Source organism: Dipodomys merriami, unplaced genomic scaffold, assembly GCF_024711535.1.
Source record: "Dipodomys merriami isolate MVZ:Mamm:240054 unplaced genomic scaffold, mDipMer1.0.p SCAF_21, whole genome shotgun sequence".
NCBI lineage: Eukaryota > Metazoa > Chordata > Mammalia > Rodentia > Heteromyidae > Dipodomys > Dipodomys merriami.
In genome coordinates this window covers 5,777,457-5,849,545 of record NW_027203493.1, presented here as the reverse complement: position 1 = coordinate 5,849,545, position 72,089 = coordinate 5,777,457, and the positions used below count along the sequence as shown (strand labels likewise).

Here is a 72,089-nt window from a genome sequence, read left to right as displayed (position 1 = left end):
AACAAAGGAGGAGGCAACAACACTTGATATATGTACTCATTACCTTGTCCATGTAATTGTAACTCCTCTGTATGTTATTTTCACAATAAAAAATAAAATAAAAATAAAAAAGAAGCATTCCAAAACTGACATATTCTCATCTGCTGGTCTCAGAACTTACCACACTGTAAGAAAGTATTGTATGGATTCTTCGAGCTAATGTCAATCCCCAAAACACATTGACAGATTTTTATCTCTATATTGGCAATTTGTCAGAGATTCGTTTTATAATAATTGTGAAATCAGTAATAATTGCATTGTTGTATTTTTATTCCTTTTCATGCTTTTTCTGTGTGTGTGTGTGTGTGTGTGTGTGTGTGTGTGTGTGTGTGTGTGTGTGTGGCGGGGGCAGGGCCGGCTCATGCCTGGGCCTAGGGATTGAACTCAGGTACTAGGCGCTATCCCTAGGTTGTTTTGATCAAGTTTGCCACTGCTCCATTTCTGGCTTTTTTTCTTTTAGGAGAGAGGGTGGTTAATCAGAGATAAGCATCCCATGGATGTTCACGAAATTCATTTCTCCTTACTCCATATTTATCAGACTGAATTAGGTTTTCTTTTGAGTCTCTCTCTCCATATATATATATATATATATATATATATACATACATACATATATATGTGTGTATATATACATACATATATGAGTACATTTCTTTTTGAAGAGTTTTACCTTCTCCCTCATTGTCTCCCATTTCCCACCTCAACTTCCCTTTTTATAAAGTTCACATGGTGTCTAGTGAGTATCACTGTTGCGTTGGTTTATGCTTTGTTTCAACATTTCTGTGATTCCCTTCCCTTCCCCAAATCAAATCAACCTATATACAAGACAAAGATTATAAAACCTCTTGTTTTCATATCTTGGAATTCATTTCATTTAGCATCATTTTATATGGTCATATGTACAAAGCTTTTGAGCTATTGTGATCCTCTGTTAGAACTATTCTAGAGATATTCTAGTTATTACAAATGAGCGAAACAATGTAGCCTATGTTTCTTTGGGCCTGGCTTGCTTCACTTAATGTATTTTTTTCCAAGTGTTTCCATTTCCTTACAAATGGTGCAATGTCATTCTCTCTACTAGAAGCATCTGTCTTCAATCTGAGACTGAGTCTTCTACATCATCTATTTTGCTGTCAACTTTCTACTTTTTTTAATTTCTCTGACTTCTAATTGGTCATTGTTGATGGCTTCTGTCTTCTTACTGACATTTTATTTTAGGTCTAGTATGGCCTTCTTTAAGTCCTTTATCATATCAGTGTCTTCTCTCATATCTTTTAGTTGGGTGACTATTTTTTCATTGGACTACCTTATATTCTGCTGGAATTCATTTAGCTATCTGTTTGTAAACACCATGAAATCTTCCACTAATCTTTGGTTAGTCTCCTCACATGCATGAATTACCTTGTGTAGGCTTTCCATCTTTTCATCAATCATATTTATCAGTAGTATTTTCTAAAGCATTTTGAGGACTCTCTTCTAGGCCCTTGATTGTCTGCTCTATTGTCTGGCTATTATCTATGGGAATTAAACTTCCTTGACTTGCCATTTTTCCTGTTTCCCTGTGAGTTGTTTTGCCTATTTGGAAATCCTTTAAATTTAATATTTGGGAAACTGTGGTCTTCCTAATAGGCTGTTATCTATGTTCTTGGTTGATCATAAAGTCAATGGGTTGATATTCTGCTGTGATTTACTCATCTGGGGTCAGATTTGTTGAGACTGTTAAGTGGAGGGTTGAGATATAGTTGTGTTGAGATGCTGTGATGCTAACACTTGTCTATCAATTTAAAAAATGAAATTATTGTGTAACCAGGAATGGAAAGGCACAGTTTTTCAGAGAGATCTATTGGTGAGAGAAGCCTAATGTTATAGAGGAGTTATATAGAGGAAATAAAAGAGGGCAAGTAATGGTTACCAAAGAGGACACAGATGAGGGAGAGAGACCTTGTAGTCTACACCACTGAAGAAAATCAAGTTGAGAGCCAAAATATCAGATCACGTAAAAACTGACGTTGCTTACTCTGAAAAGCCTAAGTCAGTTGAAGGTATCCCCCTATCTAAATACACCTTTATTTTTGTGTGGAGAAGTATTTTGCAGTGAATAAAAGGAGATTATGTATATTTGTAAGTCAACATATATTTCTTTTTAATAAGATTTTATTGTGAAAATACTATACAGAGGGGTTACAGTTACATGAGCAATGTAATGAGTACATTTCTCAAGCATTGTTGCATCCTCCTTTGTTTTTCCCCTACCATCCCTTCCCTCTCACCTCTACAACTACACTCCCCCCCCCACAGCCACCTAATTATAAAGTTTTTCAACTTAGTGTTTTTTTTCCAAACATGGTGGTAGTGTTTTTTTTTATTGTGAGAATACCGTACAGAGGAGTTACAATTACATGGGCAAGATAACGAGCACATTTCTTATCAAGCATGTTTGCCTCCTTGTTTTAACCTAATGTCTTGTATATCATTGTTACAATGGGTCAACCTGTATCCCTATTTAAACATTTTGTTTTTTCCCTTCCCCTCCACAAATCATACCAACATCAAATACAGTAAAAATGGGTTATTACATGGGGGGAGGGACATACAAAGCATCAAAAAAATCACATGGTACCTTATATTTATATGTTAGAAACAATAGCAATAAATAGAAAAAAAACACTTATGTCCCTATCTTGAGGTTCATTTTGCTTAACTTCATCTTATCTGGTCATATGTACTTTTCTACTTTTTCCAGACATATAGTAGGTATTGCAAATAAGGGAAACCATGGGACCTATGTTTCTTTGGGCCTGGCTTACTTCACTTAATATAATTTTTTCCAAGTTTTTCCATTTACTAACAAATGGGGTGATGTCATTTTTTCTGATGGAAGCATAGAATTCCACTGTGCAGACACACACACACACACACACACACACACACACACACACACACACACACATTTCTAAGAGTCAACATGACCAATACAAGATAAAACTGCATCTAAGGTATTTCAAATTCCTTCCCTCCTTGTATATTGCTATTCCTCTGTATACTTACTCCCCTTCAAAACTTTTAAATAACACATCATGCTTTTTCTTATGAACTATGTCTTTACAATTTGAATGAAGTACACAATTATGTACTATATTTCTTATTTTTAATTTTCCTGGCAATGACTCTGATTCAAATGAATGGGAAACCAAACAATCTTGGAATTGCACTCATTATTTCTCTTTTTTATTTGAATGTATGTGATATTTATAAATGTTGAGAATATCACTTTATCATTTACAGTCATTTGCTAATAATAGTAGTATGCAAAAAACAAAATATAAAATGAAAAGTATTCACATGTACTAATCAGGAAGTGAATAAAATAAAGCTTACTAAAAGCCTCTGAAACTATCTCTTTTAATTATAGTTTTTATTAGGGAGGTATTACAATTCCATTTATTATTTTCTCTGATTTATATTTTTTGTGCTGTTGAATTTGGAGCCTGTGAATACTATCCCTTAACTTTCTCAATCAAGCTTGGTGATCTACCATTTCACTCACAGCTTTCCTTTTGGCTTTTTTCATGGTAATTGGAGAGATTTTCAGACTTTTCCTGTCAGGCTGGCTTTGAACCATAGTCTTAAGATCTCAGTACATGGAATAGCTAGGATTACAGGCATGAACTACTAGTTCTTAACTATTTCTAGCATATTTATAGATAGCATGATTCAATCTTAGCTGTGTGCCTGGACATCCTTGGCCTACATGTTTTATTTTTTTCAGAAGAATATTGGAAAAATTTCATGTAGGATTCTTTGATTGAGTTTGATTTTTACAGTCATGTGAATATAAAGGAAAACACAAAAGGCAACTTGCTTGGTCTTAGTGCCAGGAGCTGCTCCTATCATGTTTAAATTCTTAGGACTTTAAGTTACTACTTATATTTCTCCTTGAGCAAATCTGTAGAATATCATAGCAAAAATGTTTTCCCAAAGAAATTGACCCTCAATTCATTATTTTATTTCATATAATGTGTCCCCAAAATAGTATGCAGAAGTGTTCTTGTGTATGTATATGAAAAGAGTGACTGTATTTATTGTGTACAGTCATTCTGGGTTTGTAGAATGTGTCAGAGCAAGTCTATACCATTACACACTACTATAAAAAATAAATAAAATTGTATTATCACTTATTTTCATTTTCAAATATTTACAACATATAAATGGAAAAATTATAATGGAGTTATATAATAAAGACCTACAAACTATATTAATTTGAGATTAATATTTAGCTTGCTTGGTTATTTTTCTACATTTCACTTTGTGAAATATTCATAATACTTACATCTACAGAAAACTGGCAATGGATGTGAAATTAATAAATTATTTTAATATGTCTGTAATTCTCACATATCTGAGCAATTTTATTGTCAGTGACTTATTTTAGAAAGAATGTACAGTTACCTAAGAATTTCTTTGTAATTTAAATATCAGATCTTACTATACTTTATTATAGGAGTAACTTAACTCATTTCCAGACGCACATTACATTAGCTCTTAGACAACCAATTACCTTGGACTGAAAATAGTTTAGAATTCTAAGTGAAACTCAACATTGAGAGAATCAAATTCATTTTGAATTCCTGCCTCTCATGCAACTTCTTTACTATCTTATCCAACCTCATCAAATATGCCTCTAGATATAACTTATGTGACATATTAAACCATTTAAATTCTATTTTCCTGTACTTTTAAAGAAAACAGTGTCCTTTTCTGGTACTTTTACCAGCATTTGCTGTTTGTATTTTTGGTGATGGATATCTTGACTGGAGTGAGATAGAGGCTCGGTGTATTGGTTGGCATATCTTTTACCCAAGAATGTTGGCTGTAACAAGGTCTTTTTCCATCCCTAGTCTTATTTATTTGGATGACTTCTCAAATGGTTAGATTGGCTAAGGGTTTAACAATTATTTTATTTGTTTAAAGAACCAACATTTTATCTTGTTCACTATTTATATAGTTTTTTAAAAAAATTCTACACTTTATTGATTTCTTTTCTAATGTTTGTTCCACTTTCTGATTTGGGTTTTTTTGTTGTTCTTTTTTTGCTTATCATGTTTTGTTGTTCTTGTTTATCATGCTTTTAAACTCGGTTTTCTGTATTTTCTTCTAATACGACAAATCCACCTGGAATTCTGTCTTCCTGGTTGTCCAATTTTTATATCCAGAATTTAACTTTCATTCTTTCCTCTAATTTCTCTTTATATACAACATTTTCCCATTTTACACTTGCTACTTTATGTCACTTAATTGTTTATGTGAGTTTTTAAACTCTCTTACATGGTTAGTTATATAATATTTGAACTCATTTAGATGTTTATTTGTATTTTCTTGGAATTCACTTCCTTTGTCTATATTCACATTGTTTTCCTTGTTTGTTTGTGATGGTTGTTTTCATATATGTTCTCTTTCAGTTCATTGAACATTATCCTATTTTTGAGTGTCTAGAGTTCCTTTGAATTTAATTAATTAATCTGATTCTTTGTTGTCATGTTGATGTTGTTTAGAAGCAATATTTTAAATAGTTTTCTATTTCTCTTCTTTCTGAGTTAGGAATTACTGATTTGAAGAAACTCTGTGTGTTAGGCCTTGGTGATTGAAAGTCTTCCCCTCGGGTTAATCTCTATATTTTCATAGAATTGAGAGTGGGTCAGGTTGATATAGTTGACATGCTACTTCTCCACCCCATCCCCACCCCACTTTAACAGGTAGCAAATCTCTTAGCTTTACCAAACTCTAACCTGCTTTTTACAAATAATATGGAATGATTGTTAATGATACATACACAGCCAATCTTGTTATATATGTAGGGGCTTAAGGTTTTTATATTGTATCATTAGGAGGCTAGGAGAATAAGAGTACTGGGAATAGGGGTTTAACTTAAGCTATGGAGAGAAAGGAGAGTTAAAGAAGAGGTATAAAACGTGGAAGATGGAGAAAAAGGAAGTGAAATGGATGAATTATATTTTGTTTTCAATGCAGAACATTTCATTTGATGTATCCCATCTGACTATTGGTCTATTTGTTGCTTGCTTATTCTTTTATGGTGCAAATCTAAATAATCATCCTCTAGGGCCAGGACTAAGGAATATTGTCCCATGGTCCTTATATGGCCCTCAAAATAGTTAGACCTTACTCTGTCAAGGTACCTACAGGTAAATCAATCATTTTAGGAGCTTTATTCATAGCAAAAGAAATTTATATTAAGTGTTTCAAAATAGTAACATATTTTGTGTTACAAGGAAGACATATCTAGTAACAAGGCTCCTCACCCAAATTCTCTCAATTTGCTCAAATCTGATATTTTTCTTTTACTAAAATAAGTTGATGTTTGTGAGTGGAATTCATGGAGTAAAATAGAAACAAATGATAGCTGGGAGCCTAGATGCACACAAAGTTTATTTTAAATGACAAAATTATGAAAAAAATTAAAGATTATTCAACGTCACTATTGACATTTAGTCATTTTATGAACATAAAATGACCAGAAATAAAAATCTATGCATCTGTAACTTCTTTTTTTTTTTTTTTGTCGGATGTGGGGCCTGAACTCTGGGCCTGAGCACTGTCCCTCAGCTCTTCAGCTCAAGGCTAGTGCTCTACCGCCTGAGTCACATCGCCATGTCTGGCTTTTTCTGCTTAGGTGCTACTGAGGAATTGAACCCAGGGCCTCATGCATGCAAAGAAAGCATTCTACCACTGAGCCACCTTCCCAGCCCACCTAGAAAATTCTTGATGAATACAAATACCTTAAACTGTACCCATTAGGTGGAGGTGAACTGTAGCTTCAGGTGTTTAAGCACTTGCTTAGCCTAGATTACTTTTCAGGACTGCAACACTAAATAAATGAAGCACACCCGAACACATGCTTTTCCCCTTGAGAACATAATAAAAACACTATGTGGAAGTTGGTGGTGATCATTTCTGTGTCCAAGGACTCAAAGTATTACTTTCTCCAAAGAATACTGGAGGTGGGCAAGAGAAACTCAAAATTGCATAAGCATCATACACCAATCAAAAGTATGTCGGCAATGGATGGGATTTAAGAAACAGGCTCCAAAGATATCTCCTTTGCTGGAAAATTATAATCCATTTGTAGAACTGCGCTGGCAATGCGGATCTAAAAGGATGTTAAGAGGTGAGTGTTTACATGGGTGTGCATACATGACTTTTAGGAAACATGCAATGCCTTGGGAAGAAATAAAACATACAGCTGGAGGATATGTACCTAAAATTTTACTTAGCAATGGAGCCTGAACATGGTCAGAAAAAATTTGACTCTGTCCAGACCTTGGTGTAGCTAGTTTTGAAAACAAACTATTCCTGCCTCAGTTCTGTGAGATAGCTTCCTTTCTTTTTTTCTTATGTATTTTTATTTTTACTATCAAGGAAATATTCAGAGGGTTTTCAGTACTATATAAGTCAGATAGAGAATACATTTCTTTTTTAAAGATGTAAACCCTTCCCTCCATGTCTCCTAGTTTTTCCTTCCTGTCCCTACTTACAAGTTTTATGGTTCAATTTCAACAGAGTGTTGAGAGTACCACTGCTGCATTTCTTCACTCTTTCTCCCACCCTTTCTGTACTCCCCATTACTTGCAAATATTTGATAATGTGACAGGTGACAGTTGTTGCTAGAATGTTATGAATTTTATATCTGTTTATTTTTTAAATTGGGGAAAGGTAAAAAGTGAGATATCAGTGTCACTCACAGTGCTGAAGAACATGTAAAGTCAGAAGCTGAGAGGAAAAATCAACTTACATAGTTAAGGTATGGCTGTAATATCAATGAAGAGAAATAGAAAAGATTATGAAAGAAAGCCTTCAAAATGGTGTGGAACTTAACGTGAGCAAATAATTTCTTTGCACACACAATACCTTTGTTCATATGGACTTTTTATTGAAAATATCTTACTTGTATTTATAAAAATATTAACAAAAAGCAAGTTTTCAACAGAAGCTACATGGAAGTGGTGCTGTGGCTCAAGCAGTAGAGCGCTTGCCTTGAGCTGAAGAGCACAGGGGCAGCACCCAAGCCCAGAGTTCAAGCCCCACGACCGACCAAAAAAACAAATAAATTTAATAAACAGAAGCTGCTGTAAATTCTATAGACTAAGATGTCTTTAGACTAAGTTCAAGAAGAGCTGAATATTTGCTGAGGGGCAGATGATATTTTCTAGGAAAATAAGATCAGATTTAAAATATTGCTACCTAATATACTGGAAAAAGAGACATACTATTGCAAACTTTGGAAGTTTGTCAATAAAATTTGACTAAGAAAAACACAATTTGAATTCTCTTTGGAAAAAAATTTATTGGTACCATTCAGTAGCTGTACTAAAGGAATTGCCACTTAACAAAGCAGTTTATGAAAAAATATATCTTGATCAGTGTCACTTCATTCAACATTTTCACCCATCTTTACCCTAGCAATCCCTTCTCTCCCTCTTCTTAATTTTGTAGGATATACATTGGATTTTTGTCCATATTTTCTAAAGGCCATACTTGAGAGCAATTGTCAGAGAGAATTCTCAATTGCAGAAGAAGAAATTTCAGGGCTCATAAATTCAGGTCACAATGCTAAGGGTAAAGGTGTTAGAAATTGCACTCAAATCTCTTTTCTATGACTTAACTTGCTTATATGACCGATAACTGCGAGTGTATTATCCACATTCAAGATTGAAAGATTAAAGCATACATTGATCCCTACACAAATTTGTAGGCAGTGCAGGTCAGCTCTTATTTTCTAGAGCTGCTTTACCTATTAAAAAGTCTTGAACTGATTTGATTTGCAGTTTTTACAGAGGAAAGTATTCTATTGTCTTATTTTTCCACTTAAAGTTTGGAAGGCTAAAATAAGGCAATATTGGAATGGGAAAGCTGTCTTGGGTTTGACTGATGGTTTCAGAGTTGTAAACAAATTTCAAAATTGGAAGGGGTTCATTTTCTGTTTATACCATTACTTTAGTTTTCTTTTTTAAACAAACTTTTATAGGACATATGGCAATAGTCATGAATTTAAGTTTGGGGGTCAGAAAACTCAGGTTTTTACATCTGGTCTGATCCCTACAAGCTTATTACACTATATGTTCTTCTTTTCACTTGTACACATCTCAAGTACTTTCATTTATTTTTCTTAGTGGTGCATTAGTATTAGCATAATGGCATTGTCAATCATCCACTGTTTAATTCTGTGTCAGCTTTTCAGCAGCCTCTGTGATTCTAAGGGGTCAACATCAGATCTGGTTAGCACCTCCTATAATGGTTTTAGTTTATGTGTTCAGAGTTGATTTGATATCGTATTCATTGAATGATTATTAGGCTCATGGCACTTGTGTTTTTTGAGTTGAAACTTAAGCTTCCTACTGGTGAAAGGAAGAAAATTGAGAGATTATTTGACAAACATTAAACTCTGAATATTTGAACATATGCCTATGTGACTGTATTAGCTCAAAATCAAGGTTACTGCTTTGTTTTCTCCATTATTGAAAGAATAATATCTAAAGTAACTTCTCCGGAATTTAGACAGAAATTTCCTATTCCATTGTTCTCTGAATTCTACAAGCTTATGTATTGAAAATAAGGAATATTCTTCTAATTTATTTATTTGTACAAAGAAAGATAGGTTTGCCTCTACCTTAGCTGTTAATAAAATAAACAAATAGTACTATATAATGCAAAAGTGCCAGCCTCCATTTCAGTTTGTTTTCCTGAAAACCATACTTTTTTTTCCTCTGAATTTACCAGTCTCTCGATTTCATGGGTTTGGCCAAAAGAATTATGAGACAAATATGGAAAAAAATGCCCACTCTCTCAGCACAGATTCAAAGGAATTTGACTTGCCAAATAAAATTGTCTGTTCCAAGAACAGAATTTTTGGATAATATCTCTTCTTGCACAGTATTAGGTGGTTTCTTCTAAGGTTTATTGGGTTTTCATTAAAATGTGTTGTGTACATTGATGTGATCACAAGACAAGTTACTTTTTGTTTTATAATGTCAGCAATGTAATTTTCACTAGATCACTAAGACAACAATACAACAAGAAACAAAATTCCACACAGAACCTATTTCAAAATGTTTGAGTCATCTTCTTAAAAGAGATTCTTCCATCTTAAAATGTAGATTTGCTTATTTGATATTTTCTAATTCAAAAATGGAATTTTGGTAGTTCATATTCAGTGAAATCATGTGAAAATTAGTATGTTTTTGCAAAATGAAAATATAACCGCTGTTTCTTAATAACACATGCAAGAAACTATTGTGTTTGAAACTGTATTACATTTGAAATAGGTATTCATCAAAATAAGTTACTATTATTCATCAAAGGTTACTATTATTCATCAAAATAAAATGTTATTGTTTGAACAAAGGCATAAGAAATACCACCTGAAAGATATTTCCTGAATGAATTGAACCCCAGTTTTTAATTCCTGAGATTTTTATTCCTGACATACTTCAATAAATCAAATCCAGTTAGGTCTCAAAAATAATGTAATTGCCTGGTGCTGGTGGCACCTCGCTACATAAGAGACTGAGATCTAAGGATGGCGCTTAGAAACCAGCCTCCAGCAGGAAAGTCCATGAGACTCATATCTCCAATTTACAACTAAAAGGGCAAGGGGTTCTGTGCCTCAAGTAGCAGGGTACTAGTTTTGAGCACAAAAGCTCCGGGACAGTGCCTAGGTCTTGTGTTCAAGTACCAGGACTGACACACCTCCCACAACACACATATGTAACTGTCATAATTTTCACTGAACACGGGTAAATATATGCTCACAAATTATGTCTTTCCAGGTGGTTGTAAAGTACCTTCTCAAGGCTGGACCATGGGAAATAGGAATAATGTCACCTTCTTTATTCTCCTGGGACTTTCTCAAAACAAGAACATCGAGGTCTTCTGCTTTGTGTTATTTCTATTTTGTTACCTGGCGATTTGGGTGGGAAATGTGCTCATCATGATTTCCATCATGTGCACTCAGCTCATTGACCAACCCATGTATTTCTTCCTCAATTACCTCTCCCTCTCTGATCTCTGCTACACCTCCACCGTGACACCCAAACTAATGACTGATTTACTGGCAGAAAGGAGGGTCATATCCTATCATCACTGTATGACACAGCTCTTTTCTACCCACTTATTCGGAGGCGTGGAGATCCTCATCCTCACTGGAATGGCCTATGACCGCTATGTGGCCATCTGTAAACCCCTGCACTACATGGTCATCATGAACAGGCAGAGGTGCCACGCCATCATCCTCGCCTGTTGTGCTGGAGGATTCGTGCACTCAGCCAGTCAGTTTCTTCTCACCATCTTCCTACCCTTCTGCGGCCCCAATGAGATAGATCACTACTTCTGTGATGTGTACCCTTTGCTGAAATTAGCCTGTGCGAACACACACTGGATAGGTCTCTTAGTCATCGCTAATTCAGGCTTGATTGCTTTGGTGACGTTTGTGGTGCTGATGTTGTCTTACTTCTTTATACTGTACACCATCAGGGCCTACTCTGTGGAGAGCCGCCACAAAGCCCTTTCCACCTGCAGCTCCCACATCACTGTGGTGGTCCTGTTTTTCGCACCGGCTTTGTTCATTTACATTAGACCCAACGTCACTTTCTCGGAGGACAAAGTGTTCGCTCTCTTCTACACCATCCTTGCCCCCATGTTCAACCCTCTGATCTACACGCTGAGGAACGCGGAGATGAAGAATGCCATGAGGAAGGTTTGGTGCCCTCAAAGGCTCCTGAGTGGAAAATAAACGCTCGAATTATTTCTGCTAAAACGGACTCTGGTTCCCTGAAGTCTCAACTTTGAGAACCATGCCTTCTCCTCGTTGTTTGGAGAGTTTGTGGAGCAGCAAGCATACCAGTGCCATCTGTTGCTTCATGCTTCCAAACTAGCAACTCATGAGCATTATTTACTCCTTTTCCTTTACTGGGATAGAACTCAGGGCTCTGCATTAAGAAACATCCTACTTTATGAATCACACTCCATCCTTTTGATTTGGTTTTTTGTTTTTATTTTCAGACAGGTGCTCTTGTCTGGCAAACATCAAGCCAAATCGAACTACTGATCTCCTGTGTCATTGAGACTATGCATGCATACTACCATGCTCAGCTTTTTTTTTTTTTTGAAAAGGTCAAACTAACTTTTGGCCCAGGCTAGCCTCAAACTGTGATCCTCTTATTACTACCATCCCAGTAGCTGGAGTGACAGGCTTATGCCAACACACTTGCTCCAAACATGATTCCTATTCATTCTCTCTTCCTCCTTACTTAATCAGAAAGGTTACACTCATTTATACAAAATAATGGCTTTCTTAAAAATGGAGGATTATATAATGTTGAATTAAAAATTAAAATAGATATACATTTTCATAAACTTATCCACAGAAAAGCTGACTAAAATATTGATTTTCAATTCAAACCATTATGCTGACTATATGAAATCACAGAATATTGACCATAGTGACAATATTTAGCTCATAAATTTTTACACACTGAGCACATTAACTGATCAGCAAACAAATTAAGAGGTAGGGTGCTAGTACAAAAGAATTCCATCTTAGTCCTTTCCATCAATCCTGTGTTCCAAAGGTAATCAGTATCATCATCCCTAAAATCAATTGTTTACTGTACCTTTACAGAATAAGAAAGTCTTCTTATTGTTACATTTGTAAGTCATTTTTCATATTTATGACTTACCTGGTTGTTTCACTGATGTACAATATCTCATTTCTGGAGTACACACATGATAAGTTTCTCCATGTTCTATCTAGTGTAGTTTTCTTTTAAGGATATCATATATAGTGATGATTTGATATCTTACAACATATCATGTTCAATTGTGCATTATCTATTGCTTCTTCATTGTAATGTGTTTTATACTCAAGACTAATTTTAAGTAAGTATGCATTTATTTTGATACTTTCCCTTAATATATCATTAATCTAAGATGAAACACATTAAATCAGATTTTAAAAAGTTATCCATAGTAGAATACTAAAGTGAGCAGAATAAAAGAACTGGAATTTGTGAAAATTAAGGCTCTTCTAAAACCAATTGGATGGATCCGGCATATCAGTATGGCTGTTATTCTACTTGCCTGTATGTTGTGGGTAAGGAGAAGAAATCACAGAGAACATTGGTTTATTCAGTGGAACAGGACAATAGCAATAAGAAAAATAAAAAATAACAGCCAGGCACCTAGGAATGTTTCATCAGTTTATTGCAGCAAGATTTATATACAGAAAACTACCAGTGGGAAACTTTATCAAAATTTATCAAATGGGATCCTCACTATAACAGATGGGGTTGTTATATACTAAGCAAATGGAGTAAATTCTCTATTCAGGTTCTAAAATACTGTCCGAAGCTCTTAGTAAGTTGAAGATGGCACCTCATACAGGCATACACAGCATTCAAGAGAAAAGTAAATTCCAATGAACGCTCTCCTTCCTCTGCCCTCCAATATACTGACATTATCTAGAAAAGGACATCTTTCCATGGGCTTAAATTTCTAGCATATCTGGGAAAGATTGATTCAGAAGAACAACTAAAAGAGGAAATGGGTTTTTTGTCCAAAAATGTAATAAGCCAATGAAAACATATGGAATATAGGAAGAGCTTGAATTGGAAGTAGATATTTCAGAGTAAGCTATCACCAAAATATCCCATTTATTATTCTCACACTCTCTCTGTTACTTGCTTAGCCTTACTTACATGATTAGCCTCCTGCAAATTCTCTTGTTCACCTGTGTCCCCAACAATGTACTCTCATGAAACAATCCAACTACTCCTTTTAGTATTCCAATTCCCTTCTGTATAGTGGTGTCCTGTCCTACAATCAATAAATTCAATCATCACATCTTCCTTTAAAAGACCCCTGATGACCTTGGTCTAGGCTTCACTTCAAAACTCCTTTCTTACCCTTCTCCAAATTCATTTTGCTCTTGGGCTGGGAAGTTGGCTCAGTGGTAGAGTGCCTGCCTTGCATGTATGAGGCCCTGGGTTCGATTCTTCAGCACCACATAAGCAGAAAAAAAAGCTGGAAGTGGCGCTGTGGCTCAAGTAGTAGAGTGGTAGCCTGGAGCTGAAGAGTTGAGGGACAGCGCCCAGGCCCAGAGGTCAGGCCCCACAACTGGACCCTCCAAAAAAATTCATTTTGCTTTGTTGTTCTTGATTTTCCTCAAATATGCAATTTTCTACCTCCTTACTTTCACATGTGTTTTTGTATTGCTCATTTCAAAGATCAAGAAGATATTTACCTCTTGAAATTATAGAACTATTGTAGAAAGCTATATATTTTCAGTTGAATCTTCATGTATGTTCATTAATCGAAGATAGTCACAAAGATAGGTGGTACAAAGTCTGTGCCACCACACTGGTAATCCTTGCACTAGGAATGTAGAAACAGATAGATTCTGAGTCTGAGGCCAGGTTCAGTTGCCTCAATAACACATAAACAAAAACACAATGTATATATATTATACCGCGATGTTCATATGGATTTTACTAGGCCACAGATTACTTAATAATGTATGAGAGAGGTCGGATGAACAGAAGATGAGGGAAGGGGTGGCCAGGGAGCCACCATTCATTATCTCTCCTCTACTCATCCAGATAGAAAGCCACAGCTTCTAGGTTCTAGAACGGTCAGGCACTTCCTTTGAACATGTCTTAGATGTCTCTGTGACACTTCCTAGTTGCAACTAGCTTGAGTCTCTTCTTAATTTTCTAAGATAGAGAACCTCTCCCAGGGAAGTCTCTAAATGGCTAAGTTAACATGACATACACTTGTAAATGCCTCACACCTAAATCAAGAGACTTTATTAAAAAAAACCCTGAACCTAAAATAATGTATTTGCTTGGTGTTACACTACAATATAATTAATATGGTTTCAAAAGCAAATGTAGTATGTGGGTAGAAAAGACTCAGTGACTAGGAAAGATCGCTGCTAAGTGTTTGGGATATGACGATCTTGTATGACTTGATGGAAGATTTCTATGGGTCACATTCTATAATTCATGACAGTGCATTTATGTGTATGTGGAATGTTTTGCCTATGTGTGATGCTTGACAGAAATTTTATTAATTTACATTGACTCCATGGTGATACGGCATCTCTCATTCCAAACAGGAGATTCTGGTCATCTAGTATCATTGTCTGGCTTATATTTATTATGTAAGGTCTGGATGCTAATATATTATTAGCAATATACAAAAATTACCACTTTGTTCAAAACTTATTTTCAAATAGTGCTTAGATCTTAAAGTGAATTTTGGTAAGCAGAATGAATTGGCTGGCTTTCTTAATCACTCAACTAAAAGAATGACTAGCTATGATGAAAAGAACAAGAACACTTCTCCAAAGCTATTTATGACCTAATCATAAAATCCGTGAATGTGTTTAATTTACACAATAAAAACAGATTGAGATTATGATGGAATCAAGTTTGCTAATCAGGTGAGCACATACCAACATGTGTCCCAGCATGATCCAGCTGTGCACAAGGAATTAGACTGGAAGATGGAGGCGACAGATTCATAGAGAGATTTGTGTCTTTGAAGATAGAGAAAAGAAGTCACAGGAAATGGGTAGCCTTGAAAATGTGAAAGAATCAAGGAAACAAGTTTCTCCCTAGGGAATTGCAGTGATACAGTGTTCTAGTGACATTTTTGGTGTTGTATGAGACAGAAAGACGATGGATAAAGATAGAAAGGAAAAAGTTGAAAAGCAGAAAAAAGAAAAAGAAAGGAGGTAATAGAAATAGAAAAGGGAAAAGCTCAGAACATGTCAGCTGTTTATAGTACAAATGTAAGTATATTAGGGAAAACATAATTAATTTTAAAAGTATGGGTCATCAGTAATCCTCACACTCAGTTAAGGAAGGCAGAATTCCAATAGAAATGTTGAATGGACCCTTTCTGCTCAAATAGAATTTTTAAGAGTAAAACAATTAAAATAGAACAATTACAATTAATAGTAAGTAAGCAGATATTGTCATATAAACATATATTGTTTAATATGCATATGAGCAACACATTAATTCAAGGGTCTAAGAATATAATCATGAAATAATTTCTCAAAATTGCAAAAAATCACTTTAGGTTAGAGTTATGATATGCTTGTTGTTTCAGTTTTCCTAGTAGACTTCTATTCATTTATTTATTTATTTATTTATTTTTAAATTCAACAAACACTGGAAATTAAAGCCCATTGTTAGGCTTGCAATTTGGTTTAGACTTTGAACAAAGACTTTGGGGAAAAAGCTATCCCTAAGGTCATTACCAGTTTGCTTGGTTTTCTTTAAGTAGATGTATACGAAAGAGGAAAATGGGCATTTATTGTCAAAGGTACACTGAAATTGTGAATTACAGGAGGTAAGACAATACACAACAAAGTCTGCATACTAGCTGCCTGTGAGTTGATCTTACCAGAGATTGTGTGGGGCTAAATTATTCAACCAATTCCTCAGGCATCATTCTAACGTCATTTTAGACAGCTGTTCTCACATTATCCAAGGAAGAAGGAAAAATAAATTTCAAGCCCTGGAAAATAATGCTGAGAATGTTTATTTTTCTAAAAGTAATCCTGCATATTTGTGGGAAAGTGAATGCAATCAAGTTGCTAAATGTTGTATACTTGTAAAACAATTGCAATGCAATCATTTTTTGAAGACAGGAGAAAATGAGATTATTAAGAAGATAGACTAGCCAAGCTTGGTGGTTCATAGTTTTAATCCTAGGTACCAGGATGGTGGTAGAGTGTTGTCCTTGATCAAAAAAGCTCAGAGACAGTGTCCAGGTTCTTGAGTTAAAGCCCTAGGATCAGTACACAAGAAAAAGGTAACAAAGATATAGATATAGATAGATAGATAGATAGATAGATAGATAGAATGAAAGATAGATAGATCATGAGATAGGGTAGCTTGAAGTTCAAGAAGAAAATGCCAATGTTTTAAAGTACAGCTTTTTATGATCACATGTGAAATGGTGAGAATGTAGAAGAAGAAATCATTGTGACAGGTCTTGATTGAAGGAAATAAATTTTCCTGTAGGTCATTGTGCTTTAGAAAATAATGGAAAAAGTGCCTATTTTGACTAAATGCTTTGTTCTGGAGGAGAATCAAACAAAACCATAATAATTGGTGAATCTGTTATGAATAAACCTTCCTTAAATTAAAGGGTTTCTCCAATTGAAATTGCAATTCTCCAACTACTAATTTTTTAATAAGTAAGAAAAAGGATCCTGTGAATGTTAAAATAGAAATATGCATGATTCTAACCCAGAATTACAGACTTTTATTAATATCATAGCCATTATTTTTTTTCATGGATTTGTAATACACCAGAAAAAGCAGATGTGGTTGACCTCTCTACCAACTGTTATTTGTAGACTAAATAAATACAGACCTTTACTTCTTTCGATTCTAGATGTCTGAGACACATAGTTGCTGCAAATGACTAAACCTGAAAGCCAAGGGTACAGCTTTAAAATCAATGGATCCTCAAGTGATATGTTTTCAGGAGGGCAATGTACAATAAAACCATTTACATTCCTAGCTTGTTTTGATAAGGAACTCGAAAAGTCCCTTTAATTATAGCTATTGCACATGAACTTTCCTCTAAAGTATATAGCAATCTAGAGTGTCCTAAATTTCACCAGTGAATACTCAGGCATTTAAATCACACATTTTTATTCCTAAAATCTTTCTAGCTGTAATTTAATGCCCATTCTCCTGCCCCTTTTCGGAAATATAATCCAGCCAAATCCTAAGGGCTTCCATGAAACTGGAAACATTAGGATATAGAAAGAAATGTTCACCTTGAAGGGACAACTGTTTCTGTTTTTGAGTTCCAACAAATGGATCAATGACAAATACCATTGCAAATAACTCTGGGCATCCTACAGTATGCTAAATTTGAAGATGAAAGAATTATGTGAGACTTCACTCTCCCTTCCTTTCTGTAAAAGAATTTTTAAATCACCTCATATTATATTATTTGTGCCTCTCTTTCAGGATTTTCATCTAGTGCATGTTTACAGAATGGTCTTCTTTCATGACAGAGGTGATTGCCAAGGAATCAAGGGATAATTCAAACTTCTGTCTTTCACAAAAGAATAAAGGAGTCTCTCTGAAGTTGAATGAGTTATCCAGGTTAGAACACCATTATTTCAGAGTTGTATTTGTGTGTTTTAAGTGATCTAAGTCTTCTTTCGTTTTTTCCTTTTTTTTTTACTATGGGAACTTAAAATCAGACAAAGGGTCACACATTTATTTATATAGGATCTGAATTTGATAAGGACAAGAACCTACCAAACTTTCTAGCTCATAGCTTTTGGAAGACTCTTTAGCTGTGGTGGTTATCAGCCCCAGTAACATTCAGAAGAGAAAAAGGTGAGAAAACAAATTTTCACTTCTACATCAAAGAAAAAGCAAATGTTTTCGTATATACAATCACCTTCCCAAACACAGACATTGTTGTTACAAATTTAAGTAGGGAGTCCCTTATACAAAACACAGACGAAAGGCTTCAGAGAAACACTGGTGAGAAGAAACTCAGGGGACTTGGTTTCTCTCCCTGGGCTTCACCTCCTCATTTCAAGTAAGGAAATGGTATATAACAGGGATATATGATCATCAAAATAGAAGCATTTCAATTTCCTTGAGCAATTTCTCAACCAAGCCGCACGGCTCAAGTCTTTTCCATTTTCAACCACCAGAATTACAGGCTTGTTTCAAGTTAGAAATAACTTCTGACAATCCATTCTCATGTGTCCTTCAGGTCATCTCTTTACCTCCCCGGAAGATGACCTCATGGACTTACACCATGGAAACAGCAAACAATGTAACAGAATTCATTTTCTGGGGTCTTTCCCAGAACCCCCAGGTTGAAGCAGTTTGTTTCCTGGTGTTTTCCTTTTTCTACACAGTCATTCTTCTGGGAAACTCCCTCATCATGTTGACAGTGTGTCTGGGTCACTTATTTAAGTCACCCATGTATTTCTTCCTCTTTTTCTTGTCTTTTGTGGACATTTGTTATTCATCTGTCACAGCACCCAAAATGATTATTGATCTGTTAGTAAAAACAAAAACTATCTCGTATGGGGGGTGCATGATGCAAGTCTTTGGAGTCCATTTCTTTGGTTGTACTGAGATTTTCATTCTGACTGTCATGGCCTATGATCGGTATGTGGCCATCTGTAAACCTCTACACTATATGACCATTATGGACCGGCAGAAATGCAATAAGATGCTACTGGGCACCTGGGTGGGTGGTTTCTTACACTCCATCATCCAGGTGGCTCTTGTAGTTCAACTCCCCTTTTGTGGACCCAATGAGATCGATCACTACTTTTGCGATGTCCATCCTGTGCTGAAACTTGCCTGCACAGACACCTATGTAGTTGGTGCTGTAGTGACAGCCAACAGTGGTACCATTGCGCTGGGCAGTTTTGTGATCTTGCTGATCTCCTACACTGTTATTCTGGTGTCTCTGAGGAAGCAGTCAGCAGAAGGTAGGCGCAAAGCTCTCTCTACCTGTGGCTCCCATATTGCTGTGGTCATCATCTTTTTCGGCCCCTGTACTTTTATGTACATGAGGCCAGACACTACCTTCTCAGAGGACAAGATGGTGGCTGTGTTTTACACCATTATCACTCCTATGTTAAATCCTCTGATTTACACTCTGAGAAATGCAGAGGTGAAGAATGCAATGAAGAAACTGTGGAGGAGGAAGGTTTTCTGGGATGCTAATGGTAAATAACTGGTAGTAGTCATTTAAGCTGGATAATCGTAAATTAACTTGATTCAATTAACTTCAGTTAACTTCTATTTGGCAAAGACAGTTACAACTGCCTCACAGAATTTGCATCAGAAAAGAAATGAAATAATAAAATAGGTGACATAAAAAGTTATGATTACCATTATCTCTATACTCTTCATTAAGAATTTCCTGTAACCTGTATAAAAGAGAAAATGCTGTTATACAGAATATCAAACATGATGTTTCTGTTCTCCTCAAGTTTGAGTGTTTCATTATTTTCATTTTGAAGAGGGAATTGTGTTATGACGTATCTAAGGGTGTTTTCAGGGTTTTGAAATATGGTTGGAATATACTGTGCTCTTCATAGATATGTGATGTATAGATGAGAACACATGAAAAGCAACACATTTGTGATAATGCACTCATATGTTCATATGTATTCCTCAAATCAAGTTGATGAATGCAATGTGAATAGTGGAATATGATCAGACTGGTGCATTAAATATCAGTAAAATAACAAAATTTGGCAGATGAAAGACCAGCATAAAATATCAGTAAAATAACAAAGATTTGGCAGATGAAAGACCAGTTTTCATCCATGCGATTCTGGAAAAGTTTTCTACTATGTAATAATTATATATATATTTTCAAACTATGGAAAGAGTACATTGATAGACCTCTTTGTTGCTTTTTTACATGTGTAATATGAAATGGATATACTTCTGATATTGGACAAGTATGTGTAAATAATTGTGTTGGTAAAACATATTTATTTCACCAGGAGCTGCAATCTGTGATTTGCTTTTTTTTATTGTGAAAATACCATACAGAGTGGTTATAATTACATGGGTAAGATAATGAGTACATTTCTTTTTTTTTTATTGTGAAAATACTGTACAGAGGGGTTACAATTACATGGGCAAGATAATGACTACAGTTCTTATCAACCATTGTTGCCTCCTCCTTTGTTTCCCCTTCCTATCCCTTCCCATTTCCCTGCTCCCACCCTTTCTCCCTCTCTCAACCCCCCCCCCGCAAAATTGTAAAGTTCATTTTTTTGACATAATGTCTTGTACATCTCATTGTTGTAATGGTTCCACCTGTATCCCTATTTAAACCATTTGTTTTTTCCCTTCTCTCCACAAATTATACCAACATCAAATACAGTAAAATCAGGGGTAATACCGTGGGGGAGAGACATACAAAGCAACAAAGAAATAATCTTATAAATATGTTAAAATCAATTACATGAAAGAAAAAAACATTTGAATCCTTATCTTGGGGTTCATTTCACCTAATATCAACTTATCTGACCTTTTCTGCTTGTCTCGGACATATATTAGTTAGTGCAAATAAGGGAAACCATGGGGCCTATGTTTCTTCGGGCCTGGCTTACTTATAATTTTTCCCAGATTTTCCATTTCCTAACAAATGGGGCCATATCATTCTTTCTGATGGAGGCATAGAATTCCATTGTGTGTATATACCATATTTTCTTTTATAGTGAAGTTGTTTCATTTTCTTTACTTCAGGTATAATTTCTTTGCTAATACCTGTACCTGGGATTGTGTTTATGGTTAGAAAATAAGCATAAACATTATTCCTTGAAACAACACTATTGCTCAGAAATAAAATTTGTCAGTCATGCAACCAAATAATTAAAAGGAAATAATGAAAAGCCACAGGAAATATGAGCAAGAAATTGTAATCTGTATACATTTTATCTCGGAACCAAAAAGATCATTCTAGTTCATTTTTGAGTCCTTCTGTGATTCCATTTGATTATTTTTTTATTGTTATTGTACAGGTGATTTACAGAGGGGATACAGTTACATAAATCAGATAATGGGTTCACGTTTTTTTGAACGTCATCTCTTCCTTTGTTCTCTTTGTTTTTCCCTCCCACTTCTCCCCCAAGTTGTATAATTCATTGTCAACATAGTATCTAGTGAGTATCACTGTTACATTGGTTTACCCTTTGTAGAATATATCTGTGCTTCCACTTTTGCTCCCTGAAACAAATACATTTATATACAAGACAAGAATTACAGAAAACAAAAAGAGCAGCAAAGGAGAAAAAGAAATATAAAAAAACCTAATGTTTCTATTTCTTGGAGTTCATCTCAATAACCATCATTTTGTATTTATCCTGTCATATGCACATAGCTATTGAGCCTTTGTGATCCTAGCATAAGAATATCCTCCTTTGTCCTGACTGTGTGAATGTCTAGAGTCTTGTGTAATTTATCATATCCAAGTATATTTTTTGTCTTTTACTATCCAATGTGTTTATGTGTAGATTTATAGGCACATTCTAGTTACAACAAATGAGAGAAACCATGAAACCTATATTTCTTTGAGTCTGGCTTACTTTGCTTAATATATTTTTCCAAGTCTTTTCATTTCCTTATGAGTGGTACAATATCATTCTTTCTGATGGAAGCGAAAATGTCCTGGAGATATACATATATATAATTATCCATATATATATATATATATATATATATGGACATATATATATATATATATATATATATATATAATTGATCCATTCATTCACTGAGGGTCATCTGGGTTGATTCTATACCTTGGCCATAGTAAATAATGCTGCAATAAACATGGTTGTGCTACCAGATTTAGTTCTGCTTGGTATGTGGAAATTTATGTAAATTCCCAGGAGCAGAATTTCTGGGTCATAGGGAAGCTCTGTTTAGTCTTTTGGGGAACCTCCATATTGCTTTCCAGAGTTGTTGAACAATTTTATACTCCTACCAACAGTATAGTGGTGTTCCCTTTTGGCCACATCCCCACCTGAATCTGATATTGATACTTTTCTTCATAATAACCATTCTACGGTGTGGTGAAATCTCAATGGTGTTTTGATTTGCATTTCTTTTATGGCCAGATATGTTGAACATATGACTATTGGCCATTCTTACTTTTTCTTCTGAGAAGTCTCTAAGGCTTTAGCCCATTTGTGATTTGGGTTGCTGTTTCTTTGAGGGTTTATTTTTTGTGGGTTTTATTTACTGAACTGTAAGTATGTTTTAGATATGAAGCCTTTGTCTGATGAATAACCAGTAAAAATCATCTCTAAATCTGTGGACTTTCTGTTTATCTTGCTAGGTATCCTTTGCCATACAAAAACTTTTCAGTTTTATGCAACCACATGTATCCAGTCGTACAAAGCCATAGTAACAATAACTAGCTTGGTACTGGCACAAGATTAGGCCTGAGGAACAATTGAATAGAAGAGCCAGAAATGAACCCATAGACTTATAGCCACCTAATACTTAAAAAGGGAGACAAAAATCATAGGTTCAAAGAAAATCTAACCTCTTTAACAAATGATTCTTGTAGAATTGTCTATACAAGTGCAGAAAACTGAAATTAGAACCTTATATATCACGTTGCACCAGAATCAATTCCAAATGCATCAAAGACTTCAGTGTAAGGCCAGATACCATGAAAACATTACAGGAAAAGGAAACACTAGGGGTCCAAGGCAGCAAACAAGAATTAGGCCAATGTTTGCAAATTTGATAGATGCTTAGAATAACCTCAAGGTTTTTCTTCCCCCTTCTGATAACAGGTCATATTCTAAGAATTAAACAATTATTCCAAGGTTGGTTAACAGGTACAAGGAATCTGTGCTTTTTAATAAACTCTTGTGGTTATTTGCCTATAGTCTGAGAACTTAAATTTGGCAAGCTCATACTAAATTTTTTTCAATGTTATCAATAAAGGGTAGTCTATGAGAGATGGAATCCAAATATATGTATATATATAAATATAAATATATATATATATATATATACATTTACTTGCTTCTGAATATACCTTTATCTATTCAGCTAAAATTAATAAAAATCAGAGAATTTTATAATAAATATTCTTAATTTAATTGTAAACCATGCCTAATGCTTTGTGCTTTGGATTAAAGATCAGATTCTCAGTTGATAAATATTCATATTATTGGAGGTCTAATGTCATTGGAAAATGAGAAGCAGGCAGACTCAAAATCTCAAGAATTAGTAAATAGAATATATGAGGGAAGATTCAGTTTTCCAACAGTGTGTGTTTACACTAAACAACTGGTCCAAATGTTGCTCTGAATGAATCTTCATGTGAGAGGCTCAGTCTCATGATGACTTTAAGGCAATGAGCAAGTCACTGCTGTCAAATAAAGGACATTTTCATTATGTCAAAAAACGAATTTTACAACTTGGAGGGGAGGATACGAAGGGATGGGAAAGGGAAACAAAGCAGGATGCTTGATAAGAAATATGCTCATTATCTTACCCATATAATTGTAACCCCTCTTTACAGTATTTTCACAACAAAAATATATTTTAAAACGATAAAATGAAAAAAATAAAAAAGGACATTTTTATTCCACAGATTGTGATTAAAATGTGACCTTCCAGGTTGACAGCTGTGACATTATAGTTTTGACAAATGTGATATGGTTTAGAAATTTTACCTGAAAAGTATAGGAATCCTTTTTATTTCCAAGTTTAATAACAATACCGCATGATAGCAGTAAAAGAACAACAACATGTATTTCTACCTGTATCCAGTGACTATTGATACTACTCTTGCAGTAAAATTTTACTTGCAGCAATATTTATTGCAAACAAATTTATATTCATCACTCAGTTGAGTGTATACACATCTATTTTTCTGTTCCTCAATATGTCATTCCCTTTCTCATTTCAACGGATATAAGAACCTTAACATTTTCCCCCCACATTAGGGGGTTCTAGACTTAACAAGATTATAGTTATGTGAGTGGGAATGTTTCATTTTGTCATTGTTCTTATATTTCTACTTCTTGTCTTAGCTGGTGAGAAGCTACTAATATAATCTAATAAGAAAAGAATGAGGAAATGCATCTGAAATAAAATACAATGAAGTGCTAAATAGAAATCTTCTGAGCCTTTACCAAAGGATGGAATTAAGCCCATCCAATTCTAGCCCTCTTCGATGAATTCAAGTTTGTCCAAAGAAATAACTAGTATCAAATAGTTATTATACAAGCCATGTGTTTTTAGTATGGTTTGGTAACAGCATTAATGGAGCTTTTTGATTTTAGAGATGTAGGGTCATCAAGCAAAAACAAGTCTTCAACCCTGAAGGGCTGGCAGTCAGTTTTGTGAGCTGTAGCCATGGATGCAATGTTCTTACTGTTTAGACTCTCTTACCAGTGCTGTGGAGAGTCTGTTTTCCTGATTTTTGGATATGTCCTTCCAACGCAGATAAACTCAGAAGAAATTCTGAGGACTTATAAGTTTATGCAGTCACTGTGAGAAATGCAGGCACTCTTTGATACCATATACTTTATTGTCCTGACAAAAATAGCAGTTTTACTACTTTGTCAGGGACAAAGATACACAGTGCTGTGTATATTTCTCAAGAGTCCTGTAGCTTACAGTCTTCAAAGTAGAATTACTCTGGAGAAAAATTAACAATGTTACATATTATATATTGGAAAGGTTTCAAAATTTGTTTCAGTTTTTGCGGTACACATTGTATTCTTTATATTCCATTTGCCATTGAACTAGTATGCTCTCAGAAGATCGACTCATTGTATACTTATGAGTGCAGATATGCTGTGTACACTAAAACCTAACCAGAAGAAATTGTCAAAATGTACAACTATTTCATTAACCCAGAACCTTTCTCAATGGAACAGAATCTTAGAATATTTCCCCTTATATTTCTAGAAAAAAAAGTCTCAAAGAGATATAATGATGGTTCCATTTGTGAAGAATTGACCTAAGATTCACATTAAAATGGAACAAATACCAGTATATAAGGAAATACTTCACAGATAGCAAATCATGGACAATAGCCATGGGTTCTCAGGCAATGCTCATAACTAAATTAGAACTTCTAATCCAGATCACCCGTGGCTTAAAAAAATCTTTCCAAGTTTAGTTTTGTGAATGCACTAATAGGAGATTACATTTTAAACATTCATTTTTCGAACTAATACTTGCATGCCCCTAATGCAAAATACAAGCAAGGAAAGAGGCGGCACTGTTTTTCTGCGATTTGTAGATGTGAGAACTCCAGTAATATACTTGCTTACATAAAAATAAGACCGAAGTTTGAGGCTCATGGTGAATTACATATACAACAGAAGGAAAGAGCCTTTGTCCACAGGAGTATCCTTGGACTGCATAATTGGTAACAGAATTATTTAAGTCCAGTGATCAGTAATAGCTCACTGAATATAGGAAAGATATTTGGTTCAAACATTGAAAGAATCATGATTTTCCAGTCATGCATTTCAACAAATTGTGTTTATCCTGTTGATTGAGTCATGTTTTCCTTTATCCTCTAGATGGATTTGTTTTCATCTATTTTTAACTTGTTTTGGAACCTTATATGAAAAGGGAAAAGTGGTTATAGATCCAAAGCAAAGTTTAGATTCATTTAGAAGGGAATCCATAAGTTACATTTGAAGGGAGGGGCTGGGACTAACTAAAGGCACCCTTGGTGTATAGGTAAAGAAGTGGAATGTTAAAACTGACAGGAACATATGGATGAAAGCTTTCACTTTCTTTAAAACTTCCTTTTGTCTTTTTGCTATTCTACATATGGCTAAACTCATAGTCTGAAATTCAAGACTCATAGTTCCGTTTTCTGTAAGGAGTTAATATCAGAATGCACTAGCACAGACATGTCCTTTCCGAAATAATCATTTATGCATCATCTACATATTCATTTCATTTGTATATCAAACAGCAATAAACTCAAGGCACAATCTCATGCATTACATATTTATGTGTGTGTACTATTTTAACTAAATAGAAAATGTGGCTGTGATGATATGAGAATGAGGAGATTTGAGCAATAGGATAATCATGATAAAGAGTAGTTCATTATAAAGGATATGCTCTTCACACATTTGTCCACTACCTTCTGCTGACCTCTTCCTCATAGACACCAGAATAACAGTGTAGGAGATCAGCAAGTTGACAAAACTCCCCAGACTGATGGTACCACTGTTGGCTGTCACAACACCACTATTGATGTGTGTGTCTGTGCATGCAAGTTTCAGCACAGGATGGATATCACAAAAGTAGTGATTGATCTCATTGTGTCCACAAAAGGGCAGTTGAAACCCATGTAAACTATATTCTAACTGTCATGAATTGCATAATAAAGGGTTTTAATTTCTTGGTTTTAATGGATAGACAATTTTTCTGAACATATCAAGGATTGTCTAAAGGAATATTGTCATCATTATAGGCCTTTGGCATTTTTGTTGAAGAGTAGATGGTCTTATGTGAATGGGTTTATTTATGATACCTTCATTTTATTGTTATATGAGTATATTGTGATGAAAGGAGAAGTAATGTTTGGTGTAGAATTTTTGTAATACATTTTAAAGACAACGAGTTTGATCCTTGAGCTTGCTTTGTTCTCATTGCTGCAATTTCTCTGCTTTTATTATTTTTCTTTTTGCATTAAAAATCATTAGAAATTTAGTATTGAACTTTTTAGTAGATCGCTTTGAATAGTATAAAATATTAACAATATTAATTCTTTTAATTCATATTTTATTTGAATCTTTATTTTCTTCAAACACTATCTCATGGTTTTGAATATATAATTTCACATTCTAAAGCATTTAGAATTTCAAACAAAGTTTCACACACATATCATGTACATAAAATGTACAAATATCTATACAGATATATGAATTATATCCCTTAAAAGCAGAAATAATTTGATTTCTTCCTTTCTCACTGTGATATCTTTTATTTAGTGCCTGAAGCTCTTTACTTCTGGAGATTTGTAAGATATATAGGAGGTTATTGTAAACTCCACATTTCACCATATGTAAAAACACTAAAAAGCTCCTGGTATGGTAGTTCAGGCCTATGATCTTAGCCACTAGGAAGACTTAGATTGGAAGAACCAAATCCTGAGGCCACTTTGAACAAAATGTTATAATAGTCCATCTCACCAGAAGCAGCTCAGGTTATTATTATGTGCTTATGTTCCAAGATATGGAAGGAAGCAAAAAAAGAAAAACTAGGAGAAATTACTGTCTGTAAGTTGAACCCAAGGGAGCAGGGAGAAACCTATTCCAAAATCATCAGTGCATATGGGGCTAGAGCTGTGGTTCAGTGTAGATAGAGCATCTGCTAGGAGACAGGAAGTTCTATATAACAATTGCAACCCTGACAAAAATAAAAAAAATATATTCTAGTGGCTATTATATCTATGTGTCTTTGGGAATCTTTATTCTGACTGTCTTAATCTCTTCTTCTGTTGCTTTCTCAGAGAAATCTCAGTCAAACCACAATGAGCACCCTGACCTTCCAGTTAGAAGGGCTACCATCAAAAAGCCAAACAAAAGTAACAGATACTGAAGAGTGTACCACTCCATATTACCTGTCCCATTGGAAATAAACAACTAAATTAAACATGTGTAAATGTGAAAGGAGAAATCAATAAATTGAATGAAATCCCCCACACAATTTCATAATCAGAGTCCTGGCAGCAAAACATTCTCTAAATCACATAAGGGGGTCTCTTGTAAGCTTCTTTGGTCTAGTGGAACCAGTGGAAGACAGAATTACACGCAGGGCCTGAAGCACTGGGTATTAAATAGAAATAAAGGAAATAAAAGGAAAAAGAATGAAAGAAACTATTAGTATATATAAGTATGGGTCTCTACTAAATCAGAAAATTATATACATAGTAGAAGGAATTGAAACACAGTGGATAGTCAGAAATGATGAAGAAAGTGGAATTGAATCACTGTATGTGATTCTGGTGCCCTTTATCTTGTATATACATGTTTTTCCAATATGAGAAGGGGAAGGGAAAAAACAAAATGCGGAAATAAAGGTATAGGTAGAACCACTGTAACAATGAGATGTATAAGATTCTATATTGAAAACGTAATTTACAACTTTGCGGAGAGGGAGGGACTAGCTGGGGAGGGGAAGATGAAACGTATGGTAGGAGTAAAACAAAGGAGGATGTAACAATGTTCAATAGGAAATGTGGTCATTACCTTACTCATGTTACTTTAACCCCTCTGTGCAGTATTTTTACAATAAAAAAATATAAAAAAAGAACATAGGATAAATTAAGAAATTCAAAATAAATATATCAACAATGAACACACAGTAACTTCAGAAACACTTACAAATAAATCTAGTTGGACATAGATGACTACCACAATCAAAATTGCGAAATACTGAAAAAATGAAGAAATTGTCCTCTTGTATTCAATACTGAGTAGAATTAGCATTATGTAAATGACTGTATTCTCCCAAAGAAAAGCACAGGCTAAATGCAATGTCTTTACAAATTTTGATATTATCTTTCACAAAACATAAAACTATTAGAATTCACATGAAATCATGCAATACCTTATAATCACATAATAACAAAGCAACCCAAGAAATATCTGATCAAATATCAAAAAGTCTGATGTCAAATTATACTACAGAGATACAGTAACAGAAACAGTGTGGTATTTGCATAAAAAATAGATGTTGAAAATGGATAGAATATATGACCCAGGAATAAATCAATGCATTAACAGACATATCATTCTTGGAAAGATGCTGAAATATAAGATGTCTGTTTCAATTGGTCCCATGGTTTCCCTTATTTGCAATATCTAGTATATGTCTGAGTCAAGCAGAAAAGTTCAGATAATATGAGGTTTGGGAAATGAACCCTAAGATATGTATTCAATCATTTTTTCTTTCATGTGATTGTTTTTCATGCATTTATAAGATTATTTCTTTGTTGCTTTGTATGTCCCTCCCCCACAGTATAACCCCTGCTTTCACTGTATTTGATGTCGGTATAATTTGTGGAGGGGAAGGGGAAAAACAAGTCGTTTAAATATGGATACAGGTGGACCCGTTGCAACAATGAGAAGTACAAGTTGTTATGTTGAAAACGAACTTTACAACTTTGGTAGGGGGAGCGGGGAGGATCAGTTGGGGAGACGGGGGGGGGGGCTGGTGGAGGCTTGGAAGGGATGGGAAGGGGAAACAGGAGGAGGCTACAATGCTTGATAAGAAATGTACTCATTATCTTGCCCATGTAATTGTAACCCCTATGTACAGAATTTCCACAATAAAAATAAATAAAAATTTAAAAAATGTATATTGTTGAAATTTTTAAAAAAAGATGTCTATTACAACAAAGTGTACTGGGAAAACTGGATATCTACATGTATATGACTGAAACTAGATCCCTGTGTCTCATCCTATACAAAAATCAATTCAAAATGCACAGAGAACTTAATGTAAAATATGAGATTTTGAAACTACTAGAGGGAAAAATAGGAACGCATTTCAAGATAGAATCACAGATTACTTGTTCCCCAATAGAATGCTAGTCACACTGGGAGCAAACTCATGCCTGTAATCCTAGCTACTCAGGAGGCTGAGATCTGAGGATAGGGGTTCAAAGCCAGCCTGGGCAGAAAAGTCCATGAGACACTTATCTCTTATAAACCACTAGAAAACTGGAAGTGGTGCTGTGGCTCAAGCGGTAGAGCCCTCGCTTTGAGCTAAAGAGTACAGAGACAGCACCCAGGCCCAGAGTTCAAGCCCCATGACCAACCAAAAAAAAAAATGAATGCCATTCACTTAGGATATAAGAGAAAGAATTGATTAATGGGATTACATCAGATTTATAAGATTGTACATATACCACAGAAAAGAAGAAGTCTACAAAATGAAAACAAATATATGCAAACAATTAACCAGAAAGGAGAATATAATCTGGCAAAATTGGTATGAATTCAAAAAAGTAAAAAACAAAAGATATTAATATATGCAAATGGAAGGTTCTGGAAAGATTGCGGAGGAGAAGCTGAAGCCTAAGCAAGCTATTGCATAGAAAGCAGTTATAGAGTTCCAGTGAACAGTCCTAAGCCAGAGAATCACACCAAGTGTGCCATCACAGGACAGAGAGTTAGGCCAGAGAGGGAAAATCCAGGCAAGGGGACAGATCTGAGCTCTTGCCAGCAGCTGCCAATGGGGTGGCAGCAGAGGCGGCGGCGGCCTTACAGCCATACCTGAAACATAGAGAGTTGGGGAAGAAGGAGCCATACATGGCGGGAAAGCAGATTCTACTCAACACCAGCAAGAACCAACAAGGAGCAGACATCTTCATCCTGCAGTTCGCAGACCAGAGACAACCCAGGAACCAAGACTCAGCGTGAGTAGAAGCCTGAAGTCCTCACTCCTTCTCAGGGAGCAGAGGAGGGAAGGCCACCCCTCCCTCCCCCAGTACAGGAGATCTCCATCTTGGATATCCACAAAGCTTGGTGGAGCTGCAAACTCCAACTCAGGCCTTGGAATAAAAGGAGTCATTTAGCAGATCACAAGAACTTAATGGGGTGACTTGCCAGACTCAACTCCACCCAGCGAAAAGTCACCCAGTTCGGGCACCAGCCCTAGGAGTGGCTTTCTTCACTGGGTAATCAGAGCCAGAGGCTGCCCCTCCCTCAAGCAGCCTACACAATCAATTGAAAATCAGTAAACAGAAATCCTGAGAGTGGCTCTAGGCTGGGCTCTGTGAGCTTCTCACAAACCAGCCCCAGGGAAAGGCTACTGTTTGCTAAAAGGCCTCAACTCTACCAAGAACCTAGCCTCATCACAGCCTCTCCGAACTTGAGGAAAAAGCCATCTCCCTCTTTTGTGATACTCAAAGCAGACCCCCTTCCCATTGAACTAAATTGGGAGGAGGATCACAAAATCCTGGGTAAAGCAGAGCATTTTTCTGCCTGTCCAAACAAACTTAAGAAACCAAACAAGGCACAGGACCACAGGCAGACCAGAGACTCCAACCAGAGGCTGATTACAGATACAAGGGAGATACAGGATTTTTCCCAACCCTCACAAAAAATTCAAAGAACTTTCTTCTTCTTTTTTTTTTTATACCTTTTATTAAAAATTTTTTTTCTTTTCTAAAACTTTTTTAAATTTTTACCTTTTTTGAAAAAAATTGTTTACTAGTAACTTTTTTCCCTTTATAATCTTTATTTTAGGAATACATGCGTGTGTGTGTTTTCTTTCTTTTTTTTTTTAAATTTTTCTTTTTCTTTTCTGCTTAGCTAGAATGAACTTCTGATCTTTTTTTTCTTTCTTCCATACCTTCTCACCTTTTCTTCTCATTTGTTCTTCTTTATGGGACTTAATTGTTGTTCTGCACATCCTCAGATAAACACGTAGTTGACTATTAGACCCGATCCCCCATTGTGTACACACTCAATCCACAAATTTATTACTCATTCAAAACTTTTCAGACTTAAATTCCTTAATAGCAGTACTACCTCTTTATACCTATATAATATTTTAAGTATTTTTATTTTTAAGTTTTTCACATCTTCTTATATACCTCCCCTTCTCTCATTATATTCACGTTCTTTGAATAGTTTGTTGTTGATTCTGCATATTTTTAATTTTTATTTTTCTATTTTTTCTGGTCTCTTTGTTTTCCTTTCTCTTTCTTCTTGTTTTCTCTCTCTCTACTTTCATCCTATCCAACCTATTTCCTGCTTTGAGATTAGGACTTAGTTAAGTTAACTCTCCCTGTACCTTCCCACATCACTCTATTCCTATTTTTTACCCACAACTCTCCCTAAGCCTAATAAGTTCTGGTTTACCAAATTCTTTTTTGCGGTTCATAGCCCATTAATATATAGTTGTTTGATGTTGAATAGAGGTATCTGTTGAACTAGATTGTATCTGCAGACTATTGACTGTGCAAATTCAGACTTTGGTTGATGCTTGCCTTAAGTTAGTGTTCTAGCACAAAACTGGTGTTATTTTCATCCCAAATGGGCAGAGTGAACTGGAAAACCACAAGAAAAATGGCAAGTCCGGGTATCTCCACTCTCACTCATGATAATCAGGGGACAGAATAGATAATGAATTACCCAGAGGAGAGTCCCCAAATAGCTCTACAAACACTGCTGGCAAACATGATAAATGAAAAGATTGAAAACATACAAAGAACTCTGTATGCACGTGATAGGGAGAGAGAGGAGGCAAACAAAAGGTCAATGCAGGAAAAGATTGAAAACCTACAAAGGACTCTGCATGATCCTGAGAGGGAGAGAGTGGAGGCAATCCATAGGTTTATACAGGAAAATCATGAGTGTGAGGAAGCTACTCCAAAACTGATACAGGATTTGCATGAGCAGCTTGAGAATACTCAAAGAGAAAGGCCAGAGTGGCGTGAACAGGCTGGGAACACTCAAAGAGAACTACAGGAATGGCATGAACAGGAGGAAGCTAAGCAAAGAGTAATACAGGAATTGAGAGAGCAGGATGAGAATATACAAAGGTCACTAAAGGCATTCATGGGATCCATTAACACAAAGAACTGAAGGAAGTAAGGGAGACCACAAAGGGAATGCTGAATGGAACCCAACAGAAGGAATGGGAGTCCTTGGAAACCATAACCAATCAACTAGTGATTTGAGAATAAACACTGAACCCAAATTAAGGAAGCAAAGAAGTTCATACAAGATCTAACACAAAGCTTCAACAAAGACTTTGAAGCCATCAAAGCTGACCAACTAGAAAGAAAAGAAATAAAAAAACAAAGTAGAAAGTCTTGACAGCAGGTTAGTCCATGCAGAAGATCGAATCTCGGGGATTGAAAACAGCCTAGATATTACAGAAAAAGAACATACAACCATCCAAGTAAAGTCCAAGAAATATGATCTATCCAATACTTGGAAGACACCATCAGAAGGCCTAATCTAAGGATAATGGGTGTAGAGGAGCACCTAGAAACAGAGGTAATGGACTAGGAAATTTGTTTAACAGGATCCTAGCAGAGAACTTCCCAAACATGCAAAAAGATAGGCTTATTCAAATACAAGAAGCTTTTAGAACCCCAAATAGACCAGATCAGCATAGGACATCCCACTGTCACATTATAATCCACACAGGATCAACTCAGACCAAGGAAAAGATTCTTAAAGCTGTGAAGGAGAAAAGATTAATCATGTATAAAGGGAAACCAATTAGAATCACCTCAGATTTCTCAGCAGAGACAATCAAAGCAAGAAGAGCCTGGAATGATGTATGCCAAGCCCTAAAAACAAACAACTATCAACCAAGAATACTGTACCCAGCTAAACTCTCCTTCATAACTGAAGGCCAAATAAAAAACTTCCATAACAAAGAAAAATTGAAACACTACATCTCCACCAAACCAGCCCTACAAAACATTCTTAAAGATGTCCTACACATAGAAAACCAACAAGACCACAACAAAGGCCAAGAAACAGCACCCAAACTGAGAATCCAATAACCATAGAGGAACCCAGTTTTCACAACCCCCAAGATGGTGGATAACATGTCGGGAACCCACAAATACCTCTCAGTCCTATCTCTTAACATTAACGGACTTAACTCTACAATTAAGCAACATAGACTGTCTAGTTGGATTAAAAAACAAGATCCTTCTATCTGCTGCCTTCAGGAGTCACATCTTGCCCGTAAAAACAAACACATTTTCAATGTTAAAGGCTGGAGCAAAATCTACCAAGCAAATGGCCCCCATAAACAGGCGGGAGTAGCAATCCTAATATCAGATAAAATAGACTTCAAATTAAAATTCGTGAAAAGAGATAAAGAAGGTCACTACATACTAATTAAGAGATCTCTCCTTCAGGAGGATATTACAATTCTAAATATCTATTCGCCAAAAAATGGAGCACCCACATTTATCCAAGAAACACTACTTTCCCTCAAATCCCACATAAATCCAAAGATAGTAATTGTTGGGGATTTTAACACACCACTCTCCCCACTAGATAGATCAACTCGGCAAAAATTCAACAGAGAAAACACAGATCTAAACAGCTGCATAGATCAACTAGATTTAACAGACATCTACCGAATATTTCACCCAGCAGCATCAGAATACAGGTTTTTCTCAGAAGCACATGGAACATTTTTAGGCCACAATGTAAACTTGTCCAAATTCAGAAACATTGAAGTTATACCTTGCATTCTCTCTGACCACAAGGGAATAAAACTAGAACTCAACACCAAAAACCACCAAAGAAAGTCCAGTAACACATGGAGGCTGAACAACACACTGCTGAATCACGAGTGGGTCATGGAAGAGATTAGTAAGGAAATTCAAATTTTCATGCTATTCAACAAAAATGAGCACACAAAATACCAGCTCCTCGGGGACACAGCAAAGGCAGTACTCAGATGCAAGTTTACAGTTCTGATCTCCTACATCAACAAATTGGAGAGATCTGAAACCAACAATTTAATGACACATCTAAACCTCCTTGCAAAAGAGCAGCAAGATAAACCCCAATCCAGTAGACGGAAAAAAATAATTAAAATTAAATCAGAATTAAATGAATTAGAATAAAAAAAAAAACTATAGAAAGAATCAACAAAACAAAGAGTTGGTGTCTTCCAGGTGTTGGATAGATCTATCATATTTCTTCGACTTGTCTTGGATGGTTGTATGTTCTTTCTCTATAATATCTAGGGTGTCTTCAATCCCTGAGATTCGATCTTCTGCATGGACTAAACTGCTGTCATGACTCTCCACTTTGTTTTTTATCTCTTTTCCTTCTAGTTGGTCAGCTTTGATGGCTTCAAGTTCTTTGTTGAAGCTCTGTTTTAGGTCTTGTATGAATTTCTTTACTTCCTTAATTTGGTGTTCAGTGTTTGTTCTCAAATCACTTAGTTGATTGCTTATGGTTTCTTTGGACTCCCATTCCTTCTGTTGGGTTCCATTCAGCATTCCCTTTGTGGTCTCCCTGACTTCCTTCAGCTCTTTGTTAATGGATTCCATGAATGCCTTTAGTGATCTTTGTGTATTCTCTACCTGGTCTCTCAATTCCTGTATTACTTTTTGATTAGCTTCCTCCCGTTCATGGGATTCCTGTAGTTCTCTTTCCTCACGTTCGTGGGATTCCTGCAATTCTCTTTGAGTGTTCTCAGCCTGCTCACGAAATTCCTCCTTTTCTCTTTGAGTATTCTCAAGTTGTTCACGCAAATCCTGCGTCAGTTTTTGAGTAGCTTCCTCACACTTATGATATTCCTGTGTAAGCTTTTGGGATGCCTCCTCTCTCTCCCTTTCATGCTCATACAGAGTCCTTTTAAGTTGTCACACTTCTCATTTATCATGGTTGCCAGCAGTGTTTGTGGAGCTATTTGGGAACTCTCCTCTGGATTATTCATTATCTGTTCTGACCCTTGATTATTAAGATTGGGAATTGAGATATCATGATTTGCCATTTTTCTTGTGTTTTTCTGGCTTACTCTGCCCATTTGAGATGAAAATTTGAGATGAAAATAGCACCAGTTTTGTGCTAGAACACTATCTTAAGGCAACCATCAATCAAAGTTTGCTTTTGTACAGTCAATAGTCTACAGATACAATCTAGTTCAACAGATACATCTATTCAACATCAAACAACTATATGTTAATGGGCTTCGAACCACAGAAAAGAATTTGGAAGACCAGAAATTATTAGGCTTAGGGAGAGATGTGGGTAAAAAATAGGAATAGATTGGTGTGGGGGGGTCACAGGGAGAGTTAACTATGTCCTAATCCCAATGCAGGAATTAGGTTGGGTAGGATGCAAGTAGAGAGAGAGAGAAAAAGAAGAAAGGGAAAGTGAAATGAAAAGAGACCAGAAAAAAATAGAAATGTAAAAATTAATGTTATTATGGAGATTAAAAGACCATCTATTTAGAGAGGAATGTGAGTATATTAAGAAAATGGAAGGACATAGAGGAGAAGTGAAAAACTTAAAAAAATGCTTAAAATATTATATAGATATAAAGAGGTAGTACTGCTATTAGGAATTTAAGTCTCAGAGGTTTTGAATTGAGTAATAAATTTGTGGATTAAGTGTGTACACAATGGGGGATAGGGTCTACTAGTTAACTACGGGTTTATCTGAGGATGTGCAAGACAAGAGTTAAGTCACATAAAGAAGATCAATAGAGACGAATAGGTGAACAGAATAATAAAGGGAGAAAAAAAGATCAGAAGTTCAGTAGAGCTAGACAAAAAACAAAAAGATAGATAAGAAAGAAAGAGAAAGAGAAAGAAGACAAGAAAAGAAAGGAAAACGCACATTCACCTATTCCTAAAGTAAAAATTATAAGAGAAAAAAAGTTACTGGAAAACACTTATTTTTTTCAGAAAAGGCAGATATTAAAGATTAATAAAATTTTTAGAAAAGGAAAAATTTTTTTTATATATATAATGTACCTAAAAAAAGAAAGAAAAAAAAAGAAAAGAAGAAGAAAAAAAAAAGAAAAAGAAAAAGTTCTTTGATTTTTTTTTTGATTTTTTTGGGAGGGGTGGGAAGGAAGAATCCTGTATCTCCCTTTTGTCTGTAACCAGCCTCTTGTTGGAGTCTCTGGTCAGCTTGAGGTCTTGTGGCTTGATTGGTTTCTTAAGTCAGTTTGTTCGAACAGGCAGAAAAATGCTCTGCTTTACCCAAGATTTTGAGATCCCCCTCCCAGATTAGTTTAATGGGAGGCAGATCTGCTTTGAGAATCACAAAAGAGGGGGATGCAGTGTTGAAGGTAGGTTCTGGGTAGAGTTGAGGCCTTTCAACAATCAGTAGCTTTTCCCTGGGGCTATTTTGTGAAAAAAAAACTCACAGAGCCCAGCCTGGAGCCATTCTCAGGGTTTCTGTTTTTCAATTGATTGTTGAGGCTGCTAGAGGAAGGGGCAGCCTCTGGCTCTGGTTACCCAGTGAGGAAAGCCACTCCAATGGCTGGCTCCTGAGCTGGGTGACTTTTCCCTGGATGGAGCTGAGTCTGGCAGGTCACTTCACCGTTAAGTTCTTGTGACCTGCTAAATGACTCGTTTTATTCCAAGGCCTTAGTTGGAGCTGGCAGCTCCTCCGAGCTTTGTAAGTATCCAAGATGGAGATCACTGGTACTGGGGGGAGGGAGAGGTGGCCTTCCCTCCTCTGTCCAAAACGAGCGTTACAACTTCCGTTCCGGGAGCGGGGGGAAGGGGGGGGAAAGAGAAGGATTGGGATTGGGTGGGAGGGGGGGAGGCTGGAAAGGGATGTGAAGGGTAAACCAAAGGAGGAGGCTACAATGCTTGGTAAGAAATGTACGCATTATTCTGCCCATGTAATTGTAACCCCTCTATACAGTATGTTCACAAATAAAATAAAATAAAATTTAAAAAAAAAGAGTTGGTTCATCAAAAAAATTAACAAAATTGACAGACCCTTAGCAAATCTTATCAGAAAAAGAAGAGAACACACCCAAATGAATAAACTCAGAGATGAGAATGGAAACATCACCATGGAAACAACCAAGATTCAGAACATTATAAGGGTATACTTCTCAAAACTTTATGCTAATAAGTTTGAGAACTTGGCAGAAATGGACCTTTTCCTAGCAAATATTGACATGCCAAAACTAAACCAAGATGAGTTAAACCATCTTAACAGGCCCATATCAAGCATTGAAATAGAAACAGCAATAAGAGACCTCCCAGCTAAGAAAAGTCCAGGACCAGATGGTTTTACAGCAGAATTCTGCAAGGCCTTCAAAGCAGAGCTCACACCAATACTCCTCCAACTCTTGAATGAAATTGAAAGAGAAAGTTCACTACTGAACACTTTCTATGAAGCCATCATAACCCTCATCCCAAAACCAGGCAGGGACTCATCAAAGAAAGAGATGAAACACATTAAATCAGAATTTTAAAAAATTATCCAGATTTTTCAAATTATCCATAGTAGAATACTAAAGTGAGCAGAATAAAAGAACTGGAATTTGTGAAAATTCAGGCTCTTCTAAAATCAATTTGATGGATACGGCATATCAATATGGCTGTTAGTCTACTTGCATGTATGTCATGGGTAAGAAGAAGAAATTACAGAGAACATTGGTTTATTCAGTGGAACAGGACAATAGCAATAAGAAAAATAAAAAATAACAGCCAGACACCCAGGAATGTTTCATCAGTTTTTGCAGCAAGATTTATATACAGAAAACTACCAGTGGGAAACTTTATCAAAATTTATCAAATGGGATCCTCTCTATAACAGATGGGGTTGTTATATACTAAGCAAAATGGAGTCAATTCTCTATTCAGGTTCTAAAATACTGTCTGAAGCTTTTAGTAAGTTGACGATGGCACCTCATAAAGGCATACACAGCATTCAAGAAAAAAGTAAATTCCAACGAACGCTCTCATTCCTCTGCCCTCCAATATACTGACATTATCTAGAAAATGACATCTTTCCATGGGCTTAAATTTCTAGCATACCTGGGAAAGATTTATTCAGAAGAAAAACTAAAAGAAGAAATGTTTAATTTTTGTCCAAAAATGTAATAAGCCAATGAAAACGTATGGAATATAGAAAGAGCTTGAATTGGAAGTAGATATTTCAGAGTAAGCTATCACCAAAATATCCCATTTATTAATCTCATTCTCTCTGTGTTATTTGCTTAGCCTTACTTACATGATTAGTCTCCTGCAAATTCTCTTGCTCATCTGTGTCCCCAACAATGTACTCTCATGAAACAATCCAACGAGTCCTCTTAGTATTCCAATTCCCTTTTGTAGAATAGTGTCCTGTCCTACAATCACTAAATTCAATCATCATATCTTCCTCGAGGAGACCCCTGATGACCTTGGTCTAGGCTTCACTTCAAAACTCTTTTCTTACCCTTCTTCAAATTCATTTTGCTCTGTTGTTTTTGATTTTCCTCAAATATGCAATTTTCTACCTCCTGAATTTCACATGTGTTTTTGTATTGCTCACTTCAAAGATCAAGAAGCTATTTACCTCTTAAAATAATATAACTATTGTGGAAAGCTATATATTTTCAAGTGAATCTTCATGTATGTTCATTAATTGAAGATTGTCTCAAAATAGGTGGTACAAAGTCTGTGTCACCACACTGGTAATCCTTGCACTAGGAATGTTGAAACGGATAGATTCTGAGTCTGAGGCCAGGTTCAGTTGCCTCAATAACACACAAACAAAAACACAACCTATATATATTATGCCACACTGTTCATATGGATTTTTTATTGGGTCCAGTCATGGGGCCAGAACTCTGGGCCTGGGCACTGTCCCTCAGCTCTTCAGCTCAAGGCTAGCACTCTACCACTTGAGCCACAGCACCACTTCAGGCTTTTTTCTTTTTGCTTATGTGGTGCTGTGGAATTGAACCAAGGGCCTCATGCATGCAAGGCAAGCTCTCTACCAGTGAACTACCTTCCCAGCCCTCATATGGATTTCACTAGTCCACAGATTGCATACTCATGTAAGAGAGGTGAGATGAACAGAGGATGAGGAAAGGGGTAGCCAGGGAGCCACCATTCATTATCTCTCCTGTACTCATCCAGACAGAAAGACACAGCCTCAAGGTTCTAGAATGGTCATGAACTTCCTCTGAACATGTCCTAGATGTCTCTGTGACTCCATGGTGATATGGCATCTCTCATTCCATCCAGGAGATTCGGGTCATCTAGTATCATTGTGTTGCTTATATTTATTATGTAAGGTCTGGATGCTAAAATATTATTAGCAATATACAAAAATTACCATTTTGTTCAAAACTTATTTTCAAATAGTGCATAGATCTTAAAGTAAATTTTGGTAAGCAGAATGAATTGGCTGGCTTTCTTAATCACTCAATTAAAAGAATGACTAGCTGTGATGAATAGAAGGTGAACCCTACTCCAAAGCTATTTATGACCTAATCATAAAATCCATGAATGTGCTTAATTTACACAATAAATGCAGATTGAGTTTATGATGGAATCAAGTTTGCTAATCAGGTGAGCACAATATCAAGGTGTGTCCCAGCATGATCCAGCTGTGCACAAGGAATTAGCCTGGAAGATGGAGGCGACAGATTCATAGAGAGATTTGTGGCTTTGAAGATAGAGAAAAGTAGTCACAGGGAATGGGTAGCCTTGAAAATGTGAAAGAATCAAGGAAACAAGTTTATCCCTAGGGAATTGCAGTGAGACAGTGTTCTAGTGACATTTTTGGTGTTGTATGAGACAGAAAGACGATGGATAAAGATAGAAAGGAAAAAGTTGAAAAGCAGAAAAAGGAAAAGATAGGAGGTAATAGAAATAGAAAAGGAAAAAGCTCAGAACATGTCAGCTGTTTATAGTACAAATGTAAGTATATTAGGGACAACATAATTAATTTTAAAAACATGCGTCAGCAATAAACCTCACTCCTCTTGGCAGAAATCAACACACACACTCAGTTAAGGAAGGCAGAATTCCAGTAGAAATGTTAAATGGACCCTTTCTGCTCAAAAAGAATTTTTAAGAGTAAAACAATTAAAATAGAACAATTACAATTAATAGTAAGTAAGCAGATATTGTCATATAAACATATAATGTTTAATAAAATTACAATTAATGGTAAGTAAGAAGATATTGTCATATAAACATATAATGTTTAATATGCATTTGAGCAACATATTAATTCAAGGATCTAAGAATATAATCATGAAAAAATTACTCAAAATTGCAAAAAATCACTTTAGGTTAGGGTTATGATATGCTTGTTGTTTCAGTTTTACTAGTAAACTTCTATTCATTTATTTATTTATTTATTTATTTTTAAATTCAACAAACACTGGAAATTAAAGCCCATTGTTAGGCTTGCAATTTGGTTTAGACATTGAACAAAGACTTTGGGGAAAAAGCTATCCCTAAGGTCATTACCAGTTTGCTTGGTTTTCTTTAAGTAGATGTATATGAAAGAGGAAAATGGGCATTTATTGCCAAAGGTACACTGAAATTGTGAATTACTGGAGGTTAGACAAAACAAAAAAAGTCTGTGTACTAGCTGTCTGTGAGTTGAGCTTACCAGAGATTGTGTGGGGCTAAATTATTCACACATTTCCTCAGGCATCATTCTAACTTCATTTTAGACAGCTGTTCTCACATTATCCAAGGAAGAAGGAAAAATAAATTTCAAGCCCTGGAAAATAATGCTGAGAATGTTTATTTTTCTAAAAGTAATCCTGCATATTTGTGGGAAAGTGAATGCAATGAAGTTGATAATGTTGTATACTTGTAAAACAATTGCAATGCAATCATTTTTTGAAGACAGGAGAAAATGAGATTATTAAGAAGATAGAGTAGCCAAGGTTGGTGGTTCATAGTTGTAATCCTAGGAACTAGGATGGTGGTAGAGTGTTGTCCTTGATCAAAAAAGCTCAGAGACAGTGTCCAGGTTCTTGAGTTAAAGCCCTAGGATCAGCACACACGAAAAAGATAACAAAGTGTATAGATAGATAGATAGATAGATAGATAGATAGATAGATAGATAGATAGATAGATAGATAGATAGATCATGAAATAGGGTAGCTTGAAGTTCAAGAAGAAAATGCCAATGTTTTACAGTACAGCTTTTTATGATCACATGTGAAATGGTGAGAATGTGGAAGAAGAAATCATTGTGACAGGTCTTGATTTAAGGAAATAAATTTTCCTGTAGGTCATTGTTCTTTAGAAAATAATGGAAAAAGTGCCTATTTTGACTAAATGCTTTGTTCTGGAGGAGAATCAAACAAAACCATAATAATTGTTGAATCTGTTATGAATAAACCTTCCTTAAATTAAAGGGTTTCTCCAATTGAAATTGCAATTCTCCAATTACTAATTTCTTAATAAGTAAGAAAAAGGATCCTGTGAATGTTAAAATAGAAATATGCATGATTCTAACCCAGAATTACAGATTTTTATTAACATCATAGCCATTATTATTTTCATGGGTTTGTAATACACCAGAAAAAGCAGATGTGGTTGACCTCTCTACCAACTGTTATTTGTAGACTAAATAAAAATACAGATCTTTACTTCCCTAGATTCTAGATGTCTGAGACACATAGTTGCTGCAAATGACTAAACCTGAAAGCCAAGGGTACAGCTTTAAAATCAATGGATCCTCAAGCAATATGTTTTCTGGATGGCAATGTACAATAAAACCATTTACATTCATAGCTTGTTTTGATGAAGAACTGGAAAAGTCCTTTTAATTATATCTATTCCACATCAACTTTCCTCTAAAGTATATAGCAATCTAGAGTGCCCTAAATTTCACCAGTGAATATTCTGGCATTTAAATCACACATTTTTATTCCTAAAATCTTTCTAGCTGTAATTTAATGCCCATTCTCCTGCCCCTTTTCGGAAATATAATCCAGCCAAATCCTAAGGGCTTCCATGAAACTGGAAACATTAGGATATAGAAAGAAATGTTCACCTTGAAGGGACAAGTGTTTCTGTTTTTGTGTTCCAACAAGTGGATCAATGACAAATACCATTGCAAATAACTCTGGGCATCCTACAGTATGCTAAATTTGAAGATGAAGGAATTATGTGAGACTTCACTCTCCCTTCCTTTCTGTAAAAGAATTTTTAAATCACCTCATATTATATTATTTGTGCCTCTCTTTCAGGATTTTCGTCTAGTGCATGTTTACAGAATGGTCTCCTTTCATGACAGAGGTGATTGCCAAGGAATCAAGGGATAATTCGAACTTCTATCTTTCACAAAAGAATAAAGGAGTCTCTCTGAAGTTGAATGAGTTATCCAGGTTAGAACACTATTATTTCAGAGTTGTATTTGTGTGCTTTAAGTAATCTAAGTCTTCTTTCTTTTTCCCTTTTTTTTTTTGCTATGGGAACCTAAAATCAGACAAAGGGTCACACATTTATTCATATAGGATCTGAATTTAATAAGGACAAGAACCTACCAAACTTTCTAGCTCTTAGCTTTTGGAAGACTCTTTAGCTGTGGTGGTTATCAGCCCCAGTAACATTCAGAAGAGAAAAAGGTGAGAAGACAAATTTTCACTTCTACATCAAAGAAAAAGCAAATGTTTTCGTACTACAAACACCTTCCCAAACACAGACATTGTTGTTACAAATTTAAGTAGGGAGTCCCTTATACAAAACACAGAGGAAAGGCTTTAGAGAAACACTGGTGAGAAGAAACTCAGGGGATTTGGTTTATCTCCCTGGGCTTCACTTCCTCATTTCAAGTAAAGAAATGGTATATAACAGGGATATATGATCATCAAAATAGAAGCATTTCAATTTCCTTGAGCAATTTCTCAACCAAGCTGCAAGGCTCAAGTCTTTTCCATTTTCAACCACCAGAATTACAGGCTTGTTTCAAGTTAGAAATAACTTCTGACAATCCATTTTCATGTGTCCTTCAGGTCATCTCTTTGCCTGCCGGGAACATGACCTCATGGATTTATTCCATGGAAAAAGCAAACAATGTAACAGAATTCATTTTCTGGGGTCTTTCCCAGAACCCCCAGGTTGAAGCAGTTTGTTTCCTGGTGTTTTCCTTTTTCTACACAGTCATTCTTCTGGGAAACTCCGTCATCATGTTGACAGTGTGTCTGGGTCACTTATTTAAGTCACCCATGTATTTCTTCCTCTTTTTCTTGTCTTTTGTTGACATTTGTTTTTCATCTGTCACAGCACCCAAAATGATTATTGATCTGTTAGTAAAAACAAAAACTATCTCGTATGGGGGGTGCATGATGCAAGTCTTTGGAGTCCATTTCTTTGGTTGTACTGTGATTTTCATTCTGACTGTCATGGCCTATGATCGGCATGTGGCCATCTGTAAACCTCTACACTATATGACCATTATGGACCAGCAGAAATGCAATAAGATGCTACTGGGCACCTGGGTGGGTGGTTTCTTACACTCCATCATCCAGGTGACTCTTGTAGTTCAACTCCCCTTTTGTGGTCCCAATGAGATCGATCACTACTTTTGCGATGTCCATCCTGTGCTGAAACTTGCCTGCACATACACCTATGTAGTTGGTGCTGTAATGACAGCCAACAGTGGTACCATTGCGCTTTGTAGTTTCGTTATCTTGCTGATCTCCTACGCTGTTATTCTGGTGTCTCTGAGGAAGCAGTCAGCAGAAGGTAGGCGCAAAGCTCTCTCTACCTGTGGCTCCCATATTGCTGTGGTCATCATCTTTTTCGGCCCCTGTACTTTTATGTACATGAGGCCGGACACTACCTTCTCAGAGGACAAGATGGTGGCTGTGTTTTACACCATTATCACTCCTATGTTAAATCCTCTGATTTACACTCTGAGAAACGCAGAGGTGAAGAATGCAATGAAGAAACTGTGGAGGAGGAAGGTTTTCTGGGATGCTAATGGTAAATAACTGGGAGTATTCATTTAAGCTGGATACTCGTCAGTTAACTTGATTCAATTAACTTCAGTTAACTTCTATTTGGCAAAGACACTGACAACTGCCTCACAGAATTTGCAGCAGAAAAGAAAAGAAATAATAAAATAGTCTTTACAAAAAATTATGATTACCATTATCTCTATACTCTTCATTAAGAATTTCCTGTAACCTGTATAAAAGAGAAAATGCTGTTATACAGAATCTCAAACATGATATTTCCGTTCTCCTCAAGTTTGAGTGTTTCATTATTTTCATTTTGAAGAGGGAATTGTGTTATGAAGTATCTAAGGGTGTTTTCAGGGTTTAGAAATATGGTTGGAATATACTGTGCTCTTCATAGGTATGTGATGTATAGATGAGAACACATGAAAAGCAACACATTTGTGATAATGCACTCATATGTTCATATGTATTCCTCAAATCAAGTTGATGAATGCAATGTGAATAGTGGAATATGATCAGATTTCTGCATTAAATATCAGTAAAATAACAAAGATTTGGCAGATGAAAAACCAGCATAAAATATCAGTAAAATAACAAAGATTTGGCAGATGAAAGATCAGTTTTCATCCTTGCGCTTCTGGAAGAGGTTTTCTACTATGTAATAATTATATATATATATTTTCAAACTACGGAAAGAGTACATTGATTGACCTCTTTGTTTCTTTTTTACATGTGTAATATGAAATGGATATACTTCTGATATTGGACAAGTATGTGTAAATAATTGTGTTGGTAAAACATATTTATTTCACCAGGAGCTACAATCTGTGATTTGCTTTTTTTTATTGTGAAAATACCATACAGAGTGGTTACAATTTCATGGGTAAGAGAATGAGTACATTTCTTTTTTTATTGTGAAAATACTGTAGAGAGGGGTTACAATTACATGGGCAAGATAATGAGTACAGTTCTTATCAAGCATTTTTGCCTCCTCCTTTGTTTCCCCTTCCTATCCCTTCCCATTTCCCTGCCCCCCCTTTTTTCATCTCCCCCCGCAAAATTGCAAAGTTCATTTTTTTGACATAATGTCTTGTACATCTCATTATTGTAATGAGTCCACCTGTATCCCTGTTTAAACCATTTGTTTTTTCCCTTCCCTCCACAAATCGTACCAAAATCAAATACAGTGAAAGCAGGGGTAATACCGTGTGGGAGGAACATACAAAGCAACAAAGAAATAATCTTATAAATATGTTAAAATCAATTGCATGAAAGAAAAAAAAACATTTGAATCCTTATCTTGGGGTTCATTTCACCTAATATCAACTTATCTGACCTTTTCTGCTTGTCTCAGACATATATTAGTTAGTGCAAATAAGGGAAACCATGGGGCCTATGTTTCTTTGGGCCTGGCTTACTTCACTTAATATAATTTTTCCCAGTTTTTCCATTTCCTAACAAGCAGGGCCATATCATTCTTTCTGATGGAGGCGTAGAATTCCATTGTGTATATATATCTAGAAGGAATTATATTGTTTTTCATCTTTAAGAAGTAAAACCTGACCAATATAGTGGCTCATATGCCTTAGTCTCAGCTACTCAGGAGGCCGAGATTGAAAGAATCACAGTTTCAGTTCAGCAAGATCCCACTGGAACAAGTTGGACAGAGAAAGGTCAGACATGGGGGGATGACAGTCTGGGACCAAGTCCAGGAAAAATGTGGAGACCCTCTCTGAAATAAATGACTGGAGGACAAAAAGGCTAGATATGTGCCTCCATTTGCATAGTTCCTGTCTAGAAAGTGCAAGGCACTGAAGTACCACCTGCCCGCAGGCATGCGGAGCACCACAAACAATTAGAAAAATGTTTCATGAGATGAATATGTTTAGCCAGATTCAAACAATACTCACATATATCAAACATAACCTGATATCCCATGAATGTGTACTGTGTTTTGAGTTTTAATGAAATGTTTTAAAGTAAAAGAAAGAAAAACAAAGAAACTAAAAGAAAGAAAACTCATATTTAACATTTAAAAAATTTCTAGGTAAACCCTTTGTTACTCTTGCTATTTACCATGGATAGTAAGAAGACTGACTTTTCTAAAACTGTATGTTGCAAATGCATGCAACTTAATTTAAAATATCATTTGCAATAAAAACTCCATCTTGGATAAAAACATACCTATAACTCTTTCTTTTAACCATCAGTGGGTACACTCTAGTGTTAGTTAAGCAGGAGAGGTACATATTTACATGCAATCTCAGGCACAACAGTCTGGTTACAGCAGACAAATGAGCTGTCATTGTAGAACACTATACTAATTCAGAAACAATTATAGGGTGCTTGTGATATACATTAACATTGTCTCTCAGTATCAAAGAAAAAAAGTGTGTTCAAAAAAGTAAATGTTCTCCTCAATATTCCTCATCACATCTGACTTGTAGATGTACAGTAAGAGGTTGGCAATGCTCACACCCAGTTATTTTGTGCTTGGTCATGTGACTTGTTCTGAGTTATACTACATCACTAAACAAATAGAAACTTGTGGCATGATTTTATACTTACTATACTCAACTGTGACTTTGCTCCAGAAAAGATGGCAAGTCTTAGGCCAGGCAATTGAAGATTTCTTGATCTAAGTGACTCATTCACACAACCCAGGCAGTTCTATGGATCTCAGCATAGATATGTCAAGCTCGTTGATACATGGATTCAAGTTGTATATCACCTGAGATTAAGGTTGCTTATTTATTATCCCTCAATTACATATCTGTATTTTACACCAATATCAAATATCATGATTGTTATACTGTGCTGTGATAGGGTACAATGTAAAAATACTTGATACTGTTCCACTTACAAATTCAAATAAATTTTCAAGAATAAATTAGTGACATACCATCACATTATCAGAAAAGACAATGAGATAGAGGCATAAACTTATAAAAATATATTGATTAATTTACGGGCGCAAAAGGAAAAATGGGATTTGTGATATAACAATGATTTTTATCAATTTAAAATAATCATACAAAGGCATTTCAATTCAGCATGTCGCTATCTCAGGACAATGAATCTTGATCACCATTCAACCTGGCAATTGGTATAAAGAATCTTGATCAGCATCTCACCACCTCCCACACTCTCTCATCCTGCCAACCTCTCCCAAGCAAAGCATACTGTCAAAATAGTTGGTTCCATAATCACATGTTTAAGTTGAGAAAAATGAATTCACTTGCCCTTTGTCTCTTTGAGCCTGATTTATTTCAGTTAACATTTGGTTTCTCAGATCTGTCAATTTCCTTGCAAATGATATTTTATTATTTTTGATGGATGAATAAAATTTATACACACACCCACACCTTTATGTATATGAATGCATACATAAACTCTTCTACCTCTTATTTCTTCCACATTTCTTCCCCATTGTTTTAACCATGCTGAATTATAATCATTTTTAGAAGTTTTATATGATTTACATCATCTTTCTATTAAACTAGATATAGTTGTTTGGACTTTTTGTTTGTCTGTTTGGAGATTTTTGTTGTTGTTGTTGTTGTGTTTTTGTCCATCATGGGGCTTTAACTCAGCCTAGGCATTCTTTTTTTTAGTAAGTTTTTTATTGTGAAAATACTGTACAGAGGGGTTACAATTACATGAACAAGAATGGGTCAATTTCTTATCAAGCATTGTTGCCTTCTCCTTTGTTTTTCCCCTACCATCCCTTTCCTCCCATCTCCATGACTTCACTCCCCCTCGCCCCCCCATCCAAATTGTAAAGTTCATTTTCAACATAGGGTCTAGTACATTTTATTGTTGCAATGGATTGTCCCTGCACTCTTCAGCTCAAAGATAGCAGTCTACCACTTGAGCCACAGCGCCACTTCTGATTTTCTGGTGGTTAATTGGAGATAAGAGTCCAACAGACTTTCCTGCCGGGACTGGCTTTGAATCAGGATCCTGATTTCAGACTCCTGAGTAGCTAGGATCACAGGCATGAGCCACCAGTATCCAGCTAGAAATAGTTTTGACATGGTGAAATTTTTGAAATAGGTCTCAATCTAGAAATTTGAAAGTATGAGCTCAATTTCCATAGTACAAATCTTCAGAGCATCTTGAAAATCCAGCACTTATGAAGAAGTGTTAACATGTTGTCTTCACTGGTAATCACTCAATACAGTACTAACACAGCTGGATATTGCTGGCTTATACCTATGATTTTAAATAGTAAGGAAGCTGAGAAAAAGAGAGTCATATTTCAAGGCCAGCTTTGATAAAAGAGTGCATAAAACTTCATTTCCAAATAACCAGCCAAAAACATAAACAGAAGTATGCTACATGTGGTAGATTACCCAGTCATGTACAAGATAATCCAAGCAAATTGAGGAATTGAGTTCAAGCCCCAATAATTTTTTTAAAAAGGAACAAAGGAAGTAATAATGCTCAATAGGAAATGTACTCATTACCTTGTTCATGTAACTGTAACCCCTCTGTACAGCATTTTTACAATAAAAAATGTAAAAGAAAAAGGAAAGGGTATTAACATAAAATGGGTCAAATAGCTGAATCAAAGACTTAGTTCCAATGGCTTGAGTTTATAATGAATATAATAATATGAATATAATAATATATGAATATAATAGTATTTATAAATTAGAAGCTGAGATTTTTTTAATATTGGAAGATGTATAAGTATTCCAAGTATAGGAATAGAATACAATTTTATATTGATTTGTAATTACATCAAAGTATCAGAATCAACTTTTTTGACATGTTACTTGGGAAGTGATTAGCCTCCTGGCTGCCTGCTTCACATCTTTGTTCCTGAGACTGTAAATCAGTGGATTCAGCATAGGAACGACCACAGTGTAAAAGATTGAGGCAATCTCTACCAACAACCATGAACTTTTGGTGGTAGGAACACAGTAGAGGAAAAAGATGGGGCCATGGAAAATAGCAATGGCGGTGAGGTGGGAAGCACATGTGGAGAATGCTTTGTAGCGCCCCGCAGTGGAGGGCATTCTCATGACAGTGACAAAAATAAACACATAGGAAGTGAAAACAATGCCCAGGCTGGTTATTTGATTGAATGTGGTAACGATTACAAGAGACAACTGACTCACATAAGAGTCAGAGCAGGACACAGCAATAACGGCTGAATGCTCACACACAAAGTTGTTTATAACCTTTGTCCCACAGAAATTCAAAATTAACATAAAGTACGTGAGTCCCAAAGTACACGCGACACCCCAGAAGTAGGATGCAGTCACCAACAAAGAACACAGCTTCCTGGACATGGCCACCGTGTAGAGGAGAGGGTTACAAACGGCCACAAATCGGTCATAGGCCATGGCTGCCAACATAAAAATTTCTGTTATCACACAGGTGCATGCAAAGAAGAACTGGCTAATACAGCCTGCAAAGGAGAAGCTTCTGTCTTCCACAATCAGGTTCTCCAGGAGCTTGGGGGTGACAACAGAAGAATAGCAGAAATCCACAAAGGACAAGTGACCGAGGAAAAAGTACATGGGGGTGTGAAGCTTGGGATTGAGTCTGATGATGGTGATCATGCCCAGGTTGCCCAGCACGGTGATGGTGTAGATGATGAAGAAAACCAGAAAGAGTGGCACCTGGAGGTCTGGATATTCTGAGAAGCCCAGGAGGATGAAGCTCACCCCATGAGTCTGGTTTTTATTGATCCTATGGACAAAATAGCACATTTGGTTCAGAGAGTTCAAAGCCAGTATTATTAATGGAGAAGGGACAGGAAGAAATGAGAGGGTAAAAGAAGCTGAGATAGAATGATGCAGAACAAAAATTTTGGCCAATCAACTTCAACAATCTATCCAAAAAATCATACACCACAATCAAACAGGATTCATTTCAGGGATGCAAAGCTGGTTCAATATACGCAAATCAATTAATATAATTCATCACATCAACAGGAGCAAGGTTAAGAACCACATGGTTATTTCAATAGATGCAGAAAAGGCATTTGACAAGATCCAACACCCTTTTATGATGAAGGTCTTGGAAAAATTAGGAATCCATAGAACATTCCTCAATACAATAAAGGCTGTATATGACAAACCTACAGCCAGCATTATACTTAATGGTGAAAAACTAAAGCCCTTTCCTCTTAACTCAGGAACAAGACAAGGATGTCCACTCTCTCCACTTCTCTTCAATCTAGTATTAGAATACCTAGCTACAACAATAAGACAAGATGCAAACATAAAGGGGATCCAAATAGGGAAAGAAGAAATAAAACTCTCCCTCTTTGCAGATGACACAATCTTGTACTTAAAGAATCCCATAAACTCCACTCCCAAATTACTCAAGGTTATTCAAAACTTTGACAAAATAGCAGGGTATAAAATTAACTCTCAAAAATCAATGGCTTTCTGTATGCCAACAATGAGAAAAGTGGGGCTGAAATTAGGAAAGCAACTCCATTTGTAATAGCCCCACAATAAATAAAATACCTAGGAATTAACTTAACCAAAGAAGTGAAGGACCTCTATGATGAAAACTTTAAAAACTTGAAAAAGGAAATCACAACAGAACTTAGAAAGTGGCAAAAACTCCCATGCTCCTGGATAGGAAAGATCAACATCGTGAAAATGGCAATAATTCCCAAGGCTATCTACAAATTCAATGCAATACCCATCAAAATTCCAACCTCATTCTTCAAGGAAATAGAAGAGGCAATTCAAAATTCATATGGAACAATAAAAGACCCTGAATAGCACAATGATCCTCAATAGAAAGAACACTGCTGGAGGAATATCAATACCAAATTTCAAACTCTACTATAAAGCCATAGTAATCAAAACAGCTTGGTACTGGCACAAGAACAGACCTCAGGACCAATGGAATAGAATTGAAAATCCAGAAATGAACCTACAGACCTATAGCCATCTAATCTTCAATAAGGGAGCTAAAAAAATAGAATGGAAGGAAGACAGCCTCTTCAGTAAATGGTGCTGGCAAAATTGGTTAACTACTTGTAGAAAACTAAAGCTAGATCCTTATATATCACCCTGCACCAGAATCAACGCCAAATGGATCAAAGGCCTCGCAGTCAACGCCAAATGGATCAAAGGCCTTGCAGTCAAAGGAGACACTCTGAAAACATTACAGGATGGAATAGGAGAAACCCTAGGTCTATTTGGCTGAGGCCGCAATTTTTTGACTAGAGACCTGGAAACACAACAAATCAAAGAAAGGTTGGACAAATGGGATTGCATAAAGTTGCAGAGCTTCTGTAGGGCAAATGACATAGCTAGCAAGATCAATAGAAAGCCCACGGATTGGGAGAAGACCTTTACTAGCCATACAACGGACAAGGGTCTCATATCTAAAATATACTTGGAACTCAAAAAATTAAACCCCCCAACAACAAATCCTCAAAGAAACAACTGCCCAATAAATAAATGGGAGAAAGACTTAAAGAGAAACTTCTCTGAAGAAGAAAGAAGGATGGCCAATAAACACATGAAGAAATGTTCAACATCCCTAGCCATAAAAGAAATGCAAATCAAAACAACATTAAGATATCACCTCAATGGTGATAGATGAATGGATCAAGAAAATATGGGATATATACTCAATGGAATTTTATTCCTCCATCAGAAAGAATGACATTGCCCCATTTGTTAGGAAATGGAAAGGCTTGGAAAAAATTATATTAAGTGAAGAAAGCCAAGCCCAAAGAAACATAGGTCCCATGGTTTCCCTTATTTGCAATATCTAGTATAGGTATGAGTCGAGCGGAAAAGGTCAGATAATGTGATGGTAGGAAAACGAACCCTTAAATATGTATTATAATGTTTTCGTTTCTTTCATGCATGTGTTTTTAACGCATTTATAAGATTATTTCTTTGTTACTTTGTATGTCCCTCCCCCACAGTATAACCCCTGCTTTCACTATATTTGATGTCAGTATAACTTGAGGAGGAGATGGGGAAAAAGCAGTTGTTTAAAGATACAGATGGACCTGTTGCAACAATGAGAAGTACAAGTTGTCATGTCCAAAACGAACTTTACAACGTTGGTGCTGGGAGGGGGAAGGTGGGGAAGGGGGGGAAGGAGAAAGATTGGGATTGGGGGGAAGGGGGGAGGCTGGGAAGGGATGTGAAGGGTAAACAAAAAGAGGAGGCTGCAATGCTTGGTAAGAAATGTACGCATTATCCTGCCCATGTAACTGTAACCCCTCTGTACAGTATCTTCACAAATAAAAAAAAAGATCAATAGAAAGCCTACAGATTGGGAGAAGATCTTAACTAGGCATACAATGGACAAGGGTCTCATATCTAAAATATACTTGGAACTCAAAAAATTAAATCCCCCAACAACAAATCCTCAAAGAAACATCTGCCCAATAAATAAGTGGGCTAAAAAATTAAAGAGAAACTTCTCTGAAGAAGAAAGAAGGATGGCCAGTAGACACATGAAGAAATGTTCAACCTCCCTAGCCATAAAAGAAAGGTAAATCAAAACGACATTGATATACCACCTCACTCCAGTTAGAATGGCTATAATCAAGAACTCTGAGGGGATGTAGATAGAAGGGAATCTTACTGCATTGTTGGTGGTAGTGCAAACGTGTTTAATCACTTTGGAAAGTAGTATGGAGGTTCCTCAAAAGACTCCACATAGAGCTCCCCTATGACCCAGTAATCCCACTTTTGGGCATTTACCCAAATGGTTACATACAAGACGACACTAAAGCTACCAGCATGACTATGTTTATTGCAGCACTATTTACAATAGCTAAGATATGGCACCAACCCAGATGCCCCTCAGTAGATGAATGGATCAAGGAAATGTGGTATATATACACAATGGAATTCTATGCCTCCATCAGAAAGAATGACATTGCCCCATTTGTTAGGAAATGGAAAGACTTGGAAAAAATTATATGAAGTGAAGTAAGCCAGGCCCAAAAAAACATAGGTCCCATGGTTTCCCTTATTTGCAATATCTAGTATATGTCTGAGTCAAGCAGAAAAGATCTGATAAGGTGATGTTAGGGAAATGAAACCTAAGATATGTACTCAAATGTTTTCTTTTCTTTCATGCCAGTGTTTCTAACACATTTATAAGATTATTTCTTTGTTGCTTTGTATGTCCTTCCCCCCCCCCCCCCACTATATCCCCTGCTTTCACTGTATTTGATGTTGGTATAATTTGTGGAGGGGAAGGCGAAAAACAAATAGTTTAAATAGGGATACAGGTGGACCCATTGCAACAATGAGATGTACAAGTTGTTATGTCGAAAACGAACTTTACAACTTTGGTGAGGGGAGTTGGGGTAGGAGGAGGATTGGAGGGGACGGGGGGGGGGGGAAGGGAAGCGATGGGAAGGGGAAACAAAGGAGGAGGCTACAATGCTTGATAAGAAATGTACTCATTATCTTGCCCATGTAATTGTAACCCTCCTGTACAGTATTTTCACAATATAAAAAAAGAAAGATGCAGAACACATGCACTTCTTGTGGCTACATTAGTCAGTGGTTGACATTGGCTTTGATAGCTTTTGCAAAATGAATGACAACTCGATCATTTAAGCCATTGACAACAAAGCTAAAAGGAGAAGAACAAAAGATCAAAATGTATCACTTTATATCTCAAATAATGATGATGCTACAAGTTAATATTGCTCTTTATTGTGCTATCTTACAAATACATATGTATGTATGTAAGCTTGTATGTATTTACTCGTTTATTTATATAAATAAGCTTAGCTATTGAGGATAATTTGGGGGATTGTTTTTGTTTTTTGTTTGTTTGTATTTTTTTGTCGGTCATGGGGTTTGAACTCGGGGCCTGGGAGCTGTCTCTCAGCTCTTTAGCTTAAGGTTAGCACTCCACTACTTGAGCCACAGCATCACTTCTGGTTTTCTGGTGGTTAATTGGAGATAAGAGGCTCATGGACTTTCCTGCCGGGACTGACTTTGAACAGTGATCCTCAGATCTCAGCCTCCTGAGTAGCTATGATTACAGGCATGAGCCTTTGGAGCCTACTTATGCTTTTTCCAGTTAGCCTGAATGTCATCAGTGAAAAACCATTAGTCGAATAGCTGGCTGGACTACCCTCAGGACAGCCTTTAACACTTTGTGGATACCTGAAAGAAGCCATAGAGTAACCACACTTGGCTGATATCAGGGAACTATTCTGGCTCTTTTTTTTTATTGTGAAAATACCATACAGAGGAATTACAATTACATGGGCAAGATAATGAGTACATTTCTTATCAAGCATTGTTGCCTCCTCCTTTGTTTCCCCTTCCCATCCCTTCCCATATTCCCCCCTGCCCCCTCCTACCCAATCGCCCCTCCCACCCCCAACCAAAGTTGTAAAGTTCATTTTTCGACATAAGGGCTTGTACTGACCTGGTTGATGAATTCATAATGGACCTTCCACTAAACTATTTCTGTTCTTATCAGATGGACACAACTTCCCCTGGTGGCTCAGTAGAAAATGTAGAATTGTTGGGTAAACAGTCCTTCATTTACATCTGGGACTCATGTAAATGGCAACAATGTGGGTCTTTATTAGAGTTTGCTTTTTGTTGGGCTCTCTCTGACCTTGATACTCCTATGTATGTTTCCTTCATAGTTCTCATAACAGGCACATGCTACTACATGTTTGGGATGGAGTCTCAAAAACTCTTTTGTGGTTATACTGATCTCAAGCAATTTTTTTCGTGTTATGAACCTAAGAAATAGTGATGAATTGTATGCATGGGTCACTGAACACAGCTCAAAGTGCTGCTCTAGGTGAACATTTTTATTACTCATTAAAATGTCATGAAAGCATGACTGTTCTTACAGTGTAAAATAGATACAGCAAATTACATTCCTTTGCAATATGGCAATTCTCAGAAGATACATACCTGTAAATATAGTAGAAATGCAAACAAATTGTAAGCCATTGCAAAAAAAATGCGTTCTGCTATTCTGGATGGAGTTTAAATTTTGGCAAAGATAAATGACGGAGAAAAACATCTCAAACAAGAAATCAACACACATGGATACCTTGAGAATCTTAATGCTATTAATGAGAATCTTAATAATATTGAGAATCTTAATGAAGAAATGAGAATCTTAGCAGTATTACATTCAAATCACTAGGATGGAAGTAGAAACGATTATAATTCATTTCTACGTAAAACAGCATGATGTCAAAAAAGATGCAGGATTCTATGTATTTGAATCTGAAGAGTTAGTATGGTTTTAAAAATTCAGAGAAATAGTCAGCCTTTTTAGCCTCATAGAAAATGCCAATCAAAGCATCAATGAGATCTCATTTCTTCCCTATCAGGACAAAAAAACATCTAAATAATAATAAAAAGAAACTACAGCAAGGATGCAAGGGAAAAAAGACCTATATACTATTGGCGGTAAGCTAAATCCACCCTGCCTCTATGGAAATCAGCATGGAAGAGAGAAAAGAGAAATACTGCCTTTATGCTTCTGCTCTACAAGTCCCAAGCACATACCTATCTGTCATCTGAATAATGATAACAATGATCATAATGCTCAATAATCATATCTAAGAATATAATTTAAAATAAATATTAAATGAATTCATAAGGTATCTGCATTCTCATTGTATAGCAACACTAACCCAAAATATGGAATCAGCCATCAACTAATAAATAAATAATTTAAATGTGGTATAAATATATATATATGCCATCAAGTAATTTTCAGCCATGAAAACATATGAAATTACATATGCTAGTATAATAAGTTCAGACTGAGATGGAGAAATCTCTTAATTTTCCTATACATCATTAACCATGCTCTCTCTGATTCATGAAGAAAACTAGACTGGAGTCAGGAAGATAGCACATTGGGTTCTTTTTTTGAAATTAATTGGATGATGAGGCTCCTTAGGAGTCCATGTCTCTTTTTCTGCCAAAAATTGACCCCAAATCAATATATCTCTATTAGAATGAAATATTAGAGGAATTGAGTCAACTCACCTAAATATAGAAGCAGCTAAGGGAGACATTTATTGAAGAAGCCTTTTCTAAAGTTAGCGAATTCCAAAACTATTCCTGATGATTGTAAAAGCTAAAAGAAATACCTCTGAGCTAGTGAAGCCCAGAGTACATGTGTATGACTATATCATATGATACATTTTTCAGGGATAACACACAAAAGACTTCACACACACACACACACAAACACAAATTAATAAACGCTGGTACAGAATCATGCCACAACTATAATTCCTTAAGTCCTTGGGGATCAAAAAAACAGAGAATAACACTAAAGAATCACTAGAGACAAAAATTTTGGAGCAATTATTTGTACAGCAGTCCCATGAGATGGTTCGACTTTGTATTACTTTCCCAAAGCTCTAGAGTATTTGAATGATGATCTTTACTCATTAATCATAGTGATGAATGTATACTAACTTTATAGGGATTGAAAATACATAATTGTACAAGAGGGAAAATCAGTTATTAAGAATAGTGTGCAGAGGGATAGAGTCCTGAGAGAAATTATTAACTTATATTATTTGTTTTTCTATTTTATTACAAATATAAATTATTTTAAAATATAAATTTCCCAAAATGTTAAGTTGCATTTAAATTTTTCTTTCATAACTTTTCAATGTATCATAAACTTTATTTTTACGGACAGTATTAAATACTTGACAGGAAATATATGAGGAGGTAACTTACGTTGTCCCTTCAAATATAGCTAAAATGTATTCAGATTTTTATATTTACTATTATTTCTGAAAACTGTTGGGCCAGATAATCAATCAATTTGTGAAAAATATTCATGAAAACATGTAATGTTGCACATTCACCATGTTATAATTCTTTTTTATTCAGAACACCTTTATTCATTTATTAATACTAATATTAATTTTTGTTTTATATGTAGGTTTATAATCTGAAGGTATTGATGATCCAGGGCAAATAGTCTTTATGGGGGTGGTTAAGAATATGATAAGATGCCTAAGTTTTCACCTGCTTTTACATAACTATCCAGACTGAAACCTAAACATATTGTAAATCAATTTTTTAATTTCAGTGTCAAAGATGTGAGTACAGAACACTCCAGGACCATACTTCCACAGAAAACTTAACTTGATAAATCACTCACATAAGAAAATAACTTTATATAGATTATAAGAGATAAGATGGTAAGAGAGAGTAGTATCTAATTGTAGCCAGATAATACATAAAGAGTATTTGTAAAAGTTCTGTACATGAATGTTCTTAGCAGCACTATTCACAAAAGCAAAAATTATAATGATCTCAAACAACCATTAGTAAATAAATGGTAAAACTAAATATAGTGTGTATACATGACATATTTATCAATAATAAAAACGAATAAAGTATGTATATAGCGTAGCATGTGAATAAAGTTGAAAGCAAAGTGATAACCAAAATAAAACTTGGGAAAAATGCTATCATCAACATTTTCCAATATAAAATGGGCTAGATATTTGGTATTATCCAGATCTTTTTATAGTTATAGTTCTTTTCTATAGGACATTGAGATTATAGTTTCAAAATTATTATTGATGGGATATATATATATATATATATATAACTTTTTTGTTTATTTGTGTGATCAGTTATGAGGCTTGAACTGAGAGAATGAACACTGTCCCTTAGCTTTTGTGCTCAAGGCTAGTGTGCTAACCACTTTGAGCCACAGTGCCATTTCCATCATCTGTGTTTAAAAGCCTAAATTTAAAGACAAATACTAACAGCATGTTTCACATATCATTTATTTTATAATACTTACTCCTCAAATAAATTGAAAACATTTATTTAAACTTGCACAACTATTTACAACAAATGAGAGAAACCATGAAACCTATACTTCTTTGAGTCTGGCTTATTTTGCTTAATACATTTTTTCCAAGTCTTTTCATTTCCTTATGAGTGGTACAATATCATTATCATTCTTTCTGATGGAAGCAAAAAAGTCCAGGATACATATATATAAAAATATACATATAATTACTTTGATCCATTCATTCACTGAGGGTCATCTGGGTTGATTCTATACCTTGGCCATAGTAAATAATGCTGCAATAAACATGGTTGTGATACTTATTTAGTTCTGCTTGGTATGTGGAAATTTATGTAAATTCCCAGGAGCAGAATTGCTTGGTCATAGGGAAGTTCTATTTAGTCTTTTGAGAAACCTCCATATTGCTTTCCAGAGTGGTTGAACAATTTTACACTCCTACCAACAGTATAGTGGTATTCCCTTTTGGCCACATCCCCACCTGAATCTGATATTGATACTTTTCTTCATAATGGCCATTCTACAGTGTGGTGAAATCTCAATGGTGTTTTGATTTGCATTTCTTTTATGGCCAGAGATGTTGAACATATGACTATTGGCCATTCTTACTTTTTCTTCTGAGAAGTCTCTAAGGCTTTAGCCCATTTGTGAATTGGGTTGCTGTTTCTTGGAGGGCTTATTTTTTTGTGGGTTTTATTTACTGAACTGTAAGTATGTTTTAGATATGAAGCCTTTGTCTGATGAATAACCAGTAAAAATCATCTCTAAATGTGTGGACTTTCTATTTATCTTGCTAGGTATCCTTTGCCATACAAAAACTTTTCAGTTTTATGCAACCACATGTATCCAGTCGTACAAAGCCATAGTAACAATAAATAGCTTGGTACTGGCACAAAATTAGGCCTGAGGAACAATTGAATAGAAGAGCCAGAAATGAACCCATAGACTTATAGCCAACTAATACTTAAAAAGGGAGACCAAAATCATAGGTTCAAAGAAAATCTAACCTCTTTAACAAATGATTCTTGTAGAATTGTCTATACAAGTGCAGAAAACTATAATTAGAAACTTATATAACACCTTGCACCAGAATCAATTCCAAATGCATCAAAGACTTCAGTGTAAGGCCAGATACAATGAAAACATTACAGGAAAAGGAAACACTAGGGGTCCAAGGCAGCAAACAAGAATTAGGCCAATGTTTGCAAATTTGATAGATGCTTAGAATTAATTTAGAGGTTTTTCTTCCCCCTTCTGATAACAGGACATATTCTAAGAATTAAACAATTGTTCCAAGGTTGGTTAACAGGTACAAGGAATCTGGACTTTTTAATAAACTCTTGCGGTTATTTGTCTATAGTCTGAGAACTTAAATTTGGCAAGCTGATACTAAATCTTTTTCAATGTTATCAATAAAGGGTAGTCTATGAGAGATGGAATCCAAATATATGTATATATGTATATATATAAATATATATACATATACATTTACTTGCTTTTGAATATATCTTTATCTATTCAGCTAAAATTAATAAAAATCAGAGAATTTTATAATAAATATTCTTAATTTAATTGTACACAATGCCTAATGCTTTGTGCTTTGGATTAAAGATCAGATTCTCAGTTGATAAATATTCATATTATTGGAGGTCTGATGTCATTGGGAAATGAGAAGCAGGCAGACTCAAAATCTCAAGAATTAGTAAATAGAATATATGAGGGAAGATTCAGTTTTCCAACAGTGTGATTTTACACTTAACAACTGGTCCAAATGTTGCTCTGAATGAATCTTCATGTGAGAGGTTCAGTCTCATGATGACTTTAAGGCAATGAGCAAGTCACTGCTGTCAAATAAAGGACATTTTCATTATGTTGAAAAACGAGCTTTACAACTTGCGGGGGAGGATACAAAGGGATAGGAAGGGGAAACAAAGCAGGATGCTTGATAAGAAATATGCTCATTATCTTACCCATGTAATTGTAACCCCTCTGTACAGTATTTTCACAACAAAAATATATTTTAAAAAGATAAAATAAAAAAATAAAAAAGGGCATTTTTATTCCACGGATTATGATTACAATGTGACCTTCCAGGTTGACAGTTGTGACATTATAGTTTTGAAAAATGTGATATGTTTAGAAATTTTACCTGAAAAGTATAGGAATCCTTTTTATTTCCAAGTTGAATAACAATACAGCATGATAGTAGTAAAAGAACAGCAACATGTATTTCTACCTGTATCCAGTGACTATTGATACTACTCTTGCAGTAAAATTTTACTTGCAGTAACATTTATTGCAAACAAATTTATATTCATCACTCAGTTGAGTGTATACACATCTATTTTTCTGTTCCTCAATATGTCATTCCCTTTCTCATTTCAATGGATATAAGAACCTTAACATTTTCCCCCCACATTAGGGGGTTCTAGACTTAACAAGATTTCAGTTATGTGAGTGGGAATGTTTCATTTTGTCATTGTTCTTATATTTCTACTTCTTGTCTTAGCTGGTGAGAAGCTACTAATATAACCTAATAAGAAAAGAATGAGGAAATGCATCTGAAATAAAATACAATGAAGTGCTAAATGGAAATCTTCTGAGCCTTTACCAAAGAATGGAATTAAGCCCATCCAATTCTAGCCCTCTTCAATGAATTCAAGTTTGTCCAAAGAAATAACTAGTATCAAATAGATATTATACAAACCATGTGTTTTTAGTATGGTTTGGTAACAGCATTAATGCAGCTTTTTGATTTTAGAGATGTAGTGTTGATATTTGCAAATGAAACTTGAGATATAAAATTATTACAATTAAACAATTAAATTAATAAAACTACCAAAAATTTCAGAGTAAAATTTGAAAAGCTTCAGGGAATGGAAATTAGGTGAAGCATACAACTTGGGTCAAATTGGAGTGAACAAAGACTCAATATATGTGAGGCAGCTAACAACCACCTCATTGACTACACATAGGGGAAATCTGACATTAGAAGCCTGGTAGATTTCCTCCACCCTCTGTTATGGATTTGGTAACAGTTGACAAAGACAAATGTGGCATGAAAGATCTGTCTCATCTTTGAAGAAATGAGACAATTTCTCACCAGAAGGAAGTGTAATTTGGGAATGGAGAATGTATTTGACATACAAGTCAAAGGCAGGTTATTGCCCTCTACAGACTTGTGGGATGAGGCACCAGGATCATAGGCCCATCTTTGCTACATCATGGACTGATAGGTAGCCTGCACTACATCAGTGAACCCTGTGTCAGCAACCAAAACCAACCAACCAAAATCAAAACAAAACAAGACTGCATTTAGCATGTACAAATGATATTTGATATAGATATACAGTTTAAAATGATTGCCATGACCAGATTAATCAGGACACCCATACTCACATTTAGTTAGTACATGTGCATATGTTGTGTGCATGTGTATGTATGTACATGTATAGATACCTAGCTTCTTAATCAGATACTTTTTATTTCACCTCAGGATGAAGATATCCTTGTTTAGGAAGGAAATCTGTGGGAAGCTGAAATAAAATTTCTATGGATCTTTAAATACTCCATACACGGTGAACATTAATAATAATATATTATACTACATATATGATCATTTCTCCATGCTTTCCTAATTAAAGTCTTAAACAGGAGAAATCTTCCACACTGTGAACTTACAAACAACATCTGTGGATTCATGAAGACTTCATTGGCAGATAGCTTGACCAGAGTTATTTTTGGATCATAAAGCTTAATAATGTACAAATATCCCTTATTAAATTCATCATTAAACAAAAATTAATGTTCCTTTATCTGTCTTTCATTAAGGTTTGTTCAGGTGATTGAGGCTGAACTTCATTCTATTTCTGGTGGCTCAGGAATGTTCTACATATTTATTTTCCAAGTGCAGAAAATCGCAGTGCTAATTTACTCACATTCATGGATGATCATTTTGCAAGAGTACTGATAAAGCGAGGCATTACTACTACTAAGCTACAAAGTACTTTAATTCTGTACCACCCACACATGTTTGAGTTTCTTGAGTGCCCATCAATGATAAGGAGTATGCCATGGAGAGGGATGTGAATAAGCAGTTGTCCATTGCTAAGAAATATGTTTAACATAGTGACTCTATGAGATAGTATTCTAACAACTATCTAGAGAATAAAGGTAGAAATATTTTGTTTGGTTCACTATTACATAAATTATTTGTTTCAACATTCAAAACCAAGAAGAATACAAGTAAAGTCCTTTCAGTCATCAAGCAAAAGCAAGTCTTCAACCCTGAAGGGCTGGCAGTCAGTGATGTGAGCTGCAGCCATGGATGCAATGTTCTTACTGTTTAGACTCTCTTACCAGTGCTGTGGAGACTCTGTTTTCCTGATTTTTTGGACATGTCCTTCCAATGCAGATAAACTCAGAAGAAATTCTGAGGACTTATAAGTTTATGCAATCACTGTGAGAAATGCAGGCACACTTTGATACCATATACTTAATTGTCCATGAGAAAAATAGCAGTACTACTTTGTCAAGGAAAAAGATACACAGTGCGATGTATATTTCTCAAGAGTCCTGTAGCTTACAGTCTTCAAAGTAGAATTATTCTGGAGAAAAATTAACAACGGAATGAACATATCATATATGGAAAGGTTTCTAAATTTGTTTCAGTTTTTGTGGTACACATTGTATTGTTTATATTCCATTTGCCAGTTGAACTAGTATGCTCTCAGAAGATCGATTTATTGATTTCTAGCTTTGTACACCTATGCTGTGCACACTAATACCTAACCAGAGAAACTGTCAAAATGTACAACTATTTCGTTAACCCAGTACCTTTCTCAATGGAACAGAATCTTAGAATATTTACCCTTATATTTCTAACAAAAAAGGCTTAAAAAGACATAATGATGGATCCATTTGGGAAGAATTGACCTAAGATTCACATTAAAATGGAACAAATACCAGTATATAAGGAAATACTGCACAGATAACAAATCATGGACAATGGGTTCTCAGGCAATGCTCATAACTAAATTACAACTTCTAATCCAGATCACCCATGGCTTGAAAAAAATCTTTCCAAGTTTAGTTTTGTGAATGCACTAATAGAAGATTCCATTTTAAACATTCATTTCTCTAACTAATACTTGCATGCACCTAACGCAAAATACAAGCATGGAAAGAGGCGGCACTGGTGCTCTGAGATTTGTAGATGTGAGAACTCCAGTAATATACTAGCTTACATAAAAATACGACCCAAGTTTGAGGCTCATGGTGAAAGACATATACAACAGAAGGAAAAAGCCTTTGTCCACAGGAGTATCCTTGGAATGCATAATTGGTAACAGAATTATTTAAGTCCAGTGATCAGTAATAGCTTACTGAATATAGGAAAGATATTTGGTTCAAACATTGAAAGAATCATGATTTTCCAGTCATGCATTTCAACAAATTGTGTTTATCCTGCTGATTGAGTCATGTTTTCCTTTATCCTCTAGATGGATTTGTTTTCATCTATTTTTTAACTTGTTTTGGAACCTTATATGAAAAGGGAAAAGTGGTTACAGATCCAAAGCAAAGTTTAGATTCATTTAGAAGGGAATCCATAAGTTAGAGTTGAAGGTAGGGGCTGGAACTTACTAAAGGTACCCTTGGTGTATAGGTAAAGAAATGGAATGTTAAGACAGGGGAACATATGGATGAAAGCTATCACTTTCTTTAAAACTTCCTTTTGTCTTTTTGCTATTTTACACATGGCTAAACTCCCAGTCTGAAATCCGAGACTCATAGTTCTATTTTCTGTAAGGAGATAATATCAGAATGCACTAGCACAGACATGTCCTTTCCCAAATCATCATTCATACATCATCTACATATTCATTTCATTTGTATATCAAACAGCAATAAACTCAAAGCACAATCTCATGCATTACATATATATGTGTGTGTACTATTTTAACTAAATAGAAAATGTGGCTGTGATGATATGAGAATGAGCAGATTTGAGCAATAGGATAATCATGATAAAGAGTAGTTCCTTATGCAGGATATGCTGCTCACACATTTGTCCGCCTGGGAAACCCAGGCATGCTATCACCTTGCTCAATACAGTTCTATTTACCATGGCCAAGGAAATTCGAAAGCAACTAACTTCAGTGGTCCCTCCCAGCTATTTCTTGTTCCTGTCCCAGAAAAGCTTCCTGCACCACAATTTCTTCATGGCATTCTTGACTTCTGCATTCCAGAGAGTATAAATCATAGGATTAACATACGAGTGACAATAGTGTAAAACACAGCCACCATCTTATCATCTGAAAAGGGAACATCTGGGCGCATGTAGGTAAAAGTACAGGGAATAAAGAAGATGATAAACACAGCAATATGGGTGCCACAGGTAGAGGGATCTTTGCGCGTACCTTCTGCTGACCTCTTCCTCAGAGACACCAGAATAACAGTGTAGGAGATCAGCAAGATGACAAAACTCCTCAGATTGATGGTACCACTGTTGGCTGTCACAACACCACTAATGATGTGTGTGTCTGTGCAGGCAAGTTTCAGCACAGGATGGATATCACAAAAGTAGTGATTGATCTCATTGGGTCCACAAAATGCGAGTTGAAACCCATGTAAACTATATACAAACTGTTATGAATTGCATAATATAAGATTTTAAATTCTTGGTTTTAATGGATAGACAATTTTTCCCAACATATCAAGGATTGTCTAAAGGAATATTGTCATCATTATAGACCTTTGGCATCTTTGTTGAAGAGTAGCTGGTCTTATGTGAATGGGTTTATTCATGATACCTTCATTTTATTGTTATATGTGTATATTTTAATGAGAGGTGTTGTAATGTTTGGTGTAGTATATTGTAATACATTTTAAAGACAACGAGTTTCATCCTTGAGCTTGCTTTGTTCTCATTGCTGCAATTTCTCTGGTTTTATTATTTTTCTTTTTGCATTAAAAATCATTAGAAATTTAGTATTGAACTTTTCAGTAGATCACTTTGAATAGTAGAAAACTTTAACAATATTAATTCTTTTAATTCATATTTTATTTGAATCTTTATTTTTTTCAAACACTATCTCATGGTTTTGAATATATAATTTCACATTCTAAAGCATTTAGAATTTCAAACAAAGTTTCACACACATATCATGTACATAAAATGTACAAATATCTATACAGATATATGAATTATATCCCTTAAAAGCAGAAATAATTTGATTTCTTCCTTTCTCACTGTGATATCTTTTATTTAGTGCATGAAGCTCTTTACTTCTGGAGATTTGTAAGATATATAAGATTTCACCATATGTAAAAACTCTAAAATGCGCCTGTTATGGTAGTTCAGGCCTATGATCTTAGCCACTAGGAAGACTTAGATTGGAAGAACCAAATCCTGAGGCCAGTTTGAACAAAATGTCATAATAGTCCATCTCACCAGAAGCAGCTCAGGGTATTATTATGTGCTTATGTTCCAAGATATGGAAGGAAGCAGAAAAGGAAAACTAGGAGAAATTACAGTCTTTAAGTTGAACCCAAGGGAGCAGGGAGAAACCTATTTCAAAATCATCAGTGCATATGGGGCTAGAGCTGTGGTTCAGTGTAGATAGAGCATCTGCTAGGAGACAGGAGGTTCTATATTCCAATTGCAACCCTGACAAAAATGAAAAAAACAAATATTCTAGTGGCTATCATATCTAGGTATATTTGGGCATCTTTATTCTGACTATCTCACTCTCTTCTTCTGTTGCTTTCTCAGAGAAATCTCAGTCAAACCACAATGAGCACCCTGCCATTGCAGTTAGAAAGGCTACTATCAAAAAGCCAAACAAAAGTAACAGATACTGATGAGTGTGCTACTCCATATTACGTGTCCCATTGGAAATAAACAGCTAAATTAAACATGTGAGGCAATGTAAATGTGAAAGGAGAAATCCATAAAGTGAATGAAATCCCCCACCAAATTTCATAATCAGAGTTCTGGCAGCAAAACATTCTCTAAATCACTTAAGAGGAACTCTTGTAAGCTGCTTTGGTCTAGTGGAACCAATGGAAGACAGAATTGCACGAACGGCCTAAAGAAGTGGGTATTAAATAGAAAAAAGGAAGTAAAAGAAAAAGAATGAAGGAAACTATTAGTGTATATATAAGTATGGGTCTCTACTAAATAAGAAAATTGTGTACATAGTAGAAGGAATTGAAACACAGTGGATAGTCAGAAATGATGAGGAAAGTGGAATTGAATCACTGTATTTGATTCTGGTGCCCTGTATCTTGTATATACATTTTTTTTTCAATTTGAGAAGGGGAAGGGATAAAACAAAATGCAGAAATAAAGATATAGGTAGAACCATTGTAACAATGAGATATATAAGATACGATATTGAAAACAAAATTTACAACTTTGGGGAGAGGGAGGGAGTAGCTGGGGTGGGGAGAATGGAAGGGATGGTAGGAAAAAAACAAAGGAGGAGGTAACAATGCTCAATAGGAAATGTGGTCATTACCTTACTCATGTAACTGTAACCCCTCTGTGCAGTATTTTTACAATGAAAATATATACAAAAAGATCCTAGGATAAATTTAAAAATACACAATAAATACATCAACAATGATCACACAGTAACTTCAGACACAAAAACAAATCTAGTTCGACATAGATGACTACCACAATGAAAATTGTGAAATACTGAAAAAATGAAGAAATTGTCCTCTTGTATTCAATACTGGGTAGAATTAGCATTATGTAAATGACTGTATTCTCCCAAAGTAAAGCACAGGCTAAATGCAATGTCTTTACAAATTATGATATTATTTTTCACAAAACATAAAACTCTTAGAATTCACATGAAATCATGCAATACCTTATAGTCACATAAAAACAAAGCAACCCAAGAAATATCTGATGAAATATAAAAATATGTGATGTCAAATTATACTACAGAGATACAGTAACAAAAACAGTGTGGTATTTGCATAAAAAATAGATGTGTTGAAAATGGATAGAATATATGACCCAGGAATAAATCAGTGCATTAACAGACATACCATTCTTGGCAAGATGCTGAAATATAAGATGTCTGTTTCAATTGGTCCCATGGTTTCCCTTATTTGCAATATGTAGTATATGTCTGAGTCAAGCAGAAAAGGCCAGATAACATGAGGTTAGGGAAATGAACCCTAAGATATGTATTCAAATGTTTTTTTTTCTTTCATGCGATTGTTTCTAATGCATTTATAAGATTATTTCTTTGTTGCTTTGTATGTCCCTCCCCCACAGTATAACTCCTGCTTTCACTGTATTTGATGTCGGTATAATTTTGGAGTGGAAGGGGAAAAACAATACGTTTAAATAAGGATACAGGTGGACTCGTTGCAACAATGAGAAGTACAAGTTGTTATGTTGAAAACGAACTTTGCAACTTTGGTGGGGGGGCGGGGAGGATTAGGTGGGGAGCAGGTGGCGGAAGGGGGGGGAGGCAGGGGGAGGCTGGGAAGGGAAGGGAAGGGGAAACAGGAAGAGGCTCCAATGCTTGATAAGAAATGTACTCATTATCTTGCCCATGTAATTGTAACCCCCCGTACAGTATTTTCACAATAAAAAATAAAACTTAAAAAAAATACAATGTATATTGTTGAAATTTTTTAAAAAATGATGTCTGTTTCAATAAAGTGTACTGGGAAAACTGGATATCTACATGGATATGACTGAAACTAGATCCCTGTGTCTCATCATATACAAAAATCAATTCAAAATGCATAGAGACCTTAAAGTAAAATATGAGATTTTGAAACTACTAGAGGGAAAAATAGGAACGCATTTCAAGATAGAATCACAGATTACTTGTTCCCCAATAGAATGCCAGTCACACTGGGAACTTGATCACGCCTGTAATAATAGCTACTAAGGGGGCTGAGATCTGAGGATAGCGGTCCAAAGCCAGCCTGGGCAGAAAAGTCCATGAGACTCTTATCTCCTATAAACCACTAGAAAACTGGAAGTGGTGCTGTGGCTCAAGCAGTAGAGACCTCGCTTTGAGCTAAAGGGCACAGGAACAGCACCCAGGTCCAGAGTTCAAGCCCCATGACCAACCAAAAAAAAAAAAAAAAAAAAGAATGCCAGTCACTTAGGATATAAGAGAAAGAATTAATTAATGGGATTACATCAGATTTATAAGATTCTACATATACCACAGAAAAGAAGAAGTCTACAAAATGAAAACAAATATATGCAAACAATTAACCAGAAAGGTGAATATAATCTGGCAAAATTAGTATGAATTCAAAAAAGTAAAAAACAAAAGATATTAATATATGCAAATGGAAGGTTCCGTAAAGATGGTGGAGGAGAAGCTGAGCCCAAACAAGCTATCACATACAAAGCAGATTTGAGTTCTAGTGAACAGTCCTAAGCCAGAGAATTACACCAAGTGTGCCATCACAGGACAGAGAGTTAGGCCAGAGAGGGAAAATCCAGGCAAGGGGACAGATCTGAACTCTTGCCAGCAGCTGCCACTGCGGTGGCAGCAGAGACGGTGGTGGCCTTAATGCCATACCTGAAACAGAGAGAGTTGGGGAAGAAGGAGCCAGACCCAGCAGGCGAGCGGATTCTACTCAATGCCAGCAAGAACCAACAAGGAGCAGACATCTTCATCCTGCAGTTCGCAGACCAGAGACAACCCAGGAACCAAGACTCGGCGTGAGTAGAAGCCTGAAGTCCTCACTCCTTCTCAGGGAGCAGAGGAGGGAAGGCCACCCCTCCCTCCCCCAGTACCGGAGATCTCCATCTTGGATATCCACAAAGCTTGGTGGAGCTGCAAACTCCAACTCAGGCCTTGGAATAAAAGGAGTCATTTAGCAGATCACAAGAACTTAATGGCGTGACCTGCCAGACTCAGCTCCACCCAGCGAAAAGTCACCCAGTTCGGGCACCAGCCCTAGGAGTGGCTTTCTTCACTGGGTAATCAGAGCCAGAGGCTGCCCCTCCCTCTAGCAGCCTACACAATCAATTGAAAATCAGTAAACAGAAACCCTGAGAGTGGCTCTAGGCTGGGCTCTGTGAGCTTCACACAAACCAGCCCCAGGGAAAAGCTATGGTTTGCTGAAAGGCCTCAACTCTAACCAGAACCTAGCCTCATCACAGCCTCTCCAAACTTGAGGAAAAAGCCATCTCCCTCTTTTATGATACTCAAAGCAGACCCTCCCCCTGCCAACTGAACTAAATTGGGAGGAGGATCACAAAATCCTGGGTAAAGCAGAGCATTTTTCTGCCTGTCCAAACAATCTGACTTAAGAAACCAACAAAGCCACAGGACCACAGGCAGACCAGACACTCCAACCAGAGGCTGATTACAGACACAAGAGAAATACAGGATTTTTCCCAACCCTCCCAAAAAAATCAAAGAACTTTTTTCTTCTTCTTCTTTTTTTTATACTTTTTATTAAAAATTTTTTTCTTTTCTAAAACTTTTTTAATTTTTAATTTTTACCTTTTTTGAAAAAAATTGTTTTCTAGTAACTTTTTTCCCTTTATAATCTTTATTTTAGGGATACATGCATGTGTGCATATTTCTTTCTTTTTTTTTTAATTTTTCTTTTTGTTTTCTGCTTAGCTGGAATGAACTTCTGAACTATTTTTTTTTCTTCCTTACCTTCTCACCTTTTCTTCTCGTTTGTTCTTCTTTATTGGACTTAATTGTTTTTCTGCACATCCTCAGATAAACCCGTATTTGACTATTAGACCCTATCCCCCATTGTGTACACACTCAATCCACAAATTTATTACTCATCCAAAACTTTTGAGACTTATATTCCTTAACAGCAGTACTACCTCTTTATACCTATATAATATTTTAAGTATTTTTATTTTTAAGTTTTTCACATTTTCTTTATATCCCTCTCCTTCTCTCATTATATTCACGTTCTTTGAATAGTTGGTTGTTGATTCTGCATATTTTTAATTTTTATTTTTCTATTTTTTTCTGGTCTCTTTGTTTTCCTTTCTCTTTCTTCTTGTTTTTTTCTCTCTCTACTTTCATCCTATCAAACCGATTTCCTGCTTTGAGATTAGGACTTAGTTAAGGTAACTCTCCCTGTACCTTCCCACATCACTCTATTCCTATTTTTTACCCACAACTCTCCCTAACCCTAATAAGTTCTGGTTTACCAAATTCTTCTTTGCGGTTCATAGCCCATTAATATATAGTTGTTTGATGTTGAATAGAGGTATCTGTTGAACTAGATTATATCTGCAGACTATTGACTGTGCAAATTCAGACTTTGGTTGATGCTTGCCTTAAGTTAGTGTTCTAGCACAAAACTGGTGTTATTTTCATCCTAAATCAGCAGAGTAAACCGGAAAACCACAAGAAAAATGGCAAGTCCGGGTATCTCCACTCCCACTCATGATAATCAGGGGACAGAACAGATAATGAATAACCCAGAGGAGAGTCCCCAAATAGCTCTACAAACACTGCTGGCAAACATGATAAATGAAAAGATTGAAAACATACAAAGAACTCTGTATGAGCGTGATAGGGAGAGAGAGGAGGCAAACAAAAGGTCAATGCAGGAAAAGATTGGAAACCTACAAAGGACTCTGTATGAGCCAGAGAGGGAGAGAGAGGAGGCAATCGAAAGGTTTATACAGGAAAATCATGAGTGTGAGGAAGCTACTCAAAAACTGATACAGGATTTGCATGAGCAGCTTGAGAATACTCAAAGAGAAAGGCAGGAATGGCATGAAGAGGCTGAGAACACTCAAAGAGAACTACAGGAATGGCATGAACAGGAGGAAGCTAAGCAAAGAGTAATACAGAAATTGAGAGAGCAGGATGAGAATACACAAAGATCACTATAGGCATTCATGGGATCCATTATCACAAAGAACTGAAGGAAGTTAAGGAGACAACAAAGGGAATGCTGAATGGAACCCAACAGAAGGAATGGGAATCCAAGGAAAACATAACCAATCAACTAAGTGATTTGAGAATAAACACTGAACACGAAATTAAGGAAGCAAAGAAGTTCATACAAGATCTAGCACAAAGCTTCAACAAAGAATTTGGAGCCATCAAAGCTGACCAACTAGAAGAAAAAGAAATAAAAAAACAAAGTAGAAAGTCTTGACAGCAGGTTAGACCATGCAGAAGATCGAATCTCCGGGATTGAAGACAGCGTAGATATCATAGAAAAAGAACATACAACCATCCAAGTAAAGTCCAAGAA

General features: G+C 35.8%; 4 protein-coding genes across 4 annotated transcripts; 3 read left to right on the top strand and 1 right to left on the bottom strand.

The window, feature by feature from the left end:
• Positions 1-10,912: 10,912 nt before the first annotated feature.
• On the top strand, positions 10,913-11,842 carry LOC138833692 (olfactory receptor 4P4-like). Its single transcript, XM_070031983.1, has one exon. It carries the CDS (start codon positions 10,913-10,915, stop codon positions 11,840-11,842), a length of 930 nt encoding a protein of 309 aa, XP_069888084.1.
• Positions 11,843-18,897: 7,055 nt separating this feature from the next.
• On the top strand, positions 18,898-19,854 carry LOC138833691 (olfactory receptor 4S2). Its single transcript, XM_070031982.1, has one exon. It carries the CDS (start codon positions 18,898-18,900, stop codon positions 19,852-19,854), a length of 957 nt encoding a protein of 318 aa, XP_069888083.1.
• Positions 19,855-30,822: 10,968 nt separating this feature from the next.
• Positions 30,823-67,961, bottom strand: LOC138834200 (olfactory receptor 5D13-like). The gene is made up of 7 exons (XM_070032950.1): positions 67,911-67,961; positions 65,123-65,492; positions 55,122-55,180; positions 52,093-52,178; positions 49,829-50,750; positions 41,677-41,729; positions 30,823-30,925 (listed from the first exon to the last, which is right to left on the bottom strand). The coding sequence occupies exons 1-7, from the start codon at positions 67,959-67,961 to the stop codon at positions 30,823-30,825; spliced, it is 1,644 nt and encodes a 547-aa protein (XP_069889051.1).
• Positions 44,121-45,077, top strand: LOC138833690 (olfactory receptor 4S2-like). The gene has a single exon (XM_070031981.1). The coding sequence runs from the start codon at positions 44,121-44,123 to the stop codon at positions 45,075-45,077; it is 957 nt and encodes a 318-aa protein (XP_069888082.1).
• Positions 67,962-72,089: the final 4,128 nt, after the last annotated feature.

Bases quoted from the DNA above. Each gene is read 5' to 3' on its own strand.
- LOC138833691 (XM_070031982.1), top strand. From the start codon at position 18,898: ATGACCTCATGGACTTACACCATGGAAACAGCAAACAATGTAACAGAA.
- LOC138834200 (XM_070032950.1), bottom strand. From the start codon at position 67,961: ATGGGACCAATTGAAACAGACATCTTATATTTCAGCATCTTGCCAAGA. The intron at 50,751-52,092 runs GTGATATATAAG...TTTTGTCCATAG, and splicing joins GGCGTTGATTCTGGTGCAGG to GATCAATAAAAACCAGACTC. The intron at 30,926-41,676 runs GTAATTCACAAT...TCTATGTTTCAG, and splicing joins TTTGTTTTGTCTAACCTCCA to GTATGGCTGTAAGGCCGCCG.
- LOC138833690 (XM_070031981.1), top strand. From the start codon at position 44,121: ATGACCTCATGGATTTATTCCATGGAAAAAGCAAACAATGTAACAGAA.
- LOC138833692 (XM_070031983.1), top strand. From the start codon at position 10,913: ATGGGAAATAGGAATAATGTCACCTTCTTTATTCTCCTGGGACTTTCT.